Here is a 72,089-nt window from a genome sequence, read left to right as displayed (position 1 = left end):
TTTTTAGAATATCCGTGAAGCACGATTCTTAAGCATGGAGAGGCTCACCAAGGATGAACCTTGGGTTTGACGAGCCATTGGAGATTTGAGAAGGAACACGTTCGCCCTAGGTGTGGCGAGACTCACCAAAGGTGGACCTTGGGTTTGATCAAGCCTTTGGAGATTCGACCAGGAACATGTTCATCTTGGGTGTGGCAAGACTCACCAAGGATAGACCTTGGGTTTGACGAGCTTCTAGAGATTCAACTAGGAAGACGTTTGTCCTGGGTGTGGCGAGACTCACAAAGGGTGGACCTTGGGTTTGGCAGGTCTTTGGAGATTCGACCAGGAACATGTTCGTCCTAGGTGTGGCGAAACTCACCAAGGGCAGACCTTGGGTTTGATGAGCCTTTGGAGATCATGGCATTCATCAATGTATTATATGTATAGGAATAATTAGACTGAATGATAAGGGATTTTATTTAGATCAATTATTTGAGTACAAGTTCCCTTCATGCCTCAGGTGTGCCTCATTAAAACCTTTCAAGCCAGAACCCTGATTATTCTATTTTGGAACAAAAGACTTGATCAAGAACAAGAGTACAACACCTAGTTTTGTTGCAGATCAATTGAAATAAAATTTTAGATGGGTGGCGTTCCATGTTCTCAAGATTGCTTTTCCATATAGTTCTTGAAGTCTGTATGCTCCATTGTCCAGGCTTGCCATGACCTTGAATGGGCCTTCCCAATTAGGTCCTAGCTTTCTTGCTCGTGGAATTTTCCTTGCCTCTCCTCAGACTCACCATACTCGGTCACCAGTCTCAAAGGTGCGGGGCCGGACTTTGGTGTTGTATCTTCTTGAGGCATGGAGCCTGGTAGCTTCTTCCTTGATTGCTGCAATCTCTTGGACTTCTTCTCTTATATCAAGTTCGACCCTCATGTTTGCCTTGTTCTGTTGAGTCTGGAAAAATAGCCTTCTTGTCAAGGGTTCCTCGACTTCTACAGGGATCATGGCATCTATTCCATATGTAAGACAAAAGGAGTCTCCTTGGTTGTTGTTTGGGGCGAATAGTGGTAGGCCCATAGTATGTTGGGGAGTGTAGAAGCAAGCTTCATGATGAATCAAGATTGATTCAAAGAAGTTTTGATGATAACAAAGGTGATGACAAAAAAGCTCAAAAGTCAAGAACACTTCATGATAACAAAGATGATGATCTCAAGAATCAAAGAATAAGTTCAAGATGTTCAAGATTGAATCAAGAACACTTCAAGGTTCAAGAGAAAATTTGATTTCAAGAATCAAGATTCAAGGTTCAAGCTTTCAAGAATCAAGATCAAGATTCAAGATAAGTATGAAAAAGTTTTTTCAAAAACTGAGTAGCACATTGATTTTTCTCCAAACTTGTTTACCAAAGAGTTTTTACTCTCTGGTAATCGATTACCAGATTGTTGTAATCGATTACCAGTAGCAAAATGTTTTTGAAAAAGTTTTCAACTGAATTTACAACGTTCCAATTGATTTCAAAAAGCTGTAATCGATTACAATGTTTTGGTAATTGATTACCAGTGTGCTTGAACGTTGAAATTCAAATTCAAATGTGAAGAGTCACATTCTTTTACAAAAAAGCTTTGTGTAATCAATTGCATTGATTTGGTAATCGATTACCAGTGATAGTTTCTGAACAAATCAAAAGATGTAACTCTTCAAATAGTTTTTGACTTTTTCAAATTGGTTTTAAGTTTTTTCTAAAATTCATAACTCTTCTAATGGTTCTCTTGACCAGACATGAAGAGTCTATAAAAGCAATACTTTGTTTTGCATTTTGAAAAAAATCTATCATTCATATACATCAATTTTTTCCAATTCATTCTTTACACAAGCAATTTTTCCACATTGATTTCTGAGTCTCTTTGAACTTCTTCTTCTTCTTCCTTTTGCCAAAAAGCTTTCCAAAGTTTTCTAGTTTTCTAAACCTTGAAAACTTGTGCTATTCATCCTTTTCATTCTCTTCTCCCTTTGCCAAAAAGAATTCGCCAAGGACTAACCGCCTGAATTCTTTTAGTGTCTCTCTTCTCCCTTTTCCAAAAGAACAAAGGACTAACCGCCTGAATTCTTTTGTGTCTCTCTTCTCCCTTGTCAAAGAATTCAAAATGACACAGTCTGAGAATTCTTTTGATTCTTCCCTTTCCCATATACAAAAGATTTCAAAGGACTAACCGCTTGAGAATTCTTTTGTATCCTCATTCACAAAGTTTCAAAGGTTTAACCGCCTGAGATCTTTGTCTTAACACATTGGAGGGTACATCCTTTGTGGTACAAGTAGAGGGTACATCTACTTGGGTTTGACTGAGAACAAGAGAGGGACATCTCTTATGGATCAGTTCTAGTGGAGGGTACATCCACTAGGTTGTTCAAAGAGAACAAGGGAGGGTACATCCCTTGTGGATCTTTGCTTGTAAAGGAATTTTACAAGGTTGAAAAAGAAATCTCAAGGACCGCAGGTCGCTAGGGGACTGGATGTAGGCACGGGTTGTTGCCGAACCAGTATAAAACTCTTGTGTGTTTGTCTCCTTCTTCCCTACTCTTTTAATTTCCGTTTCTATTTTTCGTTAAGTTTCTCTTCTACTCCTTATTCACTTAACAACATAGTAAAAGCCTTAGAAGAGTAAATTTTTAATTAGTAAAGGTTTAGGAATAATTAATTCAACCCCCCTTCTTAATTATTCTGAGGCCACTTGATCCAACAGGGAGTTCTTCCTTCCATAAGCCTTTTGATTTGTCAAGTCTCGTGTGTAGGACTTTAAGGATGACCTTGTTCGTTGCTTGAGCTTAGCCATTTTTCTGAGGATGCTCGAAAGAGGTTATTAGGTGCTTGATACCTAACCTTGATAGGAATTCTTTGTAAGTTTGGGCCTTGAATTGAGTGTCGTTGTTGGTGAGAATGGCACAGGGGAGTCCATACCTCCATATGAGGTGCTTTCATGCAAACTTTTCTACTTCGTTAGCTGAAATTTCTGTCACCGTGGCATCGAGTGCTTCCCTCTCCTTAGCAGAGTGCTCCACCTTAACTGCCAAGTCATCCTTCTCTTTTAATACATCTTTATAGCGGTCCACCTTACTTGTCACCATCTAGTCTCGTACTCACTAACTTGGCAAAAACATCGTCAACCCAGGATGACAGTTGGTGATTCAACTTGACAACCTCAACAAATGCAACAATATCATTTGCCACCTAGGGGCGCTCCACTCAGTATACTGTCCTGGCAGTGTCCCTCCACTTGACAACTTCCTCCTCCAAGGAAGCAATTATGTTCATAGCCTCCTTCTGTTTGCTCTCATTCTCTTCTAAAATAGCCAAGCTCATCTAAAGGAAAACCTTCACAACATCATTCGAATTTTGCACCCCAACAGAATGAATCAAATTTTTGTCAAAATGGAACACAAAGCTTGCTGGCATCCTCTACTTAGGCCTATACCCTATAATCCATAATGATATCTATTCCCATGAAGTATATATGTAATCTAACGAAATTCTTGGATGAGAAGAGGAAGAAGGCAACCTAGAATTTGGGACGGTAGGAGCTGAAGGTGGCACAATAAAGGAAATAGGAGGCATGCTTGTTACGACACCTGTCGTTGTCAGCCCTGCACTAAGTAGTGGCAGTGCAATAGAAGAAATGGGAGCAAACACAGCAGGGGAAAAAACGAAAGTGGCTGATGCATATGAAACCACTAGGGTGGATGAAGGTGGAGGAGCAAGAGGATCAGAGACATTGGTCATAGCAATAGTAGTCTGAGCGACTGAGGGGATCGAAGTTGGACTTCGTAGGTTAGGAGTCCCGGGAAGAAAGGAGGAGGAATGACTTAAACCAGACACGGACCCCGTGGCTTGCTTAAGGGCTCGAAGATTAAAAGGATCCCTCGACTTCTTGCATAGTTCAGCTCCTCCAACCTATTCACTACATTTCCTCTTGGCAGCTGTAGGGGGAGGTGCACAAGGTGTAACCTCGACAACATTAGCAACACTGGATTGGTCAACCCTAGCTTCAATCGGATCTCCTACCCCTTTATAGGGTTCATTGACACTGAATGGGGGAGGGGACACGTCACTATCAACAGATCTGACTTGCTTCACTAAAGGCCACCACTCAAAGTCACCCATTTTTCCTGCAAAGATAGACAAAACACAACACATAATCAAAAAAGACAAAGTTATACTAAGACAAATGCAACAAAAAAGACAAAGTACTTTACCATCCAAGACACAGAGAGGGTTGCTTGGCGAAGTCAAGGACAAGATGGCTCGCACATCAAGCAAGGCCAACAATTGTTCCAATATGAATTTCTCTATGTTGGATCGAGTGGCCTCAGAATAATTAAGAAGGGGGGGTTGAATTAATTATTCCTAAATCTTTACTAATTAAAAATTTACTCTTCTAAGGCTTTTATTATGTTGTTAAGTAAATGAAGAATAGAAAAGAAACTTAACCAAAAGTAAAAGTGGAAATTAAAGTGCACAACGGAAATTAAAAAAGTAGGGAAGAAGGAGACAAACACACAAGAGTTTTTATACTGGTTCGGCAACAACCCGTGCCTACATCCAGTCCCCAAGCGACCTGTGGTCCTTGAGATTTCTTTTCAACCTTGTAAAAATACTTTTAGAAGCAAAGATCCACAAGGGATGTACCCTCCCTTGTTCTCTTTGAACCTAGTGGATGTACCCTCCACTAGAACTGGTCCACAAGAGATGTACCCTCTCTTGTTCTCAGTCAACAACCCAAGTAGATGTACCATCTACTTGTGCCACAAAGGATGTACCCTCTAATGTGATAAGACAAAGATCTCAGGCGGTTAAACCTTTGATACTTTGTGAATGGGGATACAAAAGAATTCTCAAGCGGTTAGTCCTTTGAACACTTTTGTATATGGGAAAGGGAAGAATCAAAAGAATTCTCAGACTGCGTTGTTTAGAATTCTTTGACAAGGGAAAAGGGAGACACAAAAGAATTCAGGCGGTTAGTCCTTTGTTCTTTTGGAAAAGGGATAAGAGAGATACAAAAAGAATTCAGACGGTTAGTCCTTGGCGAATTCTTTTTGGCAAAGGGAGAGGAGATGAAAAGAATGAATAGCACAAGTTTTCAAGGTTTAGAAAACCAAAAAACTTTGGAAAGCTTTTGGCACAAAGAAGAAGAAGAAGTTCAAAGAGATTCAAGGCTTGTAAAGGATAGTAATGAATTGATTGGATTGATAGAAAGATTGATTGAAAATGCAAAACAAAGCCTTGCTTTGATAGAATTTTCATGTCTGGTCAAGAGGACCATTTTGAAGAGTTATAACTTTTGAAAAAACTTAAAACCAATTTGAAAAAGTCAAAAACCATTTGAAGAGTTACATCTTTTGATTTATTTAGAAACAATCACTGGTAATCGATTACCAAATCAGTGTAATTGATTACACAAAGATTTTATGTGAAAGGATGTGACTCTTCACATTTGAATTTGAATTTCAACGTTCAAAGGCACTGGTAATCGATTACCAAAACATTGTAATCGATTACAGCTTTTTTGAAATCAATTGGAATGTTGTAAATTCATTTGAAAATTTTTCAAATTCATTTTGCTACTGGTAATCGATTACAACAATCTGGTAATCGATTACCAGAGAGTAAAAACTCTTTGGTAAACATGTTTTGAGAAAAATCCATGTGCTACTCAGTTTTTGAAAAAACATTTTCATACTTATCTTGATTAAGTCTTCTCTTGATTCTTGAATCTTGAATCTTGATCTTGATTCTTGAGGTTTGATCCTTGAATCTTGATTCTTGATTCTTGAATTCAACTTTCCTCTTGAATCTTGAAGATTTCTTCAACTTTTCCTTTTGAGTCTTGAAGTGTTCTTCAACTTTCCTCTTGAATCTTAAAGTGTTCTTGATTCTATCTTGAACATCTTGAACTCATTCTTTGATTGACCTTTGAGCTTTTTGTCATCACCTTTGTTATCATCTTTGTTATCATCAAAACATCTTTGAATCAATCTTGATTCATCATGAAGCTTTGCTTCTACACTCTACCCTCCCCTTCAAAAACAATAGGTGCTCTTCGAAATACTTAAACTTTGCAGAGTCCAATTGCTTGTAGAAAGGGAAACAAGGCTCCCACTCTCCTCATACATCAATGGCAACCCATCAGAAATGACACTAATTGCCTTGACCTTAAAAAAACGATCCTTGAATCTACAACCAACACTAATTGCCATGAGCACAGGAACGCTAGGCCCAATCTTGAAGAACAGGCATAAAATCTCGAAAGCCCTCACCATCGTGCAACTATTGGGATGCAGTTAAGAGGGGGCCACATTCAAGCGCTTTAGCAAAATCCATTGAAAGTCATTCAAGGGAAGGGCCAAATGCAACACTTCAAACATACACCGGTAAACATAGAAATAATGGGGACCATCAAGGGTAGGATGCATAAAAAAGGGTACTTATCTTCTTCACAGGCCACTAAAGTCATATTATGAGCATCACTATGCTTTGTCAAGTCAAGTTGACACCACAAGAAACCAACACTCAAGGAAGACATTATCGACAAATGATACTTTAGGACATCATCCCTCACCCACTTGAAATTGTTGATGCATGGAGAAGGAGAAGGTGTATTGCCACCATGGCAACACCTACTCCTCGGCGTCTCTTCAGAACTAGAAACCCTAACTTCATTGCCATCGTCTCTTCCTGTGGCCTCAACTATCACTGGATTCTCCCACGGGGGTGAGGGCAAGATTGTCATAATAGGGGAGGATTGATCCTCCGTAAGAGCTATGGGAGATTCTATCATTGCGTGTAGCCCAGAACTACCTTCATCCACATTGTCGAAGTTCATTAACCTTCTTCGTATGAGGACCCATTATCAGAGACCTTGCAAGGAACCTCCTCCAACGAAGAATCTCTGATGGGAACCACTTCCCACTCTACTATAGGTTGTTAAATGGAACCCCCAAAGTGATGCAAGCTCCATTGGAGCTTGTAGGCCTAGGATCTTCTTCATCAATGGATTCCTTTGCTTCTTGGAAGATGAATGGCAGCGGAATGGAGAAAGGAAGAGAGAGAGGAGACGCCGCTTCAAGGAGAAGATGAGTCTAGAAGAAGCTCACCACCATAAGAGGCCATGGATAAGAGCTTGGAGGAAGAAGGAGATGAATGAAGGGAGAGGGAGAGAAGAGCACGAAATTTTGTGCTCTAAATGAGCTTTGAAATATGAAGTTTAATATTCAAATGATCAAAGTTGAAAAAAATGCACACACATGACCTCTATTTATAGCCTAAGTGTCACACAAAATTGGAGAAATTTCACTAGAATTTGAAATTGAATTTGTGGAGCCAAACTTTGGAGCCAAAATTTCACTAATTATGATTAGTGAATTTTAGTTATGGTTCAGCCCACTAATCCAAGATCAATTCCAAGATTCTCCACTAAGTGTGCTTAGGTGTCATGAGGCATGAAAAGCATGAAGGACATGCACAAAGTGTGACTATATCATGTGACAATGGGGTGTAGTAAGCAAATGCTCACCCCCCCTCTAAAATTTAATTGGATTGGGCTTCTACCAATTCAATTAAACTTATTTCCAACCACACACATCAAATATCCACTTAGTGCATGTGAAATTACAAAACTACCCCTAATACAAAAACTAGTCTAGGTGCCCTAAAATACAAGGGCTGAAAAATCCTATATTTCTAGGGTACTCTACCTACATTATGGAGCCCAAAATACAAGGCCCAAAAATAATGAAACCTTAATCTAATATTTACAAAGATAAGTGGGCTCATACTTAGCCCATGGGCCCGATATCTACCCTAAGGCTCATAAGAACCCTAGGGCCTTCTCTTGCATCTCTGGCCCAATCTACTTAGAGTTTTCTATCCAATGCCCTTGCGGGGTATGATTGCATCATTCCCTCCCCCTTGAAAAGGATTTGACCTCAAATCCTGAGGTTCTTGAAACTCTGGGCTTTTTTCCTCAACACCTGTAAAAAGAACAAAAACATATGTATTAGTGGTGTTTAGTATGTTGAAGTAAGGTAAGGTCTGAAAACTCATTTCCTGGGCATCCTCCCATGAAGGAACATGGTTCCTCACCAACTCAATGAGTGGTGCTACAAGTATAGAAAAATATGGGGCAAACCTTTTGTAAAAGTTTGTTAAGTCTTGGAAGCCCCAAATTTTTCTTACACTTGGTGGAGCGGGCCATTTAGGAATGACCTTTATTCTCTTAGGGTTCATGGGAACCCCTTGATCACAATTTAAAAAATTAAGAAAAGTAAAGCAATAGAACATACCTTTTTCTGTATTTTCATGTTGATTATTCCTACCAAAAATTATGACAAACCTAAGGTGTCCCATATGAGTGCCTATGTTTGTATTGAAACTAAAAATAAGAACAAACCTACCTAATGAGTCCCTATGTACACAAATCATGAAGATGTTGGGTGCACGAGTGATTTTACAAAAGAGTGTTGCACCACCTATTTAGGGATTTGGTGCCTAATAATACCTATTTTGGGCACCAACAAAGCACAAGGATTTAGTCTCTTGCGAACCAAACCCTCATCCAAAAACTCCTTTACTTGAGGAATAAACTCAAGCCTAAGAGATGTGGCAATGCTAACAAGTGTCTTTTTACAAAGGAGAAAATGTGGAGGTTGTCTAAGAAGGGAAATTTCTTTAATATTTGTCTTTATTTCAAAATGTCTTTCCTTCTTAGCTAACCTCTTGGAGGAGACACTTACCTCCTTACACTTCTCCTTAATCATTAAAGGTTGTCCTTCTTCTTAGGGGTAGATCTCTTCACTAGATTCTTCCCCTTTTGCTTCTTCACTTTTACTAGAGGAAGGTGAAGTAGTAGCCTCATCTTGGCTACTATAAATTTCTTGGCCCCTCATAATCATGGTTTTCTTGGTGGGCATTGAGAAGTAATGTGTCCTCTTCCAAGACATTTAAAGCACTTCATGGAGCTAGTCTTCTCTTGCATACTAGCCTTAAGGGGTTGCTTTTCTATTGTCTTCCCCTTATCATCTTTGGGCTTAGAAGGTCTCACCCCTAAGATTCCTTGACCTTGGTCTTTCTTTGGATAAGAGTGAGAGCCATAAGATTTTGAAGTAGACTTCCTTTTAAGTTGTTGCTCTACCCTTATTTCCCAATCTAAATTAGCCTCTACATTGTCCTTCCCATGGAAGTATGGGAGTTTAATGTTAACCTCTTGAGGCTTTCTTTCATTTTCTCTCCTATGGGAGTGAGGTCTAAGATGTGACCTATGCCTTCCTTCATAATAGTCACGAAGTTCTTCAATTAGGCTCTTGCAAGAGTTATGACTACTATAGGAGACATGTTTTTCTCTTTTCATTTCTTTCATTATTTTTCTTCTTTCTTCCTCTCTTATTTTCTCTCTTTCATCTTGACTTATTTCTTCCACTCTTTTTTTACCTTTTTCTTTTCTCTCTTGTTTTTCTTTCCACAACTTAAGGGATCTCAACTCATCTAATATCTTATACAAGGGGTCCTTAGGAGTAGAACCCTCACCATTAACACTAGATGAAGAATGAAGACTCATGTTGGTTCCTAAGTTATGGTTCTTTCTTGTTGGGGGTTTGAAAACAAAAGGTAAAATAAACTATGGTTGAAACTAGCCAAAATAAACACTAAAAGAGGTGTGAAAGATAAGGTAAAAACTAATTGGTAAAAGCCAAGCTATCTAGGCGGTTTGACAATGGAGGGTAAAGGAAATAAGCTATGAAAATAAGCAAGAAATTAAAGTGCAAGAAATGCAAACTAGGCGGATCCTAGGAGTGTTTGGATGACCTCATTTAAGGTTCCCAACAAAACACTCACTATCCTAAGGGGAAATTGCCTAAAATTATTACACACAAATGGAAGTAGGGTGACCTAGCGGAGGCTCCCAACTTACTTCCAATGAAAGGCCTTTTTGTTACAAAATTTGAAAGCAAAGCAAATTGCCAATTAAAAAATTACAAAGAAAAAAGTCCTCAATTGTGGTGGCTATTCTCTCTTTAGTGTTTCACTCAATTTGGAGTGCTTCTTAGTCCAATAGCTCTTAAGGTGGTTGGCCCTTTTTTCTTGACTCAAATTCTTCAAGGGATGGCACCAATCCTCCTTCCAATTCCCTATATGGCAACCCACAAACAAGGAAACAAAGAGACAAGCAATAACCAAAGACCAGAAAAAATGAAATGAAAGCTAAGCCAATAGAGTTTTAACAAGACAAATTTCCAAGGATTATTCAACAATTAAAGCAATGAAAAGCACAAAAAAGCAAGCTAGGACTCAAAGAGAAACCTAGAATGGCTCTAGAGTAGAGTAGAAAAACTCTAAAAAAAAAGACTCAAGAAACCTCTAGTTGTGGCACTTGTTTTCACAATAATTTTCAATTTAAATTTCAGAACTAGGATTGGTATAAAATAGGCACCAATTATAGAACAAATTTTGAGCCAAAACAACAATCACACTTTCCTTTCACTTTACTTTTTTTTTCCTGGACACTGATTTTTCTGCCAAATTGTGAGATTTTTCATATTTTTTAAATTAATCCAAATTGCTTGGTTCTTTTTTTATAATTTTGGTCCAGATGTCTAGAAACTTCAGTAAAGGTTTTAGCTCAAAAAACGTAGTGACCAATTCCTAGTAATTTATACAAGTTCGTATGTTCAAGCTGCCAGCACCAGCGATTTCAGCCTAGAAATCAAGAGTAGTGTTTATGTTGCTTAAGGCTTGGATAGTTACAATTTGTGTTTGCTTATGCTCAATTATCTTGAATAACAAAATTAAAGAGAGCTTAAGACTTATTTTGATTCACAAATCCAGCCACAACTCAGCACCACAACTCAACTTCATCATAGGCATCATGTAGGAAACTTAGAAAGCAAAAAAAAAAAAAGTTCAAGAACAAGACTACTTCTAGGAATTGATTTAGAACATGTTATGAACTAAATAACATGCATGAATTAGACTCAAAATTCAAAAGATAGGCTAATAATGACAAGAATACATGAAAAAATGTATCTAGAATTCAATCAACAAAATAAAATTCAACACAAACTTAGAACATAATGTGACAATTACTATAACTAAACATGACTCTAAGACAACATGGATTAAGTGATTTACACTTAGATTTTTGTGTTTTTTTTTCTAATCAATATTTTGGAACAAAATTTAGATCTAAAGGTTCAGCACAAGAATATTATGAATGAAAATTGATAGAACCTAAAATCAACACAAAAACAAGATTCAAGAGTAGATCTACAAAATTTGAACCATAGAAATGCAAGAACAAGTGTAGATCTAAGATTTAATCGGTTTATTTTTTTTGAATCTACTCTAAACTGCACCAAACCACAAGACAATGGAGGATATACATGGAGAATAAGATGAAGAACAAGGAATTAAAGAGAATTCACAGAACAAAAAGATAGAGGAAGCAAAAGAACATCACCTAGATGAAGATGCTCTTGATACCACATGATGCAAGCTCCATTGGAGCTTGTAGGCCTAGGATCTTCTTCATCAATGGATTCCTTTGCTTATTGAAAGATGAATGGCAGCGGAATGCAGAAAGGAAGAGAGAGAGGAGACGCCACTTCAAGGAGAAGATGAGTCTAGAAGAAGCTCACCACCATAGGAGGCCATGGATAAGAGCTTGGAGGAAGAAGAAGATGAATGAAGGGAGAGGGAGAGAAGAGCACGAAATTTTGTGCTCTAAATGAGCTTTGAAATCTGAAGTTTAATATTCAAATGATCAAAGTTGAAAAAATGCACACACATGACCTCTATTTATAGCCTAAGTGTCACACAAAATTGGAGGGAAATTCAAATTTCACTTGAATTTGAAATTGAATTTGTGGAGCCAAACTTTGGAGCCAAAATTTCACTAATTATGATTAGTGAATTTTAGTTATGGTTCAGCCCACTAATCCAAGATCAATTCCAAGATTCTCCACTAAGTGTGGTTAGGTGTCATGAGGCATGAAAAGCATGAAGGACATGCACAAAGTGTGACTATATGATGTGGCAATGGGGTGTAGTAAGCAAATGCTCACCTCCCCCTCTAAAATTTAATTGGATTGGGCTTCTACCAATTCAATTAAACTTATTTCCAACCACACACATCAAATATCCACTTAGTGCATGTGAAATTACAAAACTACCCCTAATACAAAAACTAGTCTAGGTGCCCTAAAATACAAGGGCTGAAAAATTCTATATTTCTAGGGTACCCTACCTTCATTATGGAGCCCTGAATACAAGGCCCAAAAATAATGAAACCTTAATCTAATATTTACAAAGATAAGTGGGCTCATACTTAGCCCATGGGCCCGAAATCTACCCTAAGACTCATAAGAACCCTAGGGCCTTCTCTTGCATCTCTGGCCCAATCTACTTGGAGTTTTCTATCCAATGCCCTTGCGGGGTAGGATTGCATCACAAAGTCGCCTCCTCTAATGCCCAACACAGAATCAAAAACAATAGACATAGGAGGGAAAAAAAAGGCATACTTGGAATGCAGTTGCAATCGAAAAAGAAAAGGGAAAAACTGAACAAAACCCAAAAATCTCAAAGTGCTACAGAAGGAAATATCCATAATTAGAAAAGTCACATCAGTCGTAAGGCAAGATTGAATTGACGACTCAAGAGAAATTATGAAAAAGGGTGCTTAAGATTGAAGACGATAAAAACCTAATATGCATTACTTTTAAAGAGGGGAGAGAAATCGCGACCTTTCAGTGGAAACAACTCGTTGAGAATTCGTGCCATGATGTAACCTGATGTGATCCTTACTAGGAGCGGATCGCTTGGTATAGGTCACAGAATTTGGAGGACGCCACTTCTAGAGATGGAAGATAAGTCAGGGTAGACGTCACAAGGGTTACCTTGATAAGATCGAGATTGGTTCAACAAGGAACCCAGAGAGAAGCTCTCACACGTATTTTCTCAAAAATGTTCAAAAGTCCCTCTATTGAAAATGAGTTCAATACATATAGTGTAGTAGAGATGCAGATTAAAAGGAACCAATTTGTCTTAATTAAAATTACAACAAAAAATAGGAAAAAAATATTTGACATGGGCCTTCAAATTAGTTTGGGCCTTAAAAAACAATCAAGATTCTTGGTAGTGCCTCTGGGCCTTCATCCTTCTCCACTTGGGCCTCGTCAAGTATGACTGATACCATTTGTTGGAGAGTATCCTCTGACTGTTTGGTCCTACTCCTAGTCATAGGTCCATGTATTTAGGCAGTTTTGGGATTCTCATCATAACCCCTGCGAACCACGTAATGTGTCTTTAAGACGTGTCCTTTCACGAAGCGACACTTGTCAAGAAACGACCCGTGTGCATAATATGTGCCTACTTTGGATGAAACAAAATGCCTCTCCCAAATGTTGTGTCTAACGGTCAGAATGGTCAAAATGGTCGAAGTTAGGGAACTTGCCCATAAGACACTCCAATACTTGACTCTACCTGAAGGGGCATAAATCACGCTTACACTAGACAATGTGTCAATCATAGCCCGGACAATGCTTGTCTAGGCTGGGGGGCTTGCCGAGTGTACGATAGTTAAATTTGTCAAGGTTACTACCCTCGGCACTGGGTCATCTCTTTCACCAATAGATTGGACTCAGAGCTTGGGGGCTTATGTATTATCCGGGATCCACAACTGATGTGGTGAGTGGCGGGGCATTGAGTAGTCCTTGTCAACCCTCCATCCTAGTCAGCCCTGGACCCTGAGTATAAATGTTCTCCAGATAGCCAATCCTAGTGTCGTGTGGCTAGGTAGGTATACCGTTATGATTTTGATACATGAGTATTTGGTTGTCACGGTACTTACTCTATTACGAAGTTGTTACACTGTATTTACAGCTGACTAATGAGGTTGTTATGTTGTTGCAACAACCCCCTGAGCAACGATCTAAGGTTTTCACCCATCACTATAAATAATCAGGTTCTATATTCACTTTAACTCAACCTTTTACTCATATACTTCTCACTCAAATACTAACTTGAGTGTCAAAGTTCCTTTTGGAGGTACCCCTTCCCATTTCTCAAGCGGAGGATACAGGCAGATTTACCACCACGAAGATCACCAGAGTCAACACTGTGACAGTCAACTCTAACGTTAGACTGACTCCAAATTTTAGCAAATACACTTTTTTTTCTCATTCATATCTTATTACTTATCGGTTATCCCATTTTTTTTCTAGGTGTATATGAGATTTTGGTGTCGTGCATATTTGTAAGTAATATTCGTTTAGAATGGGCAATATCACTAAGCAAGCAAAAGATAAGAAATATCAACAAATCAAAGTGACCTGCGCCGCCGATACTTGCCCAAGTTGAATCCTGACGCAAATAAATTTATCCATTCTTGTTAATTAGTAGGATTAGAAAAAGGGTTCAACGAAGAAGAAAAAACAACAAACAAATATACTTTTTTTTTAAAAGAAGAAACAAATATTAAACTATTACACGCAAATGAATACAAGTTCAAAATTAATTGTAGCTGGCTACAGATAGTCATTTAACAAAATTAAATAGAGTAAGAACATAATAAATAACCCACTACAAGAAATTTATAAATTAGCTAAAAAAATTAGTAACTAATCTCTAGTAAAAATAGTTAACTCAAATTAACTACAAAATTGCTACAATAATATTGTTAGTTGGATGAAACAAAAGTAGCTAACTAACTAGGGTAAATAATCCAAGTTAATTTGGAGCTAATTTTTAAAAATTGTAGTTATTCTCTAGTTAACTTGTAATAATATATTGTTCAATTTTTTTTTGTTTAGCTATATTACTAGGTTATTTTCATTGTCATTTTGTAGCTAATCTATAGCTAAAATTAATCTGTATCTATAGTAATTTAAAATTTATTTTCTTGTTAATTCCAGCTAATTCATAGTTAAATTGAAGATATATATATATATATATATATATATATATATATATATATATATATATATATATATATATATATATATATATATATTATTTCCTAGTTAGTTTAATTAAAGATTATATATTTATATATATAAATTTAAGAGAAAAATTTATAACACTAAAAAAAGAGAAAAAATTATAATACTTGTAATGTATCCGTTGAGTTACAACTTAAATTTCGTTTCCTGAATAACAAAGCAAGAACCACTAAACTGTTATTGTCAGATTCCAACCACAGCTAAGCCGTGCTTGATGGCTAGAATCTCAGCAATGGGTTTTGGAGAATCCAAACTTCCACTTCTCTACCAAATCCCTCAAGACCCCACCAACACCCATCAAGCCCGTATCCGAGATAAAACTCCCATCAACATTAAGCTTAACAAATGGATGGATCGGAAGAGCGCAGTTAGAATTCCAAGTTTCCACTTTCGCTCCCCAAGAAAGAGAATCCACTTGCATCTCTCGAATAAGTCTGCAAACATAGTGAATGTCCCAACATTGATCAGAAAAAATAACATTATTCCTCCATAACCAAGCCCAACAAAGGACTGCCATAAGAAGAAGCACTTATGAGACAGGATATGACTTAGCCAAGCTACTGTATTATCACATGTGAGGAGATTCACTGAACGGACACCCATCCTTGGCCATAATTCACGCGAATGAGGACAATCCCTTAGGACATGGAAAACATCTTTGACATGAGCTGAATTTGTCGTGCATGCACTGGAGGACGAGAGATTACAATGAAGCTGCTTACATTGGTGGGAAGAGCTTCATGGAGGAGCTGCCAAAGAAAGAATATAAGTTTCTCCTGGATATTCGCATGCCAAATCCTTTTCCAAATAGGGTTAGGATAGGGATTACTAAGCCGAAAAAGCCATTTATAGGCCGAGTTGGCTGTGTATCTCCCAGAATAGTCACCCACCCAGCTAAAGGTATCCTGACCAGAACTGATAGTAGGAACATTCACACTTAGAATTTGATTCCTCACCTGAGTGTAGGGATCTCTGTACAAAGACCATTTAACCTCCAAACATCACGAACGCAAAGCTGAGTGTCTGAAATATAGACGTAAGGCACCATATTAGCAATGGACCCTATGCCTAGCCAGTCATCGATCAAAGAAAAAGAAAGAAGCTCTGTCTCCAACTTTAATAGAGAAGCATGTATGCAAATGCTCAAGGGCTCAAATAATACTTCTCCACTTGGAGACCGAGAGAATAGAGCTATGCCTCAAGCTTTTGTGGCTCAATACAGGCGCTCAAGGTTTATCTTGAGTATGAATAAGATACTAAATCATCTTCCCAAGAAGAGAAATATTTGCCAGATGAGAATCACTCAAACCCACACCTCCATGATCCTTGGGTTTCATCATCTCCTTCCAAGAAACCATGCACTACCCCTTTGACACCCCATCCTTAGCCCAAATAAAACGACAACACAATTGATCATCAATAGTCTCGCAAGTGGACTTAGGAATCCAGTAAGGCTGCGTAGAATAAATATGAATTGATGAGAGCATAGATTTTGCTAAACACACTCTACCTGCACGATTTAATAGCTTCCCTTTCTAAGCTGAGATTCTCATCTGAACTTTGCGGACAATATGATTAAAATCATTGGCGGTAGCACGTCCTGCAATAAGCTATTGGCCAAGATATTTGCCAAGAGAATTCAAACATCTCACTACCAGAACATTTTTCAAGCTTATCTCGAGCTCAATACTCATCCTTTGAGAAAATCATCTTGGATGTCTGAAGATTGACTTTAAGATCTCATGCAACACCAAAAAGGGCAAGAATAGAGCCCACCACCTTAGCTTGTTCCGCTGTAGCCGATAAATCTCATGTCTGCCATGGATGAATGAATGCAAATGAAAGAAAGAAAAATGGAGAAAAGAAAAAACTGGTTGATATTATTTTTGGATATTGCTCAAGTGAGCAAATCTCACTCATTACATGAATACAATGTGCCTTATATAACATAATTGGTTACAACAGTAATTAACTTGTAACTAACTAAACTAATTTGCAAGTAACTAAACTAACATGAAACTAACTAAACTAATAAGTAACTTGTAACTAACTAATGCTAGTAGTCAATATCTCTCATACCCCCTCGCAAGCTGGAAAAACACTTTCAGCTTGGAGAAGATAATACATTTACATCAAAGGAAATAAAAATAAAGTCTAAAAAATAGGAATATAGCTAAACATGCCGAAAATAAATCGGCCAAAATAGAAATTTTGAAACAAATCAAAATGTAGGTGGGGTCATGGCGCATAGCTCCTAGAAATCTTCGACTAACATCGGGTTTCTCAATCTTCTTCCAAGAGTCCAAAGCAAACATCAAAGCTCTCAAATCATCAATCCATGAAACTATCAAAGCTTAACCACCAAGCTGAAACTATACCTCAAAGTTTAACCACTTGGCAGAAGCAACAAAGCTTAACCATCAAGAGCAGAAGAAAAACAATGCTTAACCACTTAAGATAGAAGCAAAACAACAATCCAAAGCTTAACCATCCATGGAAAAAGATCAAACAATGCTTAATCACTATGGACAAAAGCTTACATAAACATAAAGCATCAAGAAATAGAAGAACACAAAATTTGTCTTCAATGATGACTTTTCAAAAACACTTTGTAAACCAACAACAACCAAGGCTTAACCATTCATGGCAGGAGCTAAAACAATACTTAACCACCATGGACAAAAGCTAACAAATGAACAATGCTTAACCACCACACATGGCAGAAGCTAAAATCATTATAACAAGTCTAAAAGGTTGAAAATAATAAGCCAAAATAGGCCAAATATCAATGAAACATTGAAAAGATTAAATCACCAAATAGTTGGTGTGCACCTTTCTGAAATAGTGCAGGACTTCAAACAATAGCCAATACCTTCAAAATCTTCAAAAGCATTTAATCAAACACCTTGTAGGCAAAAACTGGGCAGTGCTAGACATGGAGAGTGTTGGCTTTGTGTGAGTGTGGTGCGCTATGTGCCGCCAGAAGCCAGTCATGTTGACGTCGGTGAGGGAGAGCATCGTGCGTTCTGTGCCTGTGAGGAAGTGAGTCAAAGGTGTGTTTTTTTGAGACAAAGTGCTGGTGAGGGAGGTTGTCACCGCTGTGCGATCTGTGAATAAACGTTGGTGATGCCTTCTTCCATTGGAAATGGAAAATCGAAATAGTGTGAAGAAGAAGCAAAGATCAATAGAGAGAACAAGCGTATGTGGCAATGCCAATGTGGGCTTTGTTGATTGAGCGAACAGAAGAGGGTAAAGATAAGTGTAGCAGAGAAAAAAATTGGGATGGATTCTTTGCTCTAATACCATGACAAATCTCATGTATGCCATGGATGAATGAATGCAAATGGAAGAGAGAAAAATGGAGAAAAGGAAAAACTGGTTGATATTATTTTTGGATATTGCTCAAGTGAGCAAATCTCACTCATTACATGAATACAATGTGCCTTATATAACATAATTGGTTATAAGAGTAACTAACTTATAACTAACTAAACTAATTTGTAAGTAACTAAACTAACATGTAACTAAACTAATAACTAACTTGTAACTAACTAGTGCTAGTAGTCTATATCTCTAATAACAAGAAAGAGAACATTGTCAGCAAACAAAATGGGTCAAAGGAGGGCCCTTTCTAGAAAGAGAGATAGGGTGCTAAATGTTTTCCTCCATAAGCTCATTAATCCTTAAGGCTAGCCTCTCCATACAAGGACAAACAAATAAGGGGGGAGATGACCCCTTTAACAAAGCCCTTGAGCTGGAGACAAATTATCAAGTTTCAAACCATTCCATAGCATTGATAGATTAGACTCTATTACACCCCACATAAAGAGACATATGATACTTGGAGGAAAGCCAAAAAGCCTCAGTATTTTGGAGGGAATCCCATCTTAAGCGGTTATATGCTTTTGCATATCCAATTTTCCATGGAGTTCTGGTACAAGAGAAACTCTTCTTAGATGAGGATATCATTGTACTCCTTATGCAACTCAACTTCAAGTCTATGGAGACTATCAGTTTCTCTCTCCTCAAGAGCCTTATACAGATCCCTAAGACTTGTTTCCACCTCTCTTTTGCATTTGTGAATACTACTACCAAACACATTCATGTTAAATTTAGTAGCATCTTCATGCACTCCATTTAAACACCTGGTAGCATTAGGGGAACCGTGACCCCAAGCACCATAGACCACATTCTCTAAATCACGATAAGTGGCCTATGCTGCTTGAAAATGAAAGAGGCAATTACAAAAGAGTCTAGAATTCCATGACATCTAACTAGAATCAGATCATGGTAAGAATAAACTCTACTAAGATTCTCCACAAACTCCTTTAGAAAAGCAACCCTCCAAGCATGATCAATGAGGGCTTTATCCAAAACTTTAGCTAGACATGTGCTTGTTTGTTTCTTGAACCAACTAAAATGGTTCCCAATAGCACCTTAGTCTAACAAATGGCAAGTGTCAATCATATCCATGAACCTAGAAGCATCAACCGCAGAAAACAACCTCCCTGCACCTCAAAATGAAAAATCTCAGTCCATTCATTAACAAAACACTAGGGAAGATCTATAGATTGTTTGATATCAACAATATGATCCCATAAGGCAACATAGAAGCCTGTGAGGATTTTCATACATTGTCGTGCAGATCCAAGATTGAGAATTCCTAGAGATATGAACTGTGAGGGCTTGGGAAAAAGAATGGACATTAGTGATAGAAAAGTCCCTATTTTTTCTCCGCCAAAACCCAAATACCTCTCGCATGGCCATTGGCTTCAACTAAGTGACATATTTCATAACCCAAAGAGTTACAAAACCCTGCAATAGACTTGAACAAACAATGAGTCTCCATCAAAATGAAAATAAAAGGATGAAAGCTCCTAATAAGCTTGTTGCCTCCCTTTTCCATTGACTACCCCACGAACAATCCAACTAATAGTACTCATATCTTAAACATATTCATAAATAAGGATAAAGAAAGATGACCTAAAATTACAGGATCATATTAGCATCATCCCTTAGAAAGGGTGACATGTTCGAAGCAACCAATGGCATAGCCACCTCTATGTTAGCAACAGTTTGCTTCGAAGCTACCATACTTGTCGTTTGGGATCCATTCCATATAGTAGGCTTTGTAGTCTCCATATCCATATGCATTGCAAGCGTATTTATTCTCTTCATCTGGAGAAAGATTAGTAGAGACTCCATTATAAGCCAGACTAGAGTTGGTCGAGGATCCCACCATCACTACTACAAAAATAAGATTTAACATCGTCTAACTAACATCGGTTTTGATAAAAACCGATGTTAAAAAAATGTGGTGGTATTATTGTAAATAAAATGTCATAGTTTACATCGGTTTTTATAAAAACTGATGCTAATATCTTAATCTTAACATTGGTTTTAAAAAAACCAATGTTAATATCGCAATCTTAACATGTTCAATATTCATGATGTTGTGTGTCCACTCCCCGACACAAGACCCCTTCTCCACTCCTTCAAAACCAACATACCACCCAGTCTTTTCATTTCCTCAAACCCTAGACTCATCGCTCTCCTCGACGACATCTCGTTTCCCATCCTCTTCAACAACTCCTTTCATGCCTTCCACCTCCTTCATCGGTAGCTACCGTGCATTCCTATGGAGCGGTGAAGACGCTGGTGGTAGCGTTGGAGAAAGAGACAATGACGGAAAAGGAGGCAAAGGAGAACACAATGTGCGCATTGGTTCAGTTATCACAAAACAAGGAGGAAGAGGAGGCAATGATAGGGAGGGCTGGAGCGATTCTGCATCTAGTGAAGCTTCTTGAAGGAGAAGGATTACGTGGGAAGAAGAACGTAGAAACTATGCGGTGGTGGTGGTCAGCTACGGTATGGACTCTTCACTTTGCACCCAACCCTGAAATATAGATCCATACCTCCAAACTCTTCACTTTGAACAATTTGGAAATCAATCCATAAGCCTATCTAGGAATCAAATTAGCCTAATCTTTGTACTCGTCATTTTGAATAATAATTGATCGATGAATTAAATTAAGTCACACAAAAAAAATGGTGATTTCACTATGCTTTATTTTTTCTTTTTTAGAAGGAAATGAACCATAGCTTTCTAAGAAATGTTTAACCTACATAAATAATTAAGTTGACCTCTGCTTTGTTATTCAGAGGTGTGTTTTCTGTGTGGAAAATACAGTTTTTATATTTTTTTCATGTTTATTTATGTTATTGTGTGGCTATTCAATATTTTCGTGCTTGATGTTATATTATACTTTGTGTATTGAATGTGTTGATTAATTTGATTCATTGGATATCTTTCTCATGGTGTAGGTGGTGAAATTGAGCAAACAGAAAATGTAGATCAGCATAATAGGGGAGAAGAGCTTGGTAAACAGAGTTTAGACACATCGGTGTTTGTGAACTCAGAGCCATTGCGTGAGGCACAAATTCATAATGCTGTGAAATTTTTGTCGCACCTGAAAGTTAGAGGTTCTCCTGTCACCCATAGACGATCATTTTTGGAGAAGAAGGGTCTTATGAAGGAGGAGATTGATGAAGCCTTTCGGCGTGTGCCTGTAAGCATCTTGTTTGATCTTTTACCGAATTTTTTATATAGCTCTATTGCTTGTTCATATATGAATACAACCATCTAATTGATTATCACTTTCTTGTATGTTCATCTACTGAAATGCTTACCTTTGCATCAAATTGCAGGATTCACCTCTAAGTGTGCAGACATCTGGCATAAATCAAGGTGAACTGTCTAATGTCGAAGTTGCAGATTGGCTTCTGTGTTTTTCATTTTCACCTTTGGACTGAGTTTAAACTACTAGTTAATTCTCCATTTAGTTATTTTGTTCAAATAGAACTGGAATTCCTCATTCAGTTACATTGACTCATGGCTCACTGTAATACTCACAGATGGACAATTGAAGCCATCATCAAACATTTAGTAGCAAGGCCAACCACAGGCTTTGCAGCTGACTGTACCAGCTTCTATTGGTGTTACTACTACGCTTGGAACCTTATCTCGCCGTAGTTTTCACTAGTCATATGCCCTTATTGTAGTTGGATTACTGGCTGCTTCAGGTGCTGGTACAATTATAGTAATTAAGGTATTTGCAGCTAACCTTTCTGGGTGATGCTATCTAAATTTGTATCTTAATGGTGGGGAGTATATTTCTCGGTTTGACATATCTTTCTTTATTTGTACCTAACTTAATTTCTTGCTCTATCCATAAATTTTTATCACTTTGTGGTTTGGTTTGAGTCTCACTGAAATTTGGAAGTATGTTCCTTGTTTTAGAATTCTATTCTCCCTCGGTTAAAATCTTGGATACACAATGTTGTCCGAGAAAAGGGTCATGACCAATCAAAGAGAACAAGCTCAAAACCAACATTGGCAGAAGAGGCTGCACAGGTTGCAAAAGCAGTTGCAGTTGCAGTTGCAGATGTTGATATTGCAAAAGCAAGCCAAGAACTACTGAGTTCAAAAATTGAAGGTGGATTAATAAAACTTCAATATGCAAGCTGTAAAATATTTTATATTTTTGTTAATACTCCTAATTTTCGTTGACATCTTTTGTTGCTGAATACTTTTTGCTGCATCGGGTTTTATACTTTGCAGAGAAGAGATATTTTGTAGAAGTTGTGAACCTTTTGGATAAGCAAGTGCAGGAAATGAAGTTGATGACTAATGCAATAAGAAGATTGGAAGGTAGTTATAAATGAGAAGCGAAACCTACCAAAATTGATGATTTCCAATAAATTTTAACTAATAACTAATAATATGGAGAGTCTTTGAGGGAGAGTGTCAAAGAGAGTGCCGCTAACATTCCTTGACCAGACTATTATAACTGGATTTCATACTTTGTGACTGTGCCAGGAAGCTCACGTTTACACCTGCATTTTTCTTTCTTGCAATCTTTAGAGCCTTCCTAAAAGCTTAGTGATTTTGCATGTCAGAAATTCTAGCATATTTGGCCAGAAGTTTTTTAAAGTACTAATTTATATATACACTCTTACTAAATATCATCTGTTTATGCTAAATTATGGATGAAAAATAGCTTCTGGTGGACTCTCTATCTCAAAGCAAGAAGACTACTGTCGCAACCTACCCTTCAGCGGGAGGGCGACACGGGGCTCACGGGTGCGTCTTCCAAGAAAGGAAAATGCACACAGTTGCCACCAACATTTATTTGAGAAAAACGTCAGAAAAACCGGAAAGGTGTGGTCTACGAACTTTAATCGTCCATCACAAGGGACGATAACCTTTAATCAAGTGTGCAAATATGACTTCAAAATGTTTTATTTTCCCTTTTTTATGTCTTTTTGTGTTTTTATGCTTTTTAATTTTGGTGTGGTCGACAAGGGTGTTTCCCTCGCTCCTACATATCCTCAATTGCGAGGAGGAAATCATACCTACGTAGTTCTTTCAGAACTAAACGTTGGTTAAGTTTTTTTAATCATTTTCCGCAAGATCAATTTTAACCAAACAAAGGTCATTTAAGGCATTGGACCATTAAACGATCTTTTGATTTTGAAAGGAGAGAAACGTTAAGGCGTTGGACCATTAACGATCTCTTGTTTTTGAAAGGAGAGAAACATTAAGGCGTTGGACCATTAACGATCTCTTGGGGTGGTCGACAAAAGCGAGGCTTTTGCTCATACGTATCCTCAATTGCGATGAGGAAATCAGATCTACGTAGTTCTTGCAAAAGTGGTAAAGTTACATGTTGATTTTATGCTTTTGAACGGTCCATGTTAACTGATAAAAGCAAAGAGGACCGTTTATGGCGTTGGACCTTAAAATGGTTTTTAGTGATTTTTGCAGACAAAGCTTGATTTGTGAGTTGATTTTAGCCTTAGTTTCACTTTGGTTATTAGTCAATTCATTCAAGGAAACTTCCAAAGAAAAACGTCCGATTGATTTTTTTAATTATTTTATTCAAAGATATTTTGATTATTTTATTATTATTTTTTCAAAATATTTTGATTATTTTATTATTATTTTGCTTTTTTTGGTTTAACCGAGGTTACTGCATGAACGATCGGTTAGATTTTTCTTTAACAATGATTAAACGACATTACAACACAAATGATCGGTTGAAATTCATTTTATCATTTATTAGGCGAGATAACGACTTAAATAAACGATTAAAGCATGTTAAAAAAGGAAGAAAAGAAAATCGAAATTGAAGGAGATGAAGATGAAAGCAAGCAAAACAAGAAATGAATTGAAAGTCTCGGATTCAAACTCTTACCGGTTGAAGAACGAAAAACGGACCAAGAAAAGTGAAGAATGGAGGAAAATCTTCACAGATTTGCTCACGGAAACATCTCGGAAGCGTTACGGAAGCACTTCGACTCGATTTTTCTTCACGGAAACGTGGTTTTTACCCAAAATAGCCGAAATGCATAGCCTAGGGGTCATGAACCTTTTGAAACAGCCCCCCTCCCCAATTTATAGGGAAAAAGGGAGGTGCTTGCCGCCCAGAGGCTTCTTGAGGAAGATTTCTAAGTGCACCCTAATTACTAAGTTCACCCCCCTTTTCGTACTCTACAAAAAATTTATAGAAGCCTTACGGAAGTGTTTTGGATTTGATTTTCATCTTTTTTTCTCTTCCCTTTCACTAATGTTAAGTGAAATATGCTTACCCAAGGTTTTTGGAAATTTTACGGAAGCATTACGGAAGCCCCATAAATCATTTTTCAACAACGTGGAGGAGCTTGCCGTCTAGTTGCTTCCTCCTTAAGCAACCCAACTTCCAAAATGTTCGGAAGGGCCTAGATTCTAATTGCTATTTACACCCCTATCTTGATAAGTTCACCCCCCGTTTTGTGTTTTTGGCTGTTTTCTTCCCGAAACATCTCGAAACTTTATGGATTCCACCGCGATGAGTGTTAAACATTTTGAGGTGGTCAAACGAAGGTCGCATGCCGACAAACAATGGTCCCCGGAGGAAATTAGGGTATGACATTGCCCCTCTTTACTTATCTTTTATTGGAGATAAAAAGGAAGTAAAGATAAGACACTAATTTCGTTCGAGCTGAATCTTTACCCGATCGGCGACTAGCGCAAATCCAAGTAGTAAAACCCGTGAAGGCGTGAAGATATTGAAATTCCTTCTTTTGTCGTTTAATTCATTTTCATTTTCATTTTCACTCTCCCTTTTTTTTTCTTTAAAAGCGTACAAGCAAAGGACATCAAGTCCTACAAAGCACAAGGAAAAAGGATATTGAAGTTTTTGAGGTGAAGACATTGTCGCCTTTTGAAGGCATGCAATGACTAAAGACATTGTCGTCTTCGACATGTAGATGAAGGTCATTGTCGCCTTTGAAGGCATGCAATGACTGAAGACATTTTTGTCTTTGAAATGTGTGCGAATTACCGAACAGGGCGTCTCCACATGCTACCTGACTTCTCACAGGTCAGGATAGCAGAACTGTGTGTGTACAGATAACCACTTGGAGTATTTCCACCTGCCACCTAACTTCACGGGTCAGGATTAACAGAAGTGTGTTTGTACGGATAACCACTTGGGGTATTTATGCATGCCACCTGACTTCACGGGTCGGGATTAATAGAAGTTGTCTTTGTACAGATAGTCACTCGGGTATCTCCGCCTGTCACCTCACTTCATGGGCCAGGGTAACAAAAGTGTGAGACTAAAAAACGTCTCGGTCGGAAGACGCTAACATCTCCGGGAAAGGTGCAGATGACGATGTTAGTCACTGCATGCTATCAGACTTTGAGTCTTACGGATAGCAAATGAGACTTTTTCACAGTCTCGGCCGGAAGACGCTGGCATCTCCGAAGAAGGTGCAGATGACGACGTTAGTCACTGCATGATATCGGGCTTTGAGTCTTACGGATAGCAAATGAGACTTTTTCGCAGTCTCGGTCAAAAGACTTTGACTTCTCCGAGAAAGGTGCAAATGACGACGTTAGTCACTGCATGCTATTGGGCTTTGAGTCTTACGGATAGCAAATGAGATTTTTTCGCAGTCTCGGTCGGAAGATGCTGACATCTCCGAGGAAGGTGTAGATGACGACGTTAGTCACTGCATGCTATCAGGCTTTGAGTCTTACGGATAGCAAATGAGACTTTTTCGCAGTCTCGGCCGGAAGACGTTGACATCTCCGGGGAAGGCGTAGATGATGACGTTAGTCACTGCATGCTATTGGGCTTTGAGTCTTACGGATAGCAAATGAGACTTTTTCGCAGTCTCGGCCGGAAGACGCTGACATCTCCGGGGAAGGTGTAGATGACGACGTTAGTCTCTGCGTGTCAACGGGCTCGCTTGCCTTTAGCTGACAAAAGGTACGGATAACCATAAGGTATCTCCGTATGTCATCAGACTTGCCGTCTCTAGATGACAAAGGTGCAGATGACGATGTTAGTCTCTGCGTGTCAATGGACTCGCTTGCCTCTAGTTGACAAAAGGTGTGGATAACCATAAGGTATCTCCGCATGTCATTAGACTTGCCGTCTCTGGATGACAAAGGTGCAGATGGCAACATTAGTCACTGCGTGTCAACGGGCTCGCTTGCCTCTAGCTGACAAAAGGTGCGGATAACCATAAGGTATCTCTGCATGTCATCGGACTTGCCGTCTTTGGATGACAAAGGTGAAGATGACGATGTTAGTCACTGTGTGTCAATGGGCTCGCTTGCCTCTAGTTGACAAAAGGTATGGATAACCATAAGGTATCTCCGCATGTCATCGGACTTGTTGTCTCTAGATGACAAAGGTGCAAATGACGATGTTAGTCACTGCGTGTCAACGGGCTCGCTTGCCTCTAGCTAAAAAAGGTGTGGATAACCATAAGGTGTCTCCGCATGCTAACGGACTCACTGGTCACGATAGCAAAAAGTGTGCGCGGATAACCATCAGGTGTCTCCGCATGCCACCGGACTCATAGGTCACAATAGCAAAAGGTGGGGTGGTCGACAAAAGCGGGGCTTTTGCTCCTACGTATCCTCAATTTGTGATGAGGAACTCAGACCTACGTAGTTCTTGAGAAAGAGATGTGAGACTAAAATAGTCTCTACTGGAAGATGATGACATCTCCGGAAAGGGTGCAGATGACCACATTGGTCTCTGCTTGTCAATCAGACTTGGGGTCTCCGAATGACGAGGTGCGGATAACCATAAGGTGTCTTCGCATGCTACCGGACTCTCAGGTCACTGGATAGCAAAGGGTGTGTGCGGGTTACCGTCGAGTGTCTCCGCATGCCACCAAACTCTGGGGTCACGGTAACAAAAGGTGGGGTGGTCGACAAAAGTAGGGCTTTTGCTCCTACGTATCCTCAATTTGTGATAAGGAACTCAGACCTACGTAGTTCTTGAATTTGTGAGAGTAAAATAGTCTCGGTGTTCTTTCACTAAAATGCGAACATGCTTTAATAAAGAAACAAAACCTCTAACTAATCAGAGCAACATATAATTTTTGGTGAAAAATAATGTGTCTATTGGGGGAGTAGAGTATGCTGATGAAATTTTCTCATAACCATAAATGAGATTTTGGATGTTAGTGTTTCGTTTCTAAACGACCATTTAGAGGAAACACTGGGTCCAACAAAATAGAAGAAAATCACTCGAAGTGTATCAATCTCACACAGGTAAGTGTTTTATCCTAATTCCGAACCATAGATATGTCATGGCTTGATTTTGCAAATCATTTCCTATCAAATCAATGATTGCATGCGTGATCATGGATCAATAGGACTTTTTCAGGAATGGTGTTTTTTGGTGGGAAATTTGGATCTGAGTGTTTTGGCTTTTCCCTTTTTCTGCTTTTGTTTAGTGCGGGACGAGAAAGTTACAAGTGCACAAGATTTTGGTTGGCAATCAAAGGGAAAGGACCACTTCAAGTCGTGGTTTCCTTTCTTTCCTTATATTATGTATTATTTGAATATTTGTTTGGTCCGAAGACCCTTCTGTATAATTCTTTGATTTTCTTCCGATCTTTGATCGAGGATTTTCTTTTTTCCTTTTTTTTTTCTTCCGATCTTTGACTGGGAACTTCTTTTTTTCTTTTGTTTTCTTCCGATATTTGATCAGGAACTTTCTTTTTTTGTTTTTGAAGCACGTTGGCCGTTTAACAGTGAATGGCTCTTCTTTCTTGGGAGATCCCACTGTTCCTTCTTCCGAGGACAGGGATGGAAATTCTCATCCTGGGTCAAGGTTTATGGTGGTTTGAGGTCTTGGGTCAAAAGGCTTGCAGAACGACCAGACATGATGTATATCAGGGTGTTGGTTTTGCCAGCGGTTCAGGGATAAAGGGGATGTCCCACATTTATTTCCATGACACACATACAACAATGATGATTTGGAAATTTTATGCAAAACTGGTCATGCAAGCATGCACCCATGTGGACACTCAAGCATCAAGTTTTTATGGTCATGTGACACTAGGGCTCAGGACTCATTTTTCCTATTTAAGTCAACCCAGTGTTTCCAAAACATGTTTTTTCATCAAAAACCTTGTGTTCTGAATGGCAAGTTCATTTCCTTTCAAATGCATGTTGGCTTTTTAGCTAACCAATTTTATTTTTATTTTACTTTTTTTGTTTTTTTTTCATGAGGTATTTTGCTACCTAAACATATGTATATTTTTGTGAGGTATTTTTGCTATATACATGCATATCCAAGGTATCTTGCTACCTAAACATACATACATACATACATACATATATATATATATATATATATATATATATATATATATATATATATATATATATATATATATATATATATATTGTGAGGTATTTTTTTGCTACCTAAATTACATACATGCATATCTTTCGCTACCTAAACACACATACATATATTTAGTGAGGTATGACTACCTTCCGAGCTTGTGTTTGTTTTATTTAAATTCCTAGGATCATGAGCAACTAGGTGTGTCCTACTATGACTTGAGAAACAAAGGTGATCACATAACAAGCAGAGATTTAAAAGGTACTAGGTTGCCTCCTAGTAGCGCTTCTTTAACGTCTTGAGCTGGACGCGTGATGACATGTCGGTCATGGACCTAGTACTTTTGCTTACCTTTGGCTTTGGACATGGTCGCCTGCTGGTCGGCCACGGGTCGTAAGCAACGCTCCAGCCTTTGTAGATGAGCTGGGGGGCTCTAGAGGTGGCGGCGGTGTGCCTATTGCCCGCTGCTAGCCATCCCCAGGCTACTGTGGTGTCTCGCCCTGCCTGGGGCCGCAATACTTCTTGATGAAAGCCCGGCTAATAGGGGGTCTGATGACCTTGTTGGGGGCAACGGGCACTCTGTAGAACTGACAAAGGCCTGTAATCAGAGTTGGAAACCCCATGACCCTGTTGGACTTCTCCGAGTCCACTGGGTGTCTTGCGGGTGCGATCCCTGCAAACAATAGATGACATAAGAAATCAGTTAAGCGATGTGCATACTTACCTATGTCACGATGGCATGACCTTGCTGGGGGGGACAGACACCCGGTAGGACTGACAGAGGCCCATAACCAAAAGCTGGAAACCCCAGGGCCCTGTTGGACTTCTCCGGGTCCACTGGGTGTCTTGTGGGCACGATCCCTGCAAATAGTGGATGGCATCAGAAATCAATTGAGCCATGTACATACTTACCTATGACGGCATAAACCAACTGACACTTCGGCAGAGGGAGATCGGAGTTGTGGTGGTGTGCATGATCCACACTCGTCTCCTTGTACCGGCTAGGTGAAATCTTGCCCCCCGGTATGCATATTAGCTGCACGATAGCCTCCCTCTCTGGTTGTGCTCACACAGTTGGTCGCCCTCCAATATCAAGGGGTGGCCCAGGAACTAATAAAAGCAAACTACTAGCCCCTTACCCGGGAGCTCAGACCTTGATTAAGCATTAAGGACGGAGGACCTTGAGTTCTCTGAAGGCGTATATGTGGAGTCCTATGAGGGTGAGGGCATGTAGCCCTCTGAAGGCGAGGGCATGTAGCCCTCTGAAGGGGAGGACGTGTAGTCCTCTGAAGGTGAGGACGTGTAGCCCTCTGAAGGTGAGGACGTGTAGTCCTCTGAAGGGGAGGACGTGTGGTCCTTTGAAGGTGAGGACGTGTAGCCCTCTAAAGGTGAGGGCATGTTGTCCTCTAAAGGTGAGTACATGTAGCCTTCTAAAGCTGAGGACGTGTAGCCCTCTGATGGCGAGGACGTGTAGTCCCCTGAAGGGGAGGACGTGTAGTCCTCTACAGGGGAGGACGTGTAGTCCTCTAAAGGTGAGGGCGTGTAGTCCTCTGAAGGCGAGGACGTGTAGTCCTTTGAAGGTGAGGGCGTGTAGCCCTCTGAAGGCGAGGACGTGTAGCCCTCTGAAGGCGAAGGCGTGTAGCCCCCAGAAGGCGAGGGCGTGTAGCCCCCTGAAGGCGAGGATGTGTAGTCCTCTGAAGGCGAGGGCATGAAGCCTTCTGAAGGCGAGGACATGCAGTCCTCTGAAGGCGAGGGCGTGTAGCCCTCTAAAGGGGAGGACGTGCAGTCCTTTGAAGGCGAGAACATGTAGTCCTTTGAAGGCGAGGACATGTAGTCCTCTAAAGGCGAGAGCGTGTAGTCCTCTGAAGGCGAGAACGTGTAGCCCTCTAAAGGCGACGACGTTCAGTCCTCTGAAGGCGAGGACGTGTAGTGATGCAAGCTCCATTGGAGCTTGTAGGCCTAGGATCTTCTTCATCAATGGATTCCTTTGCTTCATGGAAGATAAATGGCAGTGGAATGGAGAAGAAAGAGAGAGAGGAGACGCCACTTCAAGGAGAAGATGAGTCTAGAAGAAGCTCACCACCATAGGAGGCCATGGATAAGAGCTTGGAGGAAGAAGGAGATGAATGAAGGGAGAGGGAGAGAAGAGCACGAAATTTTGTGCTCTAAATGAGCTCTGAAATCTGAAGTTAATATTCAAATGATCAAAGTGTCAAAAAATGCACACACATGGCCTCTATTTATAGCCCAAGTGTCACACAAAATTAGAGGGAAATTTGAATTTTTATTCAAATTTCACTTGAATTTGAAATTGAATTTGTGGAGCCAAATTTTGGAGCCAAAATTTTACTAATTATGATTAGTGAATTTTCGCTATGGTTCAGCCCACTAATCCAAGATCAAGTCCAAGATTCTCCACTAAGTGTACTTAGGTTTCATGAGGCATATAAAGCATGAAGAACATGCACAAAGTGTGACTATATGATGTAGCAATGGGGTGTAGCAAGCAAATGCTCACCTCCCCCTCTAAAATTTAATTGGATTGGGCTTCTCCCAATTCAATTAAATTTATTTCCAACCACACACATCAAATATTCACTTAATGCATGTGAAATTACAAAACTATCCCTAATACAAAAAACTAGTCTAGGTGCCCTAAAATACAAGGGCTGAAAAATCCTACATTTCTAGGGTACCTTACCTATATTATGGAGCCCTAAATACAAGGCCGAAAAATAATGAAACCTTAATCTAATATGTACAAAGATAAGTGGGCTCATACTTAGCCCATGAGCCCGAAATCTACCCTAAGGCTCTTGAGAACCCTAAGACCTTCTTTTGCATCTCTGGCCCAATCTTCTTGGAATCTTCTATCCAATGCCCTTGCGGGGTAGGATTGCATCATTCCCTCCCCCTTGAAAAGGATTTGACCTCAAATCTCGAGGTTCTTGAAACTCTGGGCTTTTTTCCTCAACACCTATAAAAAGAGCAAAAACATATATATTAGTGGTGTTTGGTATGTTGAAGTAAGGTAAGGTCTGAAAACCCATTTCCTAGGCATCTTCCCATGAAGGAACATGGTTCCTCACCAACTCAATGAGTGGTGCTACAAGTATAGAAAAATATGGGACAAACCTTTTGAAAATGTTTGTTAAGTCATGGAAGCCCCAAATTTTCCTTACACTTGGTGGAGTGGGCCACTCAGGAATGACCTTTATTCTCTTAGGGTTCATGGGAACCCCTTGGTCACAATTTAAAAAATTAAGAAAAGTAATGCAATAGAACATACCTTTTTCTATATTTTCATGTTGATTATTCCTACCAAAAAGTATGAGAAACCTAAGGTGTCCCATATGAGTACCTATGTTTATATTGAAACTAAAAATAAGAACAAACCTACCTAATGAGTCCCTATGTACACAAATCATGAAGATGTTGGGTGCACAAGTGATTTTACAAAAGAGTGTTGCACCACTCAAAGCATTCATCATACCACCTACTTTAGGGATTTGGTGCCTAATAATACCGATTTTGGGCACCAACAAAGCACAAGGATTTAAGCTCTTGCGAACAAAACCCTCATCCAAGAACTCATTTACTTGAGGAATAAACTCAAGCCTAAGAGGTGTGGCAATGCTAACAAGTGTCTTTTTACAAAGGAGAAAATGTGGAGGTTGTCTAAGAAGGGAAATTTCTTTAATATTTGTCTTTATTTCAAAATGTTTTTCCTTCTTAGCTAACCTCTTGGAGGAGACACTTACCTCCTTACACTCCTCCTTAACCATTAAAGGTTGTCCTTCTTCTTGGGGATAGATCTCTTTACTAGATTCTTCCCCTTTTGCTTCTTCACTTTCACTAGAAGAAGGTGAAGTAGTAGCCTCATCTTGGCTACTATAAATGTCTTGGCCCCTAATAATCATGGTTTTCTTGGTGGGGCATTGAGAAGTAATGTGCCCTCTTCCAAGACATTTAAAGCACTTTACGGAGCTAGTCTTCTCTTGCATACTAGCCTTAAGGGGTTGATTTTCTATTGTCTTCCCCTTATCATCTTTGGGCTTAGAAGGTGTCACCCCTAAGATGCCTTGACCTTGGTCTTTCTTTAGATAATAGTGAGAGCCATAATATTTTGAAGTAGAATTCCTTTTAAGTTGTTGCTCTACCCTTATTTCCCAATCTAAGTTAGCCTCTACATTGTCCTTCCCATGGAAGTATAGGAAGTTAATGTTAGCCTCTTGAGGCTTTCTTTCCTTTTCTCTCCATTGGGAGTGAGGTCTAGGATGTGCCCTATGCCTTCCTTCATAATAGTCACGAAGTTCTTCACATAGGCTCTTGCAAGAGTTATGACTACTATAGGAGGCATGTTTTTCTTTTCTTAACTCTTTTAGTATTTTCCTTCTTTCTTCTTCCCTTATTTTCTCTTTTTCATCTAGACTTATTTCTTCTAGTCTTTTTTTCATTTTTTTCTTTTCTCTCTTGTTTTTCTTTCCACAACTTAAGGGATCTCAACTCATCTAATATCTTATACAAGGGGTCCTTAGGAGTAGAACCCTCACCATTAACACTAGATGAAGAATGAAGACTCATGTTGGTTCCTAAGTTATGGTTCTTTCTTGTTGGGGGTTTGAAAAAAAGGTAAAAGAAACTATGGTTGAAACTAGCCAAAATAAACACTAAAAGAGGTGTGAAAGATAAGGTAAAAACTAATTGGTAAAAGGCAAGCTATCTAGGCGGTTTGACAATGGAGGGTAAAGGAAATAAGCTATGAAAGTAAGCAAGAAATTAAAGTGCAAGAAATGCAAACTAGGCGGATCCTAAGAGTGTTTGGATGACCTCATTTAAGGTTCCCAACAAAACACTCACTATCCTAAGGGAAAATTGCCTAAAATTATTACACACAAATGGAAGTAGGGTGACCTATTGGAGGCTCCCAACTTACTTCCAATGAAAGGCCTTTTTGTTACAAAATTTGAAAGCAAAACAAATTGCCAATTACAAAATTACAAAAAAAAAAGTCCACAATTATGGTGGCTATTCTCTCTTTAGTGTTTCACTCCATTTGGAGTGCTTCTTTACTCAAATTCTTCAAGATATGACACCAATACTCCTTTCCAATTCCCTATATGGCAACTCACAAGCAAGGAAACAAAGAGACAAGCAATAACCAAAGACAAAAAAAATGAAATGAAAGCTAAACCAATAGAGTTTTAACAAGACAAATTTCCAAGGATTATTCAACAATTAAAGCAATGAAAATCACAAAAAAAGCAAGCTAGGACTCAAAGAGAAACCTAGAATGGCTCTAGATTAGAGTAGAAAAACTAAAAAAAAAAGACTCAAGAAACCTCTAGTTTTGGCACGTGTTTTCACAATAATTTTCAATTGAAATTTCAGAACTAGGATTGGTATAAAATAGGCACCAATTATAGAGCAAATTTTGAGCCAAAACAACAAGCACACTTTCCTTTCACTTTTTTTTTTCCTGGACACTGATTTTTCTGCCAACTTGTGCGATTTTTCTTATTTTTTCCTTTAATCCAAATCGCTTGGTTCTTTTTTTAAAATTTTTTTCCAGATGTCTAGAAAATTCAGTAAAACTTTCAGCTCAAAAAACGTAGTTACCAATTCCCAGTAATTTATACAAGTTCGTATGTTCAAGCTGCCAGCACCAGCGATTTCAACCTAGAAATCAAGAGTAGTGTTTATGTTGCTTAAGGCTTGAATAGTTACAATTTGTGTTTGCTTATGCTCAATTATCTTGAATAACACAATTCAAGAGAGCTTAAGACTTATTTTGATTCACAAATCCAGCCACAACTCAGCACCACAACTCAACTTCATCATAGGCATCATGTAGGAAACTTAGAAAGCAAAAAAAAAAAGTTCAAGAACAAGACTACTTCTAGGAATTGATTTAGAACATGTTATGAACTAAATAACATGCATGAATTAGACTCAAAATTCAAAAGATAGGCTAAGAATGACAAGAATACATGAAAAAATGTATCTAGAATTCAATCAACAAAATAAAATTCAACACAAACTTAGAACATAATGTGACAATTACTATGACTAAACATGACTCTAAGACAACATGGATTAAGTGATTTACACTTAGATTTTTGTGTTTTTTTTTCTAATCAATATTTTGGAACAAAATTTAGATCTAAAGGTTCAGCACAAGAATATTATGAATGAAAAATGATAGAACCTAAAATCAACACAAAAAACATGATTCAAGAGTAGATCTACAAAATTTGAACCATAGAAATGCAAGAACAAGTGTAGATCTAAGATTTAATCGGTTTATTTTTTTGAATCTACTATAAACAGAACCAAACCACAAGACAATGGAGTATATACAAGGAGAATAAGATGAAGAACAAGGAATTAAAGAGAATTCACAGAACAAAAAGATAGAGGAAGCAAAAGAACATCACCTAGATGAAGATGCTCTTGATACCACATGATGTAAGCTCCATTGGAGCTTGTAGGCCTAGGATCTTCTTCATCAATGGATTCCTTTGCTTCTTGGAAGATAAATGGCAGCGGAATGGAGAAGGAAGAGAGAGAGGAGACGCCACTTCAAGGAGAAGATGAGTCTAGAAGAAGCTCACCACCATAGGAGGCCATGGATAAGAGCTTGGAGGAAGAAGGAGATGAATGAAGGGAGAGCGAGAGAAGAGCACGAAATTTTGTGCTCCAAATGAGCTCTGAAATCTGAAGTTAATATTCAAATGATCAAAGTGTCAAAAAATGCACACACATTGCCTCTATTTATAGCGCAAGTGTCACACAAAATTAGAGGGAAATTTGAATTTTTATTCAAATTTCACTTGAATTTGAAGTTGAATTTGTGGAGCCAAATTTTGGAGCCAAAATTTCACTAATTATGATTAGTGAATTTTAGCTATGGTTCAGCCCACTAATCCAAGATCAAGTCCAAGATTCTCCACTAAGTGTGCTTAGGTGTCATGAGGCATGTAAAGCATGAAGAACATGCACAAAGTGTGACTATATGATGTGGCAATGGGGTGTAGGAAGCAAATGCTCACCTCCCCCTCTAAAATTTAATTGGATTGGGCTTCTCCCAATTCAATTAAATTTATTTCCAACCACACACATCAAATATTCACTTAATGCATGTGAAATTACAAAACTACCCCTAATACAAAAAACTAGTCTAGGTGCCCTGAAATAGAAGGGCTGAAAAATCCTACATTTCTATGGTACCTTACCTATATTATGGAGCCCTAAATAAAGGCCCAAAAATAATGAAACCTTAATCTAATATGTACAAAGATAAGATACTTAGCCTATGGGCCCGAAATCTACCCTAAGGCTCATGATAACCCTAAGACCTTCTTTTGCATCTCTGGCCCAATCTTCTTGGAATCTTCTATCCAATGCCCTTGCGGGGTAGGATTGCATCATGTAGCCCTCTGAAGGCGAGGACGTGTAGTCTTCTGAAGGAGAGGGTGTGTAGCCCTCTGAAGGCGAGGACGTGTAGTCCTCTGAAGGCAAGAGCGTGTAGCCCTGTAAAGGCGAGGACGTGTAGTCCTCTAAAGGCGAGGATGTGTAGTCCTCTAAAGGCAAGGACGTGTAGCTCTCTGAAGGCGAGGACGTGTAGTCCTCTGAAGGTGAGGGTGTGCAGCCCTCTAAAGGTGAGGACGTGTAGTCCTCTGAAGGTGAGGACATGTAGCCCTCTGAAGGCGAGGACGTGTAGTCCTCTGAAGGCGAGGGTGTGCAGCCCTCTAAAGGCGAGGACGTATAGTCCTCTGAAGGCGACGACTTGATGGAAGCTTGCTTGTGGAGCTTCTATGGAGGCTGGATCTTTGAGCTTCAATGAGGTCCTTTAATGGTGGTTTTCCACCATGGAGATGCAGCGGAAGACAAAGGAGAAGAGGGGAGAGGAGGCGCCATCCACTAGGGAATAAGCCATGGAAGAAGGAGCTTCACCACCAAGATGAGCCTTGGATAAGAAGCTTGGAAGGATGCTTCAATGGAGGAAAAGAAAGAGGGAGAGAAAGAGAGAGGGGGGAGCACGAAATTGAAGGAAGAAAAAAAAAGGAGAGAAGTTAAACTTTGAGTTGTGTCTCACAAGACTCTCATTCATCAAAGTTACAACAAGTGTTACACATGCTTCTATTTATAGACTAGGTAGCTTCCTTGAGAAGCTTTCTTGAGAAAACTTCCTTGAGAAGCTTCTTTGAGAAAACTTCCTTGAGAAGCTAGAGCTTAGCTACACACACCCCTCTCATAACTAAGCTCACTTCCTTGAGAAGCTTCCTTAAGAAGATTCCTTAAGAAGCTAGAGCTTAGCTACACATACCTCTATAATAGCTAAGCTCACCTCCTTGAGATGAGAAGCTAGAGCTTAGCTACACACCCCCTATAATAGCTAAGCTCACCCCCATGACAAAAAACATGAAAATAACAAAAAAAAGTCCTTATTACAAAGACAACTCAAAATGCCCTGAAATACAAGGCTAAAACCCTATACTACTAGAATGGCCAAAATACAAGGCCTAGACGAAGGAATAACCTATTTTAATATTTACAAAGATAAGCGGGCTCATACTTAGCCCATGGGCTCGAAATCTACCCTAAGGCTCATGAGAACCCTAGGGCCTTTCCTTGGATCTCTAGCCCAATCTAATTGGAGTCTTCTAGCCAATGCCCTTGCGGGGTAGGATTGCATCATTCCCTCCACCTTGGAAAGGATTTGACCTCAAATCCCGAGTTTCATCATACTCTGGGCTCCTTCCCTCAACACCTGTAAAAAGAACAAAAACACATGTATTAGTGGTGTTTGGTATGTTGAAGTAAGGTAAGGTCTGAAAACCCATTTCCTGGGCATCTTCCCATGAAGGAACATGGTTTCTCACCAACTCAATGAGTGGTGCTACAAGTATAGAAAAATATGGGACAAACCTTTTGTAAAAGTTTGTTAAGTCATGGAAGCCCCAAATTTTTCTTATACTTGGGGGAGTGAGCCACTCAGGAATGACCTTTATTCTCTTAGGGTTCATGGGAACCCGTTGATCACTATTTGAAAAATTAAGAAAAGTAACGCAATAAAACATACCTTTTTCTGTATTTTCATATTGATTATTCCTACCAAAAAGTATGACAAACCTAAGGTGTCCCATATGAGTACCTAAGTTTGTATTGAAACTAAAAATAAGAACAAACCTACCTAATGGGTCCCTATGTACACACACCATGAAGATGTTAGGTGTACGAGTGATTTTACAAAAGAGGGTTGCACCACTCAAAACATTCATCATACCACCTATTTTAGGGACTTGGTGCCTAATAATACCTATTTTGGGCACCAAAAAAGCACAAGGATTTAAGCTCTTGCGAACCAAACCCTCATCCAACAACTTCTTTACTTGAGGAATAAACTCAAGCCCAAGAGGTGTGGCAATGCTAGCAAGTGTCTTTTTACAAAAGAGAAAATGTGGAGGTTGTCTAAGAGGGAAAGTTTCTTTAATGTTTGTCTTTATTGTAAAATGAGTTTCCTTCTTAGCTAACCTCTTGGAGGAGACACTTACCTCCTTACACTTCTCTTTAACCACTAATGGTTGTCCATCTTCTTGGGGGTAGATTTCTTCACTAGATTCTTCCCCTTTTGCTTCTTCACTTTCACTAGAGGAAGGTGAAGTAGTAGCCTCATCTTGGCTACTATAAATGTCTTGGCCCCTCATAATCATGGTTTTTGTGGTGGGGCATTGAGAAGTAATGTGTCCTCTTCCAAGACATTTAAAGCACTTTATAGAGCTAGTTTTCTCTTGCATACTAGCCTTAGGGGCTTGCTTTTCTATTGCCTTCCCCTTATCATCTTTGGGAATAGAAGGTGTCACCCCTAAGATGCCTTGACCTTGGTATTTCTTTGGATAAGAGTGAGAGCCATAAGATTTTGAAGTAGACTTCTTTTTAAGTTGTTGCTTTACCCTTATTTCCCAATCTAAGTTAGCCTCTACATTGTCCTTCCCATGGAAGTATGAGAGGCTAATGTTAGCCTCTTGAGGCTTTCTTTCCTTTTCTCTTCTATGGGAGTGAGGTCTAAGATGTGACCTATGCCTTCCTTTGTAATAGTCACGAAGTTCTTCACTTAGGCTCTTGCAAGAGTTATGACTACTATAGGAGGCATATTTTTCTCTTTTCATTTCTTTCATTATTTTTCTTCTTTCTTCCTCTCTTATTTTCTTTCTTTCATCTTGACTTATTTCTTCCACTCTTTTTTTTCCTTTTTCTTTTCTCTCTTGTTTTTCTTTCCATAACTTGAGGGAACTCAACTCATCTATGATTCTAGATAAAGGGTCTTTATGACTAGTACCCTCGCCATTAACACTAGATGAATGATGACTCATGTTGGTTCCTAAGTTGTGGTTCTTTCTTGTTGGAGGTTTGAAAACAAAAGGTAAAAGAAACTATGGTTGAAACTAGCCAAATAAACACTTAAAGAGGTGTGAAAGATAAGGTAAAAAAACTAATTGGTAAATTGCAAGCTATCTAGGCGGTTTGACAATGGAAGGTAAAAGAAATAAGCTATGAAAGTAAGCAAGAAATGTAAACTAGGTGAATCCTAAGAGTGTTTGGATGACCACATTCAAGGTTCCCAACAAAACACTCACTATCCTAAGTGAAAATTGCCTAAAATTATTACACACAAATGGAAGTTTGGTAACCTATTGGAGGCTCCCAACACACTTCCAATGAAAGGCCTTTTTGTTACAAAAACTTGAAAGCAATGAAGGTAGGTAAATTGCAAATTACAAAATTACAAAATGGTCCTCAATTTTGGTGGTTGTTCTCTCTTTGGTGATTCACTCAATTTGGAGTGCTTCTTAGTCCAATAGCTCTTAAGGCGGTTGGCCCCTTGCTTCTGGACTGAAATTCTTCAAGGGATGGCACCAATCCTCCTTCCAATTCCCTATATGGCAACCCACAAACAAGGAAACAAAGAGACAAGCAATAACCAAAGACCAAAAAAAATGAAATGAAAGCTAAACCAATGGAGTTTTAACAAGACAATTTTTCAAGGATTATTCAACAATTAAAGCAATGAAAAGGACATAGAAGCAAGCTAGGACTCAAAGAGAAACTTAGAATGGCTCTAGAGTAGAGTAAAAAAACTGAAAAAAAAAAGACTCAACAAAACTCTAGCTTTGGCACTTGTCTTCACACTAATTTTGAATTGAAATTTCCAATTATAGAATAAATTTTGAGCCAAAACAACAAGCACCCTTCCTTTTCACCTTTTTTTTCTGGATACTGATTTTCCTGCCAACTTGTGCGATTTTTCGTATTTTTTCCTTTTATTCAAATCACTTGTTTATTTTTTTATAACTTTTTTCCAGATGTCTAGAAAATTCAGTAAAAATTTCAGCTCAAAATTCGAAGTAACCAATTCTCAGTAATTTTTACAAGTTTGTATGTCCAAGCTGCCAGCACCAGCGATTTGTTTCTTTAAGCATGGTATATTGATTGCCTTGGGCTTACTTTCAACCTTCCTATGTATGTTGAACTCACTAGGATTGTTTACCACAGTTTTCGGAGTTCAATATTCAGTTAGGATCAACATTTCAGCCAGCAATTCAATCACCAAAACTCAAATTCACAATAGACACAATCATAAAGAAACCTAAAAGTTCAAGAAAAGGTTCACAATCAAAGACTCTCTAAGAATTTTGCATGAACATGTTAAGGACTAATTAACATGAAAGATTTGACTCAAATCAAATAATAGGCTAAAAGAATTTCATACACTCATGAACAAATGAGTTAGACAAAGAAACAAGAAAATAAAATTCAGCACAACATAAGAAATCTTATGTGACAAGTTTCATGACTAGACATGACTTCTATGACAAAACTACAATAGGTGAACAAGTCACTCTAGATTTTTGAGGTTTTCTTCTACTTTAATATTTTTGTAAGAATTTTATGGTTTCAGCCACAAAAAAATAACAAGACAAAACTCAAAGGAACCTAAACTCAACACAATTCATGGTTCAAGAACTAAGAACAAGAAATTTGAACCATAGAAAATCAAATCTAACTTCTATAGCAAGTTTAATCGGTGGAAACTCTAAAGAATCATGTTAACAACATTTAGAACAAGACATGTGAGGAGATACATGGAGAAAAATGAAGAAACAAAAATGGAAGAGAAGGTAAAGAAAAAAAATTAATGGAGGTTTAAGGAGCACCTACTTGAAGCTCTTGTGCTCTGATTACCACTTGATGGAAGCTTGCTTGTGGAGCTTCTATGGAGGCTGGATCTTTGAGCTTCAATGAGGTCCTTTAATGGTGGTTTTCCACCATGGAGATGCAGCGGAAGACAAAGGAGAAGAGGGGAGAGGAGGCGCCATCCACTAGGGAATAAGCCATGGAAGAAGGAGCTTCACCACCAAGATGAGCCTCGGATAAGAAGCTTGGAAGGATGCTTCAATGGAGGAAAAGAAAGAGGGAGAGAAAGAGAGAGGGGGGAGCACGAAATTGAAGGAAGAAAAAAAAAGGAGAGAAGTTGAACTTTGAGTTGTGTCTCACAAGACTCTCATTCATCAAAGTTACAACAAGTGTTACACATGCTTCTATTTATAGACTAGGTAGCTTCCTTGAGAAGCTTTCTTGAGAAAACTTCCTTGAGAAGCTTCTTTGAGAAAACTTCCTTGAGAAGCTAGAGCTTAGCTACACACACCCCTCTCATAACTAAGCTCACTTCCTTGAGAAGCTTCCTTAAGAAGATTCCTTAAGAAGCTAGAGCTTAGCTACACATACCTCTATAATAGCTAAGCTCACCTCCTTGAGATGAGAAGCTAGAGCTTAGCTACACACCCCCTATAATAGCTAAGCTCACCCCCATGACAAAAAACATGAAAATAACAAAAAAAAGTCCTTATTACAAAGACAACTCAAAATGCCCTGAAATACAAGGCTAAAACCCTATACTACTAGAATGGCCAAAATACAAGGCCTAGACGAAGGAATAACCTATTCTAATATTTACAAAGATAAGCGGGCTCATACTTAGCCCATGGGCTCGAAATCTACCCTAAGGCTCATGAGAACCCTAGGGCCTTTCCTTGGATCTCTAGCCCAATCTAATTGGAGTCTTCTAGCCAATGCCCTTGCGGGGTAGGATTGCATCACGACTTGTAGCCCTCTGAAGGTGAGGACGTGTAGCCCTCTGAAGGCGAGGACGTGTAGTCCTCTGAAGGCGAGGTCGTGTAACCCTCTTAAGGCGAGGGCATGCAGCCCTCTCATGGCAAGGGTACTAGTACCCAATGGTCCACCCTTATGAGAAAGTAATAGATTGACTCATTGAGAGGACCGGTCATCCCAAATTCAAAAGATTGGACATTGGAGGTAAGAAATCTATGCAGTTAACATGATTTTTAGGGATGCAGATGCATGCAACCTTTGTCTAGAAATGCGGTAAATGCTGACTTCATATGCAACAATGCAATATCATGGAAAGTTGTACAATGTTCATGACATTTTTTCCTTATTTTGTGTTTTTGATTTGATTTTTGAAAAAACACAGATTGACTATCCTTTTGAAAGAGGTGATAATTCATGCAACCTTATCCTATCTTTCGCAAATCTCTCCGGGAACTCCCTCAGAGTATATGTCCTGTTTGATTTACTCACTTGATAATTTTGGAGTGAGGGTGATGGAGCCGTTTAATCAATCCACTGAAATCCTAGGGTTTTTCACTCCCCCTTTTTTATTTAAAAACATCGATGGGTGAGAGCTTTTGATCTGCCCCTAGGTTCGCTTGAGGCTCATGCACGGTGCCCCTCATTACCCTAGTGTAGGGCTTTGAGGTATCAATCATCGTCTTTCATCATGACCTTGTAGCAAAGAACCTATTGGGTGAGAATTTCTGATCTGCCCCTAGGTTCACTTGAGGTTTACGCATGGTGCCTCTTATTGCCCCAGTGTAGGGCTTTGAGGTATCAATCGTTGTCTTGTTTTCATAACCTTGTAGCAAGGAAGAATGAAAGAAACGGCTGATTCTCAAAAAGAATTTTCAAGGACGAGAAACAGTTGAAGGATTTTTCAATTGACAAATTAAGTCAAATGACTTATATTCTTGATAACTCACTTCTCTCTCAAAAAGACAAACTTTCAGGAATGATAAAATGAGGTCACATGAATGTCTATATTTTTACTTGAAAACACAATCAATCAAATGCTTTTTTTTTCTTTTTCTTTTTTGAACTTTTCTGCTTTATTCGTTGTTTATGGCATCCTCACCAAATGTGTAGCATAAGTAATTTCTGATTGAACGGTCTTGGAAAGTCCAAACTCAGGAGTGCAGGTCGCTTGAGCAAACAAACCAATGGCTTGCACCCACATTCTAGTGAAAGCAAATATGTAATTACGAGAGGATGAGGGACAAAGATGTCAAATTTATCCATTTTATTTAGCATTGTAATTGTGGTTTACAATAATGGCATAAACTTAAAAATCCTGATGAGTCATTAGAGACATCTAGCAACAGCTTTCAAAATTGCCCCATATGTGGTATCGCTTGTCAATGTTAGGATTCATAAGCGATTCTTTTCAAATTTCAGCCAACCTGCCTTAATTAGACTTTGCACCTTATGCTTCAAGGTCATATAGTGCTCAATGGAATGTCCCAGAACTCTTCCATGATATGCACATGTTGCATTCGAGTTTTATCCTCAGAAAATGGAGGTTGAGGAACCCTAGCAGGGGTTACCGCTACCATTGCATTATCAAGTAGATATGGGAGCAAGTTAGCATAGGACACCGGAATTGGGGTGAATTCTACAGGCTTTTTCGCTGCAAAATTCATTTCTTGGTTGGTGTTTTGGTTTGCGCTTGGCATTGGATGTGCGACCAACAAACTTTGTGGATGATTTGGGGATGGCCTTTGTGGATGACTGGGTGGTGGGTAATGAGAAGAGCTGATATTGGCTGAGTAATGATGTTGAGCTGGTGGGGGATTTTCCATGTAGGAACGGTAGTCGCAACATGGGTTTCTCCTTCATTATCACCCTCTTCATTTGCCCCAGTTTTCACATTCATCAAAGCAGGATGATTAGATTTGCCTCTTTCCAGACCCACTTTGATCCTTTCACCGACGAAGACCAAATCCATAAAGCTTGAAGGTGCGTACCCCACCATTTTTTCATAGTAAGACAATGATAATGTGTCTACTATTATTGTGATCATCTCTTTCTATGTCATTGGAGGTGCCACTGGAGCTGCCAGGTCTCTTCACCTTTGGGCACATTCTTTGAAAGATTCGTGCCCTTTTTTGCACATGTTCTGTAGTTGCATCCTATCTGGAGCCATATCAGAATTGTACTGATATTGCCTAACGAAGGCAACCATTTGGTCCTTCCAAGAATGGACTCGGGAAGGTTCCAAGTTAGTGTACCAGGTAACAGCTACCCCAGTAAGACTTTCTTGGGAGAAATGTATCAGCGGTTTCTCATCTTTTGCGTATGCCCCCCCATCTTCCGACAATACATCTTTAGATGGTTCTTGGGGCAAGTAGTCCCCTTGTACTTGTCAAAGTCCTGCACCTTGAACTTGGGAATGACCACGTTTGGGTACTAGGAACAACTCTTCTATGTCAGTAAAGGCATAATCTCTACCTCCTTCAATGGCCCTAGCCTTTCCTCTAGATGATCCAACTTTTCCCATTTCTTCCATAACAAGAGGGATTTTACCCGCTGTGGAATGCAAGGGTTGTGGTTGGGGGCGAAATTGAGGGCCCTCCAAAGTGTTTTGCAGGGGTATACCACCAACTACTTGCCCTTCAGTGGCATATCCGAGGCAAGGCTCGAAGTCGGCTAGATTGTGGTGGGGAATTTCATGTGTCTCCCCCATGGTTTGAGAGACATGTGCACGATCAGTTTGGGGTTGCCGGCTCTCAATGAGTATGGCAGTGGAGTTATTGACATTCTCACTGGGAGTGTACGCCACATTGGGTGGTGTATAGTTGGGAGGCAAGCCATATGGCAGGAAGGCGTGCTTGTTTTGAATTTACACATAATGGGGGCCGCCCGTACTTCCCAAATCTTTGCCTACTATATCCGAGGTTGGATGATTCATTTGGTTGAGGCAAGATGGGGGCATCGGGTTCACCTTAGCAACAACACTAGTAGCGGCAATTGCAACCGCATTAGCTTCCATTATCTTCTTCATGCTCATCATGGCCTCCATCATTATGGCCATTTTCTCTTTCATGGCCTCCATGTCGGCCTTCATCTGCTTTTGCACCTCCTCTACTTAACCCATTACTCTAGCTCTAGCACGGGTTCGGTAAGGGCACCATAAAGCGTGTTCTTTCCTTTTGATAACAATGATTAAGTTTGTTTTTTTTTCAAGGAAAGAATGCAATGAGCAATGCAACCAATGAAAAGCATGGATGTATGCGAATGATGCACAGTTGAAGTATTGCAAATTTTTACGCAGGACATGGGGTTGAATCAATTTAGATTTTCAACATGGTCCATGACATCTTTGTCAAGGTGAAACTAGAAGTAACAAGGACATCAACAATCTTAAATGTGTTTGGCAGTAGACGAAGTAGTGATGTAACTCAATCCATCTTTTGCCCCAATTTTTGCAAGATGGTTACTTCCATGCTTCAACTTGACTTAATGAACCTTTTCGTAAAAGCATGAGCTTGGTTCAATCCCATAACCCAAGGAATGGCAATTTTGATCACGAATACTCGACAATATTTCATAGAGATGAAAGACTCGGGAATACGTATGCTATGCATGGAAAATGTAATTATGAGATTGAGATGCCCGAAGAAACTTCATTTCCTAGTTAACCACACATTAGGTACCATGCTCAATCATTTTGTTTTGTTGTTTTTTTTAGAAATGGGTTTATGATCCCAACATGGTTGGCTCATGGTACCTAACATATGCAACTAAGAATGTAGAGTGAATTTTCACGCTTCCTTTTTTTGTTTTTGTTTTGCAGAGGAAAACGCAAGGATCATGCATGAGCAAACATGAAAACAAAAGGTATGCAGTTTGTAGAACAAAAAGTATGTTGAACGCATATGCATGATGATGCAATGAATCATGCAAAATGTGATGTTGGAATATGATAACGGACAAATGCAGGAATGATATGTTCATTATGATGCCATGAAGATATGCTTTTGCGATGCATGATATGAATGCATTTACAGACACAAGAGCCCGGAAAATTATCTCTTCTTACTTGCGCATTCGGGGGCGCAGTACCCCATGTGTGCAGTTTGTAGAAGCAAAGCTTCATGGTGAATCAAGATTGATTCAAAGAAGTTTTGATGATAACAAAGGTGATGACAAAAAGCTCAAAGGTCAAGAACACTTCATGATAACAAAGATGATGATCTCAAGAATCAAAGAATAAGTTCAAGATGTTCAAGATGTTTAAGATGTTCAAGATTGAATCAAGAACACTTCAAGGTTCAAGAGGAAATTTGATTTCAAGAATCAATAATCAAGATTCAAGGTTTAAGCATTCAAGACTCAAGATTCAAGAATCAAGAAAAGACTTGATCAAGATAAGTATGAAAAAGTTTTTTCAAAAACTGAGTAGCACATGGATTTTTCTCAAAACATGTTTACCAAAGAGTTTTTACTCTCTGGTAATCAATTACCAGATTGTTGTAATCGATTACCAGTAAGCAAAATGGTTTTCAAAAAGCTTTCAACTGAATTTACAACGTTCCAATTGATTTCAAAAAGCTGTAATCGATTACAATGTTTTGGTAATCGATTACCAGTGTGCTTGAACATTGAAATTCAAATTCAAATGTGAAGAGTCACATTCTTTCACAAAAAAACTTTGTGTAATCGATTACACTGATTTGGTAATCGATTACCAGTGATTGTTTCTGAATAAATCAAAAGATGTAACTCTTCAAATGGTTTTTGACTTTTTCAAATCGGTTTTAAGTTTTTCTAAAAGTCATAACTCTTCTAAATGGTTCTCTTGACCAGACATGAAGAGTCTATAAAAGCAAGGCTTTGTTTTGCATTTACACATCAATCCAATCAATTAATCTATACATCCATCTTTTCCAATTCATTCTATATAAAAGAAGTTTTTCCACATTGATTTTTGAGTCTCTTTGAACTTCTTCTTCTTCTTCTTCCTTTTGCCAAAAAGCTTTCCAAAGTTTTCTGGTTTTCCAAACCTTGAAAACATGTGCTATTCATCCTTTTCATTCTCTTCTCCCTTTGCCAAAAAGAATTCGCCAAGGACTAACCACCTGAATTCTTTTTGTGTCTCTCTTCTCCCTTTTCCAAAAGAACAAAGGACTAATCGCCTGAATTCTAGAGAATTCAAAATGACACAGTCTGAGAATTCTTTTGATTCTTCCCTTTCCAATATAAAAAATATTTCAAAGGACTAACCACCTGAGAATTCTTTTGTATCCCCATTCACAAAGTTTCAAAGGTTTAACCACCTGAGAACTTTGTCTTAACACATTGGAGGATACATCCTTTGTGGTACAAGTAGAGGGTACATCTACTTGGGTTTGACTGAGAACAAGAGAGGGTACATCTCTTGTAGATCAGTTCTAATGGAGGGTACATCCACTAGGTTGTTCAAAGAGAACAAGGGAAGGTACATCCCTTGTGGATCTTTGCTTGTAAAAGGATTTTTACAAGGTTGCAAAAGAAATCTCAAGGACCGCAGGTCGCTTGAGGACTGGATGTAGGCACGGGTTGTTGTCGAACCAGTATAAAAACTCTTGTGTGTTTGTCTCCTTCTTCCCTACTCTTTTAATTTCCGTTGTGCATTTTAATTCCCGCTTTTACTTTTGGTTAAGTTTCTTTTCTACTCTTTATTTACTAAACAACATAGTAAAAGCCTTAGAAGAGTAAATTTTTTAATTAGTAAAGGTTTAAGAATAATTAATTCAACCCCCCTTCTTAATTATTTTGAGGCCACTTGATCCAACACAGTTAAGAAGGTGATATGGACCTTCCGGCTTCCCGTGACAAAAGACGAGACCAACATACAACACATGTGTGACGACATGATGCAGATGCGCAAAAGTTCAATAGGAGGATGTACACAACATGGCAATATCCTCAAATAATCATACAGCAAAGGCGTACATGATATTTAGGTTATATGCATGGCAATGTTTAAAAGGCACGCAACGTGTTCACTTCGTGCCCCTATTTTAGGGACCTAAACGGGAGGAACTAAAAGGATTTTAGTGATAATTCCCAAGGTGGTCATATCTCTCTTGACGGTTTCTAGAGGTATCATCCCCTTCGAAAAAACATATTGCGACAGTAGGTACTACCAGCAACAACATGCTATCAAAGAGAAAAACTCTAGATGAGGATTCACTGTTATCAAGCAAGTCGGAGACCCAGCATGACCATAGATTCACCTCCACTCCTTATGTTCCCATGGACCCGGGTATAGGGCCCCTTTTCAACTCACCGTATGTACAAATAGTATTGGTGTTTGTGTGCATCAAATGAATAAATATCTATCTCATGCATACATTTCAAAAAACACACTAAAAGCATCAAAGAGTTATATACAAGAACGTAAGAGAAATAAAAGGAAACCGACAAAAGAGGAAGTCATGATATTGCATGAGATTAGAAGGCCTAACTCTCTAAAAACAGTCCCCAGTGGAGTCGCCAACTGTCGCAACCTACCATTCGGCGGAAGGGTGACGCGGGGCTCACGGGTGTGTCTTCCAAGAAAGGAAAATGCACGGAGTCACCACCAATGTTTATTTGAGGAAAAAGTCGGAAAAACCGGAAAGGTGTGGTCTAGGAACTTTAATCGTGAAAGGTTCGGGAGTTTTTTTTATGCACGGGGAAGGTATTAGCATCCCACGCGTCCATCACAAGGGACAACAGCCTTTAATCAAGTGTGCAAATATGACTTCAAAATGTTATATTTTCCTTTTTTTATGTCTTTTTGTGTTTTTATGCTTTTTAATTTTGGTGTGGTCGACAAGGGTGTTTCCCTCGCTCCTACATATCCTCAATTGCGATGAGGAAATCATACCTATGTAGTTCTTGCAAAAGTGGTAAAGTTACATGTTGATTTTATGCTTTTGAACAGTCCATGTTAACCGATAAAAGCAAAGAGGATCGTTTAAGGCATTGGACCTTAAAACGGTTTTTAGTGATTTTTGCGGACAAAGCTTGATTTGTGAGTTGATTTTAGCCTTGGTTTCACTTTGGTTATTAGTCAATTCATTCAAGGAAACTTTCAAAGAAAAAATGTTCGATTGATTATTTTATTCAAAGATATTTTTGATTATTTTATTATTATTTTTTCAAGATATTTTGATTATTTTATTATTATTTTTCTTTTTTTGGTTTAACCGAGGTTTCAGCATGAACGATCGGTTATATTTTGTTTTAACAATGATTAAACGACATTACAACAGAAATGATCAGTTGAAATTCATTTTATCATTTATTAGGCGAGATAACTGCTTAAATAAACGGTTAAAGCACGTTAAAAATGGAAGAAAAGAAAATTGAAAATGAACGAGATGAGAACACTTACCGGTTGAAGAACGAGGAACGGACGAAGAATGGTGAAGAACGGAGGAAAATCTTCACAGATTTGCTCTCGGAAGCGTTACGGAAGCACTTCGACTCGATTTTTCTTCACGAAAACGTATTTTTTTACCCAAAATAGCCGAAATGCATAGCCTAGGGGTCATGAACCTTTTGAAATAGCCCCCCTCCCTTATTTATAGGGAAAAAGGGAGGTACTTGCCGCCCAGAGGCTTCTTGAGGAAGATTTCTAAGCGCACCCCAATTACTAAGTTCACCCCCGTTTTGTAGTTTACTAAAAAGTCAAGGCAGTGTTTCGGATTTGATTTTCATCTTTTTTTCTCTTCCCTTTCACCAATTTTAAGTGAAATATTCTTACCCAAGGTTTTTGAAAAATTTTACGGAAGCATTACGGAAGCCACGGAAGCCCCGGAAACCATTTTTCAACAACATCGAGGAGCTTGCTGCCCATTTGCTTCCTCGTTAAGCAACTCAACTTCCAAAATATTCGGGAAGGGCCTAGATTCAAATTGCTATTTACACCCCTATCTTGATAAGTTAACCCCTAATTTTTGTGTTTTTGGCTGTTTTTTTTTCCTGAAATCTCATGAAACTTTACGGATTCCACCGCGATGAGTGTTAAGTGTTGGATGAAGTGGCCTCGGAATAATTAAGAAGGGGGGGTTGAATTAATTATTAATGAACATTTACTAATTAAAATTTACCCTTCTTAGGCTTTTACTATATTGTTAAGAAAATAAAGAACAGAAATATAAACTTAACCAAAAGTAAAAGCGATTATTAAAGTGCACAGCGGAAAAAAAAGGAGTGTAGGGAAGAAGAAGACAAACACAAGAGTTTTATACTGGTTTGGCAACAACTCGTGCCTACATCCAGTCCCCAAGCGATTTGCGATCCTTGAGTTTTCTTTTCAACCTTGTAAAAATCCTTTTACAAGCAAAGATCCACAAGGGATGTACCCTCCACTAGAACTGATCCACAAGAGATGTACCCTCTCTTGTTCTCAGTCACAACAACCCAAGTAGATGTACCCTCTACTTGTACCACAAAGAATGTACCCTCCAATGTGTTAAGACAAAGTTCTTAGGCGGTTAGTCCTTCGAAACTTTGTGAAAGGGGAAAACAAAAGAATTCTCAGGCAGTTAGTCCTTTGAAATCTTTTGTTTATGGGAAAGGGAAGAATAAAAGGAATTCTCAGACTGTGTCGTTTTGAATTCTTTGACAGGGCAGAAGGGAGACACAAAAGAATTCAGGCGGTTAGTCCTTTGTTCTTTTGGAAAAGGGAGAAGAGAGACACAAAAAAGAATTCAGGCGGTTAGTCCTTGACAAATTCTTTTTGGTAAAGGGAGAAAGGAATGAAAAAGATGAGTAGCACAAGTTTTGTTTTCAAGGTTTGGAAAACCAGAAAACTTTGGAAAGCTTTTGACAAAGGAAGAAGAAGAAGAAATTCAAGAAGATGTTCAAAGAGACTCAAGGGTTGTAAAGGATTGAAATCAATGTATTCAATGTGTGTAAAACGCAAGTTAAGATCTTACTTTTATAGACTCTTCATGTCTGGTCAAGAAAACCATTAGAAGAGTTATAACTTTTAGAAAAACTTGAAAACCATTGGAAGAGTTACATCTTTTGATTTTTATTCAAAACTTATCACTGGTAATAGATTACCAAATCATTGTAATCGATTACACAAAGCATTTTTGTGAAAGGATGTGACTCTTCACATTTGAATTTGAATTTCAACATTCAAACACTCTGGTAATCGATTACCAATATATTGTAATCGATTATACCATTTTGAAATTGATTGGAACGTTGTAAATTCAGTTGAAAGCTTTTTGAAAACAAAACTTGCCACTGGTAATCGATTATAGTAAACTGGTAATTGATTACCAGAGAGTAAAAACTCTTTGGTAAAAGCTTTTGTGAAAACTTCATGTGCTACTCAATGTTTTGAAAAAAAAATTTGTACTTATCTTGATTCTTTAATCTTGAGTCTTGAATCTTGATATTGATTATTCTTGATTCTTGATTCTTGAAACTTGAATCTTGAATCTTGAAATTAAATTTCTCTTGATTCTTGAAGTGTTCTTGACTCAATCTTGAACTCATTCTCTTGGGCTTTTTGTCATCATCTTTGTTATCATCAAAACTCCTTGAATCAATCTTGATTCATCATCATGAAGCTTGCTTCTACAATCTCCCCCTTTTTGATGATGACAACTCTGAAATGAAGAAACACATACACACACTTTTTCCTAGTCGATCACTCACTTAATTTTCCATTCTCCCCATTTGTTTATGAGTTTATGCTTCACTTGAAATTAAGTTAATTACTTATGTGAGTTCTTGATTTAATCCCTATTTCTCTCCCCCTTTGGCATCAACAAAAAGCCAAAGTGCGTAACAAGTAGAAATCATACATACACTACTAATCATTCACAAGTCATTCATTGAGGAATAAAAAACCAATCATCAAGCAAGGAACATGAATAGATCAAATATATAAAAACTACATAGTTATATAACATAATTCATAATTGTTCAAACATACCATGCAAATAAAAGAAATACTAAATTGTTCAAATGTCATAATAATATAGATCATTTTGATAGGTCACTAGCATCTAGCATTCCTAATTCTCTTCTAATGTTGTAGAAAGAATCTTTATTTAGTGGTTTTGTGAAGATGTCGGCAAGTTGATTTTTAGTATCTACAAATTCTAAAACAACATCACCTTTTAGAACATGATCTCTAATAAAATGATGCCTAATTTCTATATGCTTGGTTCTAGAGTGAAGGACTGGATTTTTAGATACATTTATGGCACTTGTGTTACCACATTTTATGAGAATGTGATCTAATACTATTCCGTAATCAGATAGTTGTTGTTTCATCCATAGAATCTGTGCACAACAACTACCAGCATAAATATATTATGCTTCTGCTGTGGATAATGCTACACTATTTTGCTTCTTGCTATTCCAAGAAACAAGAGTAGACCCTATGAATTGACATGTGCCACTAGTACTTTTCCTATCTGTTTTTGATCCAGCAAAATCCGAATCTGAGTATCCTACTAAATTGCATAAAGAATTCTTAGGGTACCATAATCCTAAGTTAATTGTTCCTAATAGATATCTTATGATTCTTTTTACTGCCATTAAATGTGAAAACTTTGGATTTGATTGAAATCTTGCACACATGCATACACTAAACATAATATCTGGCCTACTTGCAGACAAGTAAAGTAGAGATCCAATCATACCTCTGTATTGCTTTGCATCAACTGGTTGACCAGATTCATCTTTGTCAAGATAACAACTGGTGTTCATAGGAGTAGCCAAGTGTTTTGAGTTTTCCATTCCAAATCTCTTAATGAGTTCCTTGCAATACTTTGCTTGGTTGACAAAGATCCCATCATTTGTTTGTTTGATTTATAGTCCAAGAAAGTAATTTAACTCACCCATCATGGACATCTCAAACTCACTTTGCATATCAATAGAAAGCTCCTTGCACAAAGATTCATTAGTAGATCCAAAAATTATATCATCAACATAAATTTGTACCAATAAAATATCATTATCCTTCTTTTTTATGAATAAGGTGGTATCTACCTTTCCTCGAGTGAAATTCTTTTCTAATAGGAATTTACTTAAACTTTCATACCAAGCCCTAGGTGCTTGTTTTAAGCCATAAAGTGCCTTCTTTAATCTATAGACATGGTCTAATTTTTGTGAGTCTTCAAACCCATGAGGTTGTTCTACATATACCTCCTCTTGACATCCATTTGATATAGTTTAAAATTCATAATAGATGCATATGCTAATAGCATCCTAATGGCTTCTAATCTAGCTACAGGTGCAAAAGTTTCTTCATAGTCTATACCTTCTTCTTGGTTATATGCTTTTGCTACAAGTCTAGCTTTATTTCTAATTACTATACCATTTTCATCCAATTTATTTCTAAATACCCACTTAGTTTCTATGATTGGATAATCTGAAGGTTTCTCTACTAATTCCCATACATCATTTCTTTCAAATTGATTTAATTCTTCTTGCATAGCTACTATCCAATGGTCATCTATAATGGCTTCCTTAAAGTTTTTAGGTTCTATTAATGAAACAAAAGCCATATTATTGCATAAATCTTTGAGAGAGTGTCTAGTTGTTACCCCTTTTGAGATATCACCAATGATGTTGTCAAGAGGATGATTTCTTGAAGTTTTCCATTCTTTGGGAAGATTATCATTTTCTTGTGCTGTGTCAACTTGATTATCCTTGTTTTCATCATCTCTCTTTCTTTTTAGATTTCTTTCTTCATTTTGTGTATCTTCCAAAGAATCTGCAATATCATCAAGAAACTCGTTTCTCGGGGAGGTAATATTAGTTTCATCAAAAGTAACATGTATTGATTCCTCAATTGTCATGGTTCTTTTGTTGTATATTCTAAATGCTTTGCTATGTAAGGAATACCCAAGGAAGATACCCTCATCTGCCTTAGCATCAAACTTTCCTAGGCTTTCTTTACCATTGTTTAGAACAAAACATTTACATCCAAAAACATGTAAATGAGCAATGTTTGGTTTTCTATTGTTAAAAAGTTCATATGGGGCTTTCTTAAGAAAGGGTCTTATTAAGGCTCTGTTCATAATATAACATGCGGTGTTGACTGCTTCTGCCCAAAAATATTTTGGAAGTGGTGTGTCATTTAAAAGAGTTCTAGTAATTTCTTCTAGGGCTCTATTTTTCCTTTCTACTACTTCATTTTGTTGGGGTGTCCTAGGTGCAGAAAAGTTGTGTTCTATGCCATGTTCATCACAAAATATTTCAAAATCATTGTTTTCAAATTCACCTCCATGATCACTTCTGATGGAGATAATTTTAAGATTTTTCTTGTTTTGGATGACTTTGGCAAGTCTTCTAAATGCATGAAATGCATCATTTTTATGAGTAAGAAATAAAGTCCAAGTATACCTAGAATAATCATCAAAAATTACTAATGCATAATAACTTCCACAAAAACTCATAACCCTAGATGGTCGAAACAAATCCATGTGCAATAATTGTAATGGTTAAGTGGTAGAAACAATATTTTTAGATTTAAAAGATACTTTTGTTTGTTTACCTTTTTGGCATGCATCACATAACTTATATTTTTCAAATTTTAATTTTGGTAAACCAATAACTAGATCTTTTGAAATTAATCTATTTAGATGATCCATGTTAATATGAGCAATTCTCTTATGCCATAACCATGGATCACAATCTTTACTTAGAAAGCATCTATCATTTTCAGATTTTTGTTTTAAATCAATCATGTAAACATTATTTTCTCTGAAACCTATATGTTCAATATCTTTGTCATGCTCATGCTTGATAACACATTTTTCAGAATCAAAAGATACTTTATATCCTTTATCACACAGTTGAATAACACTCAGTAAACTATGTTTTAAACCTTTTACGAGTAACACATTTTCAATGGGAGTAGAGGAACTCGTACCTATTTTACCGACTCCAATAATTTTGCCTTTGTTATTGTCGCCATATGTAACGTGTCCACTTTTCTTAGGAGAAATGGTTGTAAATTTGGATACATCTCCTGTCATATGCTTGGAACATCCACTGTCAATGTACCACTTCTTCCTTACAAATTCTTCTTTGTTGTTCTCATGAGATTTTGTCATGAGACACAAGTTGACTTGGTCTTCATCATGATCTTGGAATAACCTATTCCTGAAAATACTTTTGAAAGACAAAGAATCTAAAGAGGCCATGAATCTTGAAGTGGTTAAACTTTCTACAAGATACCTGCTCTGATACCACTTGTTGGATCAAGTGGCCTCAGAATAATTAAGAAGGCAGGGTTGAATTAATTATTAATGAACCTTTACTAATTAAAATTTACCCTTCTTAGGCTTTTACTATATTGTTAAGAAAATAAAGAATAGAAATATAAACTTAACCAAAAGTAAAAGCGATTATTAAAGTGCACAGCAGAAAATAAAGAGTGTAGGGAAAAAGAAGACAAACACAAGAGTTTTATACTGGTTCGGCACCAACCCGTGCCTACATCCAGTCCCCAAGCGACCTGCGGTCCTTGAGATTTCTTTTCAACCTTGTAAAAATCCTTTTACAAGCAAAGATCCACAAGGGATGTACCCTCCCTTGTTCTCTTTGAACAACCTAGTGGATGTACCCTCCACTAGAACTGACCCACAAGAGATGTACCCTCTCTTGTTCTCAGTCACAACAACCCAAGTAGATGTACCCCCTACTTGTACCACTAAGGATGTACCCTCCAATGTGTTAAGACAAAGTTCTCAGGCGGTTAGTCCTTCGAAACTTTGTGAAAGGGGAAACAAAAGAATTCTCAAGCGGTTAGTCCTTTGAAATCTTTTGTTTATGGGAAAGGGAAGAATCAAAAGAATTCTCAGACTGTGTCGTTTTGAATTCTTTGACAAGGGAGAAGGGAGACACAAAAGAATTCAGGCGGTTAGTCCTTTGTTCTTTTGGAAAAGGGAGAAGAGAGACACAAAAAGAATTCAGGTGGTTAGTCCTTGGCGAATTCTTTTTGGCAAAGGGAGAAGGGAATGAAAAAGATGAATAGCACAAGTTTTGATTTCAAGGTTTGGAAAACCAAAAAACTTTAGAAAGCTTTTGACAAAGGAAGAAGAATAAGAAATTCAAGATGTTCAAAGAGACTCAAGGGTTGTAAAGGATTGAAATCAATGTATTCAATGTATGTAAAATGCAAGTTAAGATCTTACTTTTATAGACTCTTCATGTCTAGTCAAGAAAACCATTAGAAGAGTTATAACTTTTAGAAAAACTTGAAAACCATTGGAAGAGTTACATCTTTTGATTTTTATTCAAAACTTATCACTAGTAATCGATTACCAAATCATTGTAATCGATTACACAACATTTTTGTGAAAAGATGTGACTCTCCACATTTGAATTTGAATTTCAATGTTCAAACACACTGGTAATCGATTACCAATATATTGTAATCGATTACACCATTTTGAAATTGATTGGAACATTGCAAATTCAGTTGAAAGCTTTTTGAAAACAAAACTTGCCACTGGTAATCGATTACAGTAAACTGGTAATTGATTACCAGAGAGTAAAAACTCTTTGGTAAAAGCTTTTGTGAAAACTTCATGTGCTACTTAATGTTTTGAAAAAAAAATTTGTACTTATCTTGATTGAGCCTTTTCTTAATTCTTGAATCTTGAAATTAAATTTCTCTTGATTCTTGAAGTGTTCTTGACTCAATCTTGAACTCATTCTCTTGGGCTTTTTGTCATCATCTTTGTTATCTTCAAAACTCCTTGAATCAATCTTGATTCATCATCATGAAGCTTGCTTCTACATTAAGCCTTCCGAAGCGATCAACAATGGTCCTCGAATGAAATTGGAGTGTAACAGTTTATTTACACACACCCCACTTTGCTAAATACAATCCCGTTTTCGTGTTTTTGACCGGTTTCTTCCTGAAACATCTTGGAACTTTATGGATTCCACAACGATGGGTGTTAAACATTTTGAGGTGGTCAAACGAAGGTCACATGCCGACAAACAATGGTCCCTGGACAAAATTAGGGTATGACAACCACTTAGTCACTCAAACAGGTTCAAAGGTCAGGTTATATATGTAGTAATGAATATTTCAGCTTTAATGAAATTTTGGCACACCTCTGATCCCCATTTGAGTTGTCTAAAATATGTTTTGACTTTTAGCAACTGTAATTTTTGAAATAGACACAACAACTGATCGTGAATGGGAAGTCAGACTATGAGTCCCGATCAGGTTGTTATACATTTAATATCAATAAATTAAATTAATGTAATTTCTGAATTATTGCTGATGATTATAATGTTATTTGCAGTGAGATATTCATTCCCTCCTGTATCTGTTGAACCATCTATTGCTCCTCATCCTAAATCATATATGGAGGTAAATTGTTGTCTTGCTGTTCATATCCCCCCCCTCCGCCATCCCTCAATGCACACACCAACCACTTTCTTTAGACACGAGGCGACATCTGAGTGCTTGTTATATTCTGTCTAGCCTATAAAGACGGGTTTTCTACTAATCAAAAGACGATACTTATGGACCTTTAGATACTCTAGCCTCCATCTATGGATTATAATTCCATTTCTTTTGGGTCAAATATATTTTTTAAGTGTGGAAAGTGCTCTTTGATTTATGCTTCTAAAACTTCCTAAATCAACACTGTTAAATAGAAGCCTAAGATTGGGATTTTTAACTAATAATATTGAATTGCAATTTTAGTTTACTATGTTGTTCTTTGTTTGTTGGTACTAATTACAACATATTTAATTTACTTTATGATGGAAGCTTGCTTGTGGAGCTTCTATGGAGGCTGGATCTTTGAGCTTCAATGAGGTCCTCTAATGGTGGTTTTCCACCATGGAGATGCAGCGGAAGACAAAGGAGAAGAGGTGAGAGGAGGCGCCATCCATTAGGGAATAAGCCATGGAAGAAGGAGCTTCACCACCAAGATGAGCCTTGGATAAGAAGCTTGGAGAGGATGCTTCAATGGAGGAAAAGAAAGAGGGAGAGAAAGAGAGAGGGGGGAGCATGAAATTGAAGGAAGAAAAAGGGAGTGAAGTTGAACTTTGAGTTGTGTCTCACAAGACTCCCATTCATCAAAGTTACAACAAGTATTACACATGTTTCTATTTATAGACTAGGTAGCTTCCTTTAGAAGCTTTCTTGAGAAAACTTCCTTGAGAAGCTTCTTTGAGAAAACTTCCTTGAGAAGCTAGAGCTTAGCTACACACACCCCTCTAATAACTAAGCTCACCTCCTTGAGAAGCTTCCTTGAAAAGATTCCTAAAGAAGCTAGAGCTTAGCCACACACACCTCTCTAATAGCTAAGCTCACCTCCTTGAGATGAGAAGCTAGAACTTAGCTACACACCCCCTATAATAGCTAAGCTCACCCCCATGACAAAATGCATGAAAATACAAAAAAAGTCCATACTACAAAGACTACTCAAAATGCCTCGAAATACAAGGTTAAAACCCTATACTACTAGAATGGCCAAAATACAAGGCCTAAACGAAGGAAAAAATCTATTCTAATATTTACAAAGATAAGCGGGCTCATACTTAGCCCATGGGCTCAAAATCTACCCTAAGGCTCATGAGAACCCTAGGGCCTTCCCTTGGATCTCTGGCCCAATCTACTTGGAGTCTTCTATCCAATGCCCTTGCGGGGTAGGATTGCATCATTCCCTCCACCTTGGAAAGGATTTGACCTCAAATCCCGAGGTTCTTCATACTCTGAGCTCCTTCCCTCAACACCTGTAAAAAGAACAAAAACATATGTATTAGTGGTGTTTGGTATGTTGAAGTAAGGTAAGGTCTGAAAACCCATTTCCTGGGCATCTTCCCATGAAGGAACATGGTTTCTCACCAACTCAATGAGTGGTGCTACAAGTATAGAAAAATATGGGACAAACCTTTTGTAAAAGTTTGTTAAGTCATGGAAGCCCCAAATTTTTCTTATACTTGGTGGAGTGGGCCACTCAGGAGTGACCTTTATTCTCTTAGGGTTCATGGGAACCCCTTGATCACTATTTGAAAAATTAAGAAAAGTAACGCAATAAAACATACATTTTTATGTATTTCCATATTGATTATTCCTACCAAAAAGTATGACAAACCTAAGGTGTCCCATATGAGCACCTAAGTTTGTATTGAAACTAAAAATAAGAACAAACCTACCTAATGGGTCCCTATGTACACACACCATGAAGATGTTAGGTGTACGAGTGATTTTACAAAAGAGGGTTGCACCACTCAAAACATTCATCATACCACCTATTTTAGGGACTTGGTGCCTAATAATACCTATTTTGGGCACCAACAAAGCACAAGGATTTAAGCTCTTGCAAACCAAACCCTCATCCAACAACTTCTTTACTTGAGGAATAAACTCAAGCCCAAGAGGTGTGGCAATGCTAGCAAGTGTATTTTTACAAAAGAGAAAATGTGGAGGTTGTCTAAGAGGGAAAGTTTCTTCAATGTTTGTCTTTATTGTAAAATGAGTTTCCTTCTTAGCTAACCTCTTGGAGGAGACACTTACCTCCTTACACTTCTCTTTTACCACTAATGGTTGTCCATCTTCTTGGGGCTAGATTTCTACACTAGATTCTTCCCCTTTTGCTTCTTCACTTTCACTAGAGGAAGGTGAAGTAGTAGCCTCATCTTGGCTACTATAAATGTCTTGGTCCCTCATAATCATGGTTTTTGTGGTGGCGCATTGAGAAGTAATGTGTCCTCTTCCAAGACATTTAAAGCACTTTATAGAGCTAGTTTTCTCTTGCATACTAGCCTTAGGGGCTTGCTTTTCTATTGCCTTCCCCTTATCATCTTTGGGAATAGAAGGTGTCACCCCTAAGATGCCTTGACCTTGGTATTTCTTTGGATAAGAGTGAGAGCCATAAGATTTTGAAGTAGACTTCTTTTTAAGTTGTTGCTTTACCCTTATTTCCCAATCTAAGTTAGCCTCTACATTGTCCTTCCCATGGAAGTATGAGAGGCTAATGTTAGCCTCTTGAGGCTTTCTTTCCTTTTCTCTTCTATGGGAGTGAGGTCTAAGATGTGACCTATGCCTTCCTTCGTAATAGTCACGAAGTTCTTCACTTAGGCTCTTGCAAGAGTTATGACTACTATAGGAGGCATGTTTTTCTCTTTTCATTTCTTTCATTATTTTTCTTCTTTCTTCCTCTCTTATTTTCTTTCTTTCATCTTGACTTATTTCTTCCACTCTTTTTTTTCCTTTTTCTTTTCTCTCCTTTTTTTCTTTCCATAACTTGAGGGAACTCAACTCATCTAAGATTCTAGATAAAGGGTCTTTATGACTAGTACCGTCGCCATTAACAATAGATGAATGATGACTCATGTTGGTTCCTAAGTTGTGGTTCTTTCTTGTTGGAGGTTTGAAAACAAAAGGTAAAAGAAACTATGGTTGAAACTAGCCAAAATAAACACTAAAAGAGGTGTGAAAGATAAGGTAAACAACTAATTGGTAAAAGGAAAGCTATCTAGGCGGTTTGGCAAGAAATGTAAACTAGGCGAATCCTAAGAGTGTTTGGATGACCACATTCAAGGTTCCCAACAAAACACTCACTATCCTAAGGAAAAATTGCCTAAAATTATTACACACAAATGGAAGTTTGGTAACCTATTGGAGGCTCCCAACACACTTCCAATGAAAGACCTTTTTGTTACAAAACTTGAAAGCAATGAAGGTAAGTAAATTGCAAATTACAAAATTACAAAACGGTCCTCAATTTTGGTGGTTGTTCTCTCTTTGGTGATTCACTCAATTTGGAATTCTTCTTAGTCCAATAGCTCTTAAGGTGGTTGGCCCTTTTTTCTTGACTCAAATTCTTCAAGGGATGGCACCAATCCTCCTTCCAATTCCCTATATGGCAACCCACAAACAAGGAAACAAAGAGACAAGCAATAACGAAAGACAAAAAAAAATGAAATGAAAGCTAAACCAATGGAGTTTTAACAAGACAATTTTTCAAGGATTATTCAACAATTAAAGCAATGAAAAGGACATAGAAGCAAGCTAGGACTCAAAGAGAAACTTTGAATGGCTCTAGAGCAGAGTAAAAAAAAACTGAAAAAAAAAGACTCAAAAACCTCTAGCTTTGGCACTTGTCTTCACACTAATTTTCAATTGAAATTTTGAAACTAAGATTGGTATAACATAGGCACCAATTATAGAATAAATTTTGAGCCAAAACAACAAGCACACTTCCCTTTCATTTTCTTTCCTGGATACTGATTTTCTTGCCACCTTGTGTGATTTTTCGTATTTTTTCCTTTTATCGAAATCACTTTTTTATTTTTTTCTAAATTTTTTCCAGATGTCAAGAAAATTAAGTAAAAATTTCAGCTCAAAATTCGAAGTAACCAATTCTCAGTAATTTTTACAAGTTTGTATGTCCAAGCTGCCAGCACCAGCGATTTTGTTTTTTAAGCATGGTATATTGATTGCCTTGGGCTTACTTTCAACCTTCCTATGTATGTTGAACTCACTAGGATTGTTTACCACAGTTTTAGGAGTTCAATATTCACTTAGGATCAACATTTCAGCCAGCAATTCAATCACCAAAACTCAAATTCACAATAGACACAATCATAAGGAAACCTAAAAGTTCAAGAAAAGGTTCACAATCAAAGACTCTCTAAGAATTTTGCATGAACATGTTAAGAACTAATTAACATGAAAGATTTGACTCAAATCAAATAATAGGCTAAAAGAATTTCATACACTCATGAACAAATGAGTTAGACAAAGAAACAATAAAATAAAATTCAGCACAACATAAGAAATCTTATGTGACAAATTTCATGACTAGACATGACTTCTATGACAAAACTACAATAGGTGAACAAGTCACTCTAGATTTTTGAGGTTTTCTTCTACTTTAATATTTTTGTAAGAATTTTATGGTTTAGGTTTCAGCCACCAAAAATAACAAGACAAAACTCAAAGGAACTTAAACTCAACACAATTCATGGTTCAAGAACAAGAACAAGAAATATAAACCATAGAAAATCAAATCTAGTTTCTATAGCAAGTTTAATCGGTGGAAACTATAAAGAATCATGTTAACAACATTTAGAACAAGACATGTGAGGAGATACGTGGAGAAAAATGAAGAAACAACAATGGAAGAGAAGGTAAAGAAAAAAAAATTAATGGAGGTTTAAGGAGCACCTACTTGAAGCTCTTGTGCTCTGATTACCACTTGATGGAAGCTTGCTTGTGGAGCTTCTTTGGAGGCTGGATCTTTGAGCTTGAATGAGGTCCTCTAATGGTGGTTTTCCATCATGGAGATGCAGCGGAAGACAAAGGAGAAGAGGTGAGAGGAGGTGCCATCCATTAGGGAATAAACCATGGAAGAAGGAGCTTCACCACCAAGATGAGCCTTGGATAAGAAGCTTGGAGAGGATGCTTCAATGGAGGAAAAGAAAGAGGGAGAGAAAGAGAGAGGGGGGAGCACGAAATTGAAGGAAGAAAAAGGGAGTGAAGTTGAACTTTGAGTTGTGTCTCACAAGACTCTCATTCATCAAAGTTACAACAAGTGTTACACATGTTTCTATTTATAGACTAGGTAGCTTCCTTTAGAAGCTTTCTTGAGAAAACTTCCTTGAGAAGCTTCTTTGAGAAAACTTCCTTGAGAAGCTAGAGCTTAGCTACACACACCCCTCTAATAACTAAGCTCACCTCCTTGAGAAGCTTCCTTGAAAAGATTCCTTAGAGCTTAGCTACACACACCTCTCTAATAGCTAAGCTCACCTCCTTGAGATGAGAAGCTAGAACTTAGCTACACACCCCCTATAATAGCTAAGCTCACCCCCATGACAAAATACATGAAAATACAAAAAAAAGTCCATACTACAATGACTACTCAAAATGCCTCGAAATACAAGGCTAAAACCCTATACTACTAAAATGGCCAAAATACAAGGCCTAAACGAAGGAAAAAACCTATTCTAATATTTACAAAGATAAGTGGGCTCATACTTAGCCCATGGGCTCAAAATCTACCCTAAGGCTCATGAGAACCCTAGGGCCTTCCCTTGGATCTCTGGCCCAATCTACTTGGAGTCTTCTATCCAATGCCCTTGCGGGGTAGGATTGCATCACTTTATCCACTGTATATATTATTTAACCAACGTCTTAGGAAAGATTCAATCCCTTTCGCCACCGCCACAACCATGCTCACCAAGTACACCAAACTCAACCCCAAGGTTGTTAGCTGCGGTACAGACTCAAGCAATCGAGGGTGGAGTTTGGAGGTATGGATCTATATTTTCCTATCTTATAGGAATTACTGATTTATCAAGTTTATTTTTGTTATGTTTAGTCTGTTAACAATTACCATAAGCAATTACTAATTTAACTCCCTATGATATTGTGTGTATATGTAAATTTGTTTGGGTCCCTTGGGTGGAGTACCCTCAGGTATAGGGTATTTGGTTTTTCTGAATTATGATGGAAAAAGCGCTAACTTGACTAATGGATATTAGCCAATATTCTAATTGATAATATGTTTGTTGCCTTCTGATTCATTCATTTCCTCTTCTCTTCTAAATGTGTTTAAGCTCATTGCTTATGTTGAGATTGTTATGCCTTAATAGATATGAACTTGCCATGAATCTTTCTTCCTAGGTAGATGTGTCTGCTCAATATGTTATGGTTGCTTATGCAGGAACATTACATCATGCAGGAACATTACATCAAACATATGGTGAAGGAAAGAGCTTTGAGGTAATTGGGTGAATAGTCTTCTGTTGGCTTCACTATTTTACACTTCTTGAGATGATAAATGACTACAACCATTTGTATTATTGCTAGGAGATTCCTAAATTCAAAGAACACTTTGCCTCCTTACAACCATCTCTATTAGAGAATGATATGCAAATTAACAAGTAATTTTCTTCTATTCATTAGAAGTGACCACTCCATCAATTGTATCTGCATGTTATAGATTTTGTAATTTATTTGTCTTTCTGAAATATTATTGGTAGGTTATAAGCATCAATTTTGGTGAAGAAACCAAGGTGTTTTTTTTTAAAAAAAAATTGTCTATCTTTTTCTTTTAAATGTATCTTCATTTTTTAAATTCAGCTTATTGTTTCCATCTTCTAAGGAGCCTTTCTTTTTGATAATTATTTTACAGGGTTGGAAAGTAGAAACTAAAAATGGTTCCAGGGGAGTGTTGACATCACCATGGTTGAACCCATGCTACAAGTATGAATTCCTCATCAGTCTGTTTTTTTGTTTGTGATGAGTGCAATTTTTTTTATTTGTCTGAATGGGCTATATGTGAATTTTGCATATGCTGGATTCAACTAATTTAGACCGCTTAGCTGCAATGCAAATTCTGATTTTCAACATTTTTCATTCTCAAGTTTCCGTTTGAATCATTTGTTTATCATATTGGTCTCTTTGTTTCTTGTGCCTGTTTGCATTGATCTTGACAATACTGTTTGAGTTGTAAAGCTAGAATCTAAATTTGGGTTAGATGTTGCTATTGTGCTTCCCATGGATGGTTTTCATGTTTATCATTTTGAACTAGATGCAATGAAGGATTGGATGTGATGAAGGTTATTTAAGGGAAGTGAGCTGAGGATGAAATTAAGTCATTATTTAAGGCTGGAACACATTCACAATAGTGAGTGAGTGGTTTCTTAATCATAAACCTGCTATGGAAAAAAATTAAATTCTGGAATGGTGAGTTTGAGTGTGCTACTGATGCATTTTTTACGGTTTTGGCGTTAAAATTAATTTTAGTCAATTTTTTTTTATCAAATTAAGCTTTGGGATTTTTTTTTTTAAAAAAAGAAGTTTCTACGTGTACCTTGTATCAATTAAACTAGGATAATGATGCACACAAAAGGAAGAGGTCAAGTTTCGACTTTCATATTTATTTGCATGAATGAAATAATTGTGGAGGAATTTAGGATCCAACTTGCATGTTTTTTATTTATTCATAACACTTTTAAGTTTTCTACTTATTTAAAAATGAATACACTTAAGCAATAACGCTCTTTTTAAATTATGGTCCAAGTGGAATATTAGCGTGTTATTTTGTGTTTGACAATTTTAGTGAAAGGTGAAATAAGTTATTTTAATTATACAACTGTTTAATAATTTCTGTAAATTTATTTTATTTTAACTTTAGTTAGTGAACAAGCATCATGGTAAATAATTGATTAATCTATTTTTTTAATTATATTGTGCAATTTGAAGATTATTATTATTATTATTATTATTATTATTATTATTATTATTATTATGTCCTTGGGAACCTTTTCTTCTTCTTCTTTCAATTGGATACAAGTTCAAGGATCCAATTGAAACCAAAAAAGGTTTAGAGCTTGCAAAAGTGAGAATATCAACCTACAAAGGTTGGTGATTTTTTAATTAGGTCCTTGAACTTTTTCATTTTTAAATAAGGCTCTGAATTATTTTATTTTTTTCAATTAGGTCCCTAACCTTATATTTGTTTTTTAATTAGGTCCAACATGGACCTAATTAAAAAATACATAAAATTTTAGGGGACTTAATTAAAAATTTTGGTAAAACTTTAAGGATCTATAGAGTAATTAAACCTTTTATTTTCATTTTTATAGATTGTTGTCCTTTTCTCATTATGCATATGTAAACACTAGATTTTTCTTTGCCATTCCATTTAAAACCATATTTATGTAGCTTTGGACATGTTGATTTAAGACAAGGTGAGAGAACAATTGTGCGCTTATATAGTTAATTAGTAAGATATGCTTTAGTTTTCAACTATTAACTATTCAATTTGGAACTTGCAGGCTTATTTTAATGCACTCAGGGGAAATGAACCACTCGCCTTGGACATGGAAAGCATGCATGGGTAAGGGCCAAACCAATAAACTAGTAGAAGATAATTATAAAATCTAGTTTTTACTTATTTTGTGATAAGATATATATGTGAGTAAGTTGAAAATGAGCAATATTTATACTTTATAGTTTGATAACTATAATTTAAATTTGTTTCTATATTAATATTATGAAATTGTAAGCAACGTGATATTATACTGAAAATAATATTTTAAATTATTTTAATTTAAAATTAATATATTTTCTATAAATTGGTTTTGGTTGGTTCACATTATAAAAAAGAGACAATATATTAATTTTTTTTTTACAAAAAATAACATCGGTTGGCTTAAAACCGATGTACAAAGTTCGCTTATAACATCGGTTTTTTTAAAAACCAATGTTGTAATGACACTTTCAACATCGGTTTTGCACAAAACCGATGTCATCAGCACATTCAATATTGGTTCTGTCAAAAACCGATGTCGTAAAGACATTTTTTACATCGGTTTTTTCAGAACTAATGTAAAAAGTACTTCAAAATACATAGTTCAACATCGGTTTTTTTTAGAACTGATGTTGTTATGCACCTTACAACATCGGTTTTGACCAAAACCGATGTTTTTGTAATTTTTATGTTTTTTTATATTTCTTATTACACGACATAAGCTTTTACGAAAATCGATGTCGTGTAACATATGTTAACATCGATTTTTTGAAAACCGATGTTAAAATTGATAGTGTTAACATCGGTGACTTCAACATCGGTTAAAAAACGATGTTGAAAGTAAAAAATAACCGATGTTAAATATTTAATAGTATGAAGGTAGTTTTGGGTGAGACTGGGGACATAACCAAAAAAACAAACAATGGGAGCAAAAAATTTTCACAAAAATTGTAATATTTAATATTCTGTAAAGTAAAGACGAACCACAAAATAAAAATTTGTCATGCAAAATTTTAAAAACAGATGCAATAGTGAGTTGTATGTATGTTTTCATGGGATGCAATGGTCTTTAATACTTAAGATCAATATTAGTTGTGGGGGGAGGGGGCAGATAATTTTTTTTAATGTAAATGCAAGGTAATTCAAAGAGTCTAGGGGGGTGATTGCCCTTGTAAAGCCATTCCTAGTTCCGCCCAGGGTGAAACATGCCCCTCATGCATTCCTAAAGCTTTAGGATAAGCTTGAATGGGAAAAGATTTGATTCTCCGAGATCTTTGATTGATCTTATGGGATATTTTCATCAACCCTAACTTTGACCCCGAACACTATCATTATTGGAGCCATCACAACCTCCTTCTCCACACTTGCCATTTTCTCATCTTCACTATTGTTTGGAGAAGCTCTAGCCGTATGACCATAACAGCCATCGAAAGCACAAAGCAGGTGTAGGGCCTCATATTCGATATTGTACCACCTATTGTTCAGGTAGAACTTGTCAACCATCGGAACACTGAGATCTATCTCAACACATACTTGAGAAAATGATAGCAATACATCCCAAAGGGGGAGTAGGCCCAAAAGGGTGCAGAAGATACTAGTTAACCTCCAAGACTATGCTTGATTCACTGACAACATATTCCTTGCTCTTATCCTGTCGGCAAGCCATTACACCAACTTAGGATATTTACACAATTCTGTTATTAGGATATTTTCAATTATGTTATTGTTTTGTCTCTTTTTGTTGAAGCCATTAGTGCCAATCCTTATCTAGTGTAGTTGTGATTATAAATACCATGATGTATGAAATAATAGAAAGGAAAAAATTATCAACACACATACTTAGTATAAACTTAGCAGTAAAATAGTAGTAGCATAGAAGCATACCCTATCAATTTGGTCCAACTTGCCCTATCCCTTAGCACCTCCAACCTGCTCTGTCATTGATAATTGCTAAATATGAGTTATTTTTTATAGTAAAAATATATTGAAAATATCTTTAAAAATATTTATTTAGCAGTTATTTTTGGCTTAAATGATAGGAATTGATATTTTTCTTATTTATGGCTTGCAGATATGAAAAGGATGGATTAAAAGCAAAACAAATCCAAAAGATATCAAAAATATAAATAAGGAAGATTTTTTGGCATCAGGCCCAAGTCCACTGTAGCAGCTATTAAAAGGGAGTCAAGCCCAAGTCCACTCCAGCAGCTATAAAAATGGAGTCAAGCCAAGGAGAAAAGACACACCGAGTCTCAAAGCACTCTCACTACTACCTAAAGCCTAGGAACTCTTCCTCTTTTTTCTCTTTTTATCAACTTATCCCTTTCTTTCTTTCACCCCTCTCATTGTAAAACCCTCGTGACCATAAGTGGCTAAACCCCTAGTTAAGGCCTGGCAGGTGTTGGATTTCCCTTGTAGTTTCTTTTTGTTCCATTTTTTCTTCGTTCAAATATATTAAAGGGAAATCCTGTTTGCTGAAAAACGCACCAGATCGTCAAGTATTTAAAAATTAAAATGGATGAATCCGAGTATCGAACACAGGGAACTAACATTAGCCTGAATTAAGTTTAGAAATGAAGCATTATTGAAAGAACATGTATGATTGATAATTTCAAACAGAATTTAAACTAAACTTTTATGCTAAATATATAAAATGCTAAGTAAAAGTGACAGCAGTAGGTAGAAACGTTGGGTCTTTCTCACAAACAAGTTGATGCATATAAATATATTTCTCTAATCAATAATGCTCTTGTGTTCTATGTTGTAGCCTAAATTACTAAACCTCGATCCCTCGTCAGACCAAATCAATCTAAGCTTTGTCCTTGGATCCCTCTTGTTGGACTAAGCCCAATTGAGACAGCCCTCTCAGGTTTAGACTAACTTAAACTGAGTTTCATCTACAGATCCCTCTTGTAAGACTAGACTCAGCTCCAGCAGCTTATGAAAGTTTAGCCTAAACTTCATCTGCATATCCCTTTTGTAAGACTAGGCCTAGACTAAACAACATTATTGTAACAACATAATTAAAACCAAAACTTAATCCACAGATCCCTCTTGTAAGATTAAGTTTTGATCCTGATTTAATCAAGTTCTAAGGCAACAGTACATTTCCCAATGCTAAAGTCACCTAACTATACACACAAATGGATGATTAGACCAAAAGCATACAAACATTAAGCATTGAAGGAAGAAAACATAATCAATTAGATATTAGGTATTTATATCAGCTGTTCATCAGAAATCCCCAACTAGGGTGCTTAGTCAGCCATTACAAAGAAACCCAAACAATAATAATCTTACAAAACCTAGGTTTCAAAGCACAAGCTGCTCCTTTTGTTGCTTTTAGGGCTCTTTTCCCCAAATAGGCATTGTGATTTGCTCAGGAATCTGTGCCTTTTCTTCTTCCTACAATCTGTCTAAAAGTCTGTAAAAGTGTGTACCCTAATTCTGCACAAGACAGGCTTTGAATAGGCTCTGAATTCACGATGTTGTGCTTAGCGCCACCCTCACGCTTAGCGCAGGTAAGTGGATTCGAGCTTAGCGCCAGTCGTGCACTGAGCCTGGCTGAAGACACCTGCTGTGCTTAGCGCACTAATCTCACGCTTAGCGCACGGCCTTGATGCTAATGCTCTGCCAGATTCTCCTTCGCGCTGAAGCTGCGCTTAGCTGTGGATGCGCGCATAGCCCAATTACTGAGCTAAGCTCAACTGTCACTTTTTGCACTTCATGACTTAGCCTTTTTTTTACCTGAAAATGCATAGATTTGATCATTAAATCCAATGAACATATTCTAAAGACAACTTTAACCATAAAACAAGATTACTCCAAAACAACCATAAATTGGGGAACTATACAAGTTTTGGAAAATAATTTCTATGCAAAAGTTAGTCATATAAGGCGACTAACAGCAGTCCTAAAAAGCCAAAGCGATTTATGGTGTACTTCATATTTATCAATGCAACATGATTTTTTTCCAGGTTTTTCTATTCTATTATCTTTTATGCTTTTATCTTGCATTATTCATCTATATATTCTTTTAGGGGTTAGACGCTCGGGAGAGGGTAACTTCTAAATAAGATTTAAAGAAAATATGCATGCATTAGTTTTAGGAGTTAGACACTCGGAAGAGGGTAACTTCTAATAGAACAAAAAGAAAGGATTTCATAAGAAAGTCATTGTTATTATTTTATGCCCATGCATTCTTACAAACATCTAGAACTCATACTTCATGTATTTTATTTGTTGAGTCTTTGTAAAGGAATTTGAGAGATAGATAAATAAAATAGGTTTGTCATCGTGAGGAATCAGAGACAAGTAAATGAACAGATGTGGGTAGAATAGAATCACCTAAATTGATAAAGAAAAGTCATAAACTCATACATCCTAGGCAAACAAGGCATGCTAGGTCCTAACATTCGCATTCCATTGAATTTTCTCTTTAATTATTCTGCTTTTTATTATTTATAATTCACTATTATTGCCTCCTATTCTTTCTTCTACTCTTTTCTTTTATTATTTTCCCCTTATAAATTAAAAAGTATCCAAGATAAGTACAAAATAAAATCCTTGTGGAATTGACACTCGGTCTTCTGAGACTTTATTACTTGGACATTTGGTACACTTGCCAAACCCCTAACAAGTTTTTGGTGTCATTGCCGGGGATTTTGTCTTCGTACTTGGTTGCCATACCTTTTCAATTTGTAAGCAATCCTTTTATTTTTCATTTTGTACTTTTTCTTTCCCATTCTCTCTTCTATTCTTTCTTCCATAATTTGCACGGGTAGTGCTTGTTTTTGTGTATGCGAGGTAGAACTGCAACTGGAGATATAGTCCTTATCAACTTGGAAATTGAAGCCACTTGCAAGCATAACAACGTTGCAAGAAGAAGAAGGAAGCAAGAAACAAAAGAAAGCGGTCACACCTCACCTCCCCCTTCTCCACAAATCCACATTCAAATGGAGGAGGAACATGCACAACGAGTCACACTAGAGGACTACTCTAGTATAGCTACTCCGTAATTCTTCATAAGCATCGCAAGGCCGGAGGTTCAAGCAGCCAACATCTCTTATCCTCACTCTCTCATCCAACTAATCCAAGGAAACCTTTTCCATGGTCTTCCAAACGAGGATCCTTATGCTCACCTCACCACCTACATAGAAATTTGCAACACGGTTAATATAGCCGGAGTCCCTGAATGCACTATACGCCTCAATCTTTTTTCCTTTTCACTAGCAGGGGAGGCAAAAAGATGGCTACACTCCTTCAAGGGTAACAACTTGAAAACATGGGAATAAGTATTAGAGAAGTTCTTGAAGAAATACTTCCCAAAGTCAAAGATTGCTGAAGGGAAGATGAAAATCTCTTCATTCCATTAATTTCCTGACGAATCCCTCAGTGAGGCGCTCGACCATTTCCACGGACTACTCAGGAAGACGCCTACACATGGGTATAGTGAACCGGTGCAACTAAACATCTTCATAGATGGCCTATGACCACAATCAAAGCAATTACTGGATACATCCGCAGGAGGGAAGATCAAGATAAAGGCACTAGAGGAGGCAATGGAACTCATAGAAAACATGGTGGCTAGTGATCACGCCATTCTTTGTGATCTCACATATGCACCAACAAAGAGAAGCCTTCTAGAACTCACCACTCAAGATGCAACCTTGGATCAAAACAAGCAATTGTCTTGATAGATAGAAGCCGTAACGGAAACCCTCAACAAGCTTCCACAACAATAACAAGCGGTATGTCCTCCCCACTCTTTAGTCATGCAAATAGGGGGATGCCCCATTTGCAAAGGAGTACACGAGCCAGGGCAATGCATAGCCCAAGAAGATTCTTCCAGGGGTATAAACTACATGGGAACTCAGAATCGCCATGGATTCCAAGGCTACAACCAAGGAGGACCTCCGGGATTCAACCAAGGGAGGAATTTCACATAAGACTCAAGTTAGAGGAATCATCCGGTGAACCAGTTTAACAAGGAGCAAGGAAGTCAACCGGCCCATAACTCCAACCAAGGGATAGATCTTTATGAGAAGTGTCGCAACCTACCCTTCGGCAGGAGGGCGACGCAAGGGCTCACGGGTGCATCTTCCAAGGAAGGAAAACGCGCGGAGTCGCCACCAACGTTTATTCGAGGAAAACGTCGGAAAAACCGGAAAAGGCGTAGTCTACGAACTTTAAGTGTGAAATGTTCGGGAGTTGTATTTACGCACAGGGAAGGTATTAGCACCCCACACGTCCGTCACAAGGGACGACAGCCTTTAATCAAGTGTGCAAATATGACTTCCATTTGTTTTATTTTCCCTTTTACGTTTTTATGTCTTTTTGTGCCTTTTGTATTTTTTATCTTTCTGTGGTCGACAAGGGTGTTTCCCTTGCTCCTACGTATTCCTCAATTGTGAT

General features: G+C 37.7%; 1 pseudogene; it reads left to right on the top strand.

The window, feature by feature from the left end:
* Positions 1-20,710: 20,710 nt before the first annotated feature.
* LOC100796333 (peroxisomal membrane protein PEX14-like) lies at positions 20,711-65,766 on the top strand (annotated as a pseudogene).
* Positions 65,767-72,089: the final 6,323 nt, after the last annotated feature.

This window comes from Glycine max, chromosome 10 (genome assembly GCF_000004515.6).
Source record: "Glycine max cultivar Williams 82 chromosome 10, Glycine_max_v4.0, whole genome shotgun sequence".
NCBI lineage: Eukaryota > Viridiplantae > Streptophyta > Magnoliopsida > Fabales > Fabaceae > Glycine > Glycine max.
Note: the sequence above shows the minus strand (reverse complement) of the source record. Positions and strands in the feature narration are given on the sequence as shown.